Here is a 72,089-nt window from a genome sequence, read left to right as displayed (position 1 = left end):
TCACGATACAAAAATAAAAGTGCATAATTTCATCATAAGAAAGTAAGTACAGGCGTCAGGACCTTTTCTATGCTATTGGGACATTTATATTCATACAAAAGAAAGATTAAGGAAATACACTCTCTCAACACCTTATTGCACTGGATATAAATTACATTCAATTAAAAAACTTACTTTTTTTTTTTTTTAACAGAAAATAAAGAGAAAATGCATTTCTTTTCAGACTCCATAAAGAAGGCATGGGATACTTAAGGAAACAATCTGCTGAACACTCATTAGGTCAAAGCAGCTCTTGGAATTTTGCCTCTGGCTCTCTAATGATCCATGAAAGTTGAATTCAATAGAAAATGATTTAACTGTAAAGTAGTTGAACTGAGCCGACTTTTGCTTGCCTGGATATTTTCTTAAGCCCTTTGATGTGTAAATAATATTTGTTTCTCTTGGAGTTAAAGGTTTTCTATAGAAATATTACCGAGATGCTTTGAGATATTTTGCAGCCGTATTGACCTTTGTGCCTTTTTTTCCACTGACAGTATCACGTACACCCAAAACCCAATAGCAGGAACTTACGGGATATGCACAATGAGGCTGCTGCTCTTGAGAGACTTTTGAAAGCTCGTACATTAGACTCTCACTTTCCAATCCATTAATTCTGCTGTTCTCTGCCTGTTGGGAGTTTTGTTGTGTCTTGTAAGAATAACAGATCACTGTTGAAGCTTTTAAGATCTGTTACCAGGAGAAGCTGCTGTGCAGACAATGTGTCTCCACTAGCCTGGCACTTTTGGCTGCCAAAATTTTCTTTTCTTTCTATTGGTTTTTGTTTTGTTTGGTTTTTGCTAATAAAACATTATTTTCAAGAATGAGCACTGGAGAGGTCTCTTTTTCTCTTGGACTTGAACTGCACAGAGTGATATTTTATACACGGACCTGCCAGAGGATGGCATCATATGTTGGAGCACTGCATCTGCTGCTGGAGAACTCGGGCTGATTAAACTTGCATGACAGGGGTTGCCCTGCAGACCCCTCTAGGCAGATGTCTGGCAGCAGCTGACTTAGCATAACCTTGCACAAACTCCTCTATCCTCAGGAAAGTTCCTCCTGGAAAAGAACCTGTGTGCAGTTCCCTGGGGCAGAATTACCTTAGGGCAAAGCACTAAGTCTTGTGGCTGCTTTGCCTTTCCTCCTGGCTGCAGTTGTGCCTACATTCAATGTGTAAAAAAGCTGCTGCTGTGGGTTCCTGAATTTGCACACTATTTAGATATTTTGCCTACAAAAAATGCAGGATGCTGAGAGACTGTGCAGTGCTGGGGTGACCATAGGATGGAAACAAGGCCAAATTTGCTGCAGATCTGAATCTCTGGGCCTGCCTTGGCTTCTGGGGAAGCATTCTGGCTTACAGAGGGGAATTGGTTTCACAGGCTTGCACTGCCAGCCTGACTACATAATTGGTGAATATAAAGAGTCTTAAGTGTAGCTTATTCAGACATTGTTACAGGATTTATCATTCCAGAAAAGGTAATGTGTAGAAATTGGTGTGTCAGCTGGTGTAAAAAACCTATCTAATCGGGAACAAGTGCAAAATAGTTTGTTAGACTATTGCACACAAAGGCATTCTCAGTGCAGGCTAAGAAAACCCTCATGGCAGGTTATTGCAGAATACCTTGTGGACTGTAAATCCACATCTCTCTGCACACTAACTTCCCCATCCATCCGCATGAGCTCATTGCACATGACACAGATTTTAGAGTAGAACTCCCCACTGGCTTTTATAAACATAAAAATCAGTCCCTTGATTTCCCTGCTTTGAAGACCATTCTCCAGATACGGCATATATCTGTCCTTTATTCTTATTTATGTTTTAGCTTAGTGTGGTATAAACTACCTTCCATCCGGGGATTGCTAAGCACTTTGCAATATTCAGTTAACGAAGTCTCAAAACACAGGTAAATAGTCACATACCAAAAAACGTGTTGGGTTTGTGATTATTCAAAACAGTCTTACAGTGAGCCAATGTGACTGTGTTTTTCACTTCCCTCCAGATTCTGACTTTCAGAAAATCAGTAATTATTCAGATAAACGTTCAAATATACAATATTTTTTTAAGAGAAAGGGGGCTAAGAGAAGTGAAGTGGAAGCTAAAAGCGTGCCATTGAAGAGCTACAGAGAGCCTCCTAACATGCAATAATTTGTTCTCATGTCTGACCCCAAATGAGTGCAAATCATTGTTTGTGTCTTATAAGCCAGGGAGATCACTCAAGTATGTGCACAGTAAATACATTTCCAGATATTTCATACCACTGTCATTTATCAGTTAAAAGAAAAAACCCAAGCACTGCTGCTCCTCCTGAATTGCATTTGAGTAGAAGTAATGCAGGTTGTGGATTTTCTATTAATTTAAGGAGAATTGGTGTATTGAAATATAATATATAGAAATTTGAGAACAGGGATGTGACCAGGCAGGGATTCTCCTGATTTATACCCATCTAAACTTGTACTGGCTGAAGACCTGGATGAAGTAAACTGCTGAGATGAACACTGACCTTAGTCTTGTCTTGCAGCTGCTGTCCTTACTCAGGTAGGGACAGGGTAAGATTTCAAAAACTCTCCATTTCACCTGTGTAAATTGGGAATTTTTTCCATTCCCATCTTAAGGGTCTCCCAATATCAGGTTGGTTGTGCTGTAATGGTTTAAGAGCCAGCTACTCTGTCTATTAGGGCTGTGCATACACGACTTGGTTGCTTTATCAAGATTTCTTCTGTTTCTGTCCTGTGAAATAGTGCTGGGTGCTGGATTGGGAAAGTGAAATCTTTGTACATACCTATGTCTTCACACAGGACTAGAAGTCTAGTCATGCCTTGATTTCCCATCCTGATTTGGGAACTGAGAAATGCTGCAAAGTCCTGCAATTTAGCTGTGCTCTTCCGTTTCTGCTCTCCTACCTTCATCCTGCAGTGAATTTCATATACTACCCTACATCTTTCAAACACTAATAGGTTTCATTCACTGCTAACTTAGTTTCTATCTGAGCAAAAGAGAAAAATATTACAAAGATATGATTCTTGGTTATCAGTAGATTAGTAGTGCAGTTATAATAAGGTATTAAATACTCTCCACCCTCAATAAATATCTTCTGTATTCGACACTGTTTTAGATGGTTTTCTTTGTTTTAGATGAAAAAAATGGTCAGATTATAAAATCTGTGGTGTGCATTATACTCTCAATATTTTATTTGCTGTCTGGAGCTGCTCTCTGCCCTCCATATCTTTGCTTTCATGAGGAAGCAACTTTTTTTTGGCCTTTTCCTGGTTTTTCACAATATCTTAACAGTGTTGATATCTCTCTGCGTTTTTTTTACATGGCTCTCCAGTGACCAGGATAGGGGAAGGAAAGAAATTCAGGCAGAAAAACCCTGTAGTTATTGAGCTTCCACCCTGTGATAGACTGGAGCTGCCTCAGAGATCATCAGAGCCTATTATTCATGCACATTTCTCGTGGGATTCATTTAGGCCTGTAGGAGAGAAACTCATTAGGGAGGTCTTTATTGAAGGTTTAGTCTTGACTCTAGAATTGATCCTTACTAATCTTTCACGCTGCACAGATCCCTTGTCTGAATTCACCTGCTTTAATTAAGAGTCTATAGGCTGGTGCTTAAATGCTGATTTCAACTTGGCTGGTAACCTATACTAATATAAAAAGCCTAGAGCATCTGACAGATTTTTGGGTGGCTGAAGATATCCAGCTGTTTAACCAGGAGACTTATAGGACTGTAAAAACTGAAGATCCATGAGATTTTCTCCATGATCTCTCAACACATACACAAACAAGATGAGTAAATTTCAATACCTTTATGGTTTGGCTGATCAGATCTCATTTGACCTAATCTGAATGTATGAATCTAACCTAATCTTTGAATTTATTCTGGAACCATAACCATAGTCAGTGATCCTTTCTCTTGACCTAGGAGAATTTCCCTGTGGAAACAGAGCTCATGTCTGAGGAAAACAAGAGCAATCCTTTACAGAGATGTGTCGACACTGCATCTTTATGGAGTCTCTTAATCTCAAATGCATTGTCAGAACTTACAGTTTATATGTCGAGTGTCCAGAGGCTCCAGCTTTGGTCCAAGTCATGGAATTGTCTGCCAGATATAAAACTATTAATTACATGATCATGAGCACTCAAGATTGCTGGTATTATGAGGGTAGCTGTACTTAAGCTGGTGGAAAGAACTATGTTGGCATTACAACCAACTCCAACATGTACAGTCAGTCAGTAACAACAGCTGTGAAAACATATCTTAGTAACACTACCTGATTGTTCTGCTACTGGGGTGAGCTGATTCAAAAGAAGCTTGCTTCTTGTCAGTGAAGGTGAAAAATCACTGTTTCAACTTTCCATAGAAGATAGGATTTTTTAATTGCTTCATCTTTATACTTCTTATTGATGCTAAGGGGAAATAACAGGTCAAGGATGTTTAGGAGAAGATTTTACTTTCTTATGTTTGTGTTAGCTAATGGATACCGAAGTTCTGCTGAAAGAACACAAATTTCTTTAGAACAGGAATCAGAAAGGGACTTCTGTTTTTAATTTGTAATCACTACTGGAGGACTCAAGTAAATGGAGGAGTCATATGTGAGACTTCAGCCAAGCATAAGTTGCTGAATGTCTTCTCAGAGTTTCAAGAGCAAAAAAACCACTCTTTTGTAGCACATTTCATCCAAGAATTTCAAAACTCAGAAGCTCAATATTGGTATGTGTATTTTACTAATATTAAAAGAAAGGTGCAGAAAGATCATAAGGGGTAGAGCCAGAAGTCATCTTATGACCCCAGAATAAATAATCTTGATTTAATTATGGTGGGATGCTCATTTAGCTTAGAGTCTAAATTTTGTGTTCTTGCTGCAATGCCATCAATCAAAGGTAAAAGAAGGGGAAAGGAAAATTACTACAATTCTGCTGCATCCTTTTGAGCTTTCTGGGAATGCTGTACCTGTAGGATCAATCAGAAGTCAGTTGAGCTCATGCCCTAGTGAGACACTTTGGTGCCTAAAATTGTGGGTCCTCATTGTCCACATGTGCTTTTGCACATGTTTAAATGTTTTTTAACAGACCCAGAGATCCTTTTTCAAAGAAGGGAATATGGGAAGTGGAAATAGGATTTAAGAGCTTCTCCAGATGTCCATTTGGACGTCTCTTCCTTACATATCTCATACTTACATTTGACAAAAGCAGAAAGTGTAAAAGTAGAACTGAAAGACCAAATCAGCATAAAGATATGTAGCATTTTTTGAATCTCAAATCTTGTTCTCATGGGTGATCAGTAGAAGCTGCTACAAGCTTTCCCAATATACATCATTGTCTCATTTAAAATACTCTGAGATAATGCTCTATCTCCTTAATTTACTCTTTAGATATGCTGAGCAAGTAGCTCTAGATTGCTCTTTACCCTTGAAATGATAGAAAAAAAAAAAAGGTTTGAAAGTGTGTTACTTGTTTTTGGGGGCTGAACACCTACAGCTGTCAGGATCAACACTGATTAGCATTCCCATGGTACCTAGAAACTTCCAATCTGGAGCTATCATATCTGCAGTCTTCCTTTTAGCCTCATTTTAGTCTCACATATCTCATTCAACAGATGGTTTCTTGGCAGGAAACATTACATTCCTTAAAGAAACATTAATACAGCACTTATGGGAGTGGCATAATTGTTCAATTATTTAATTCTGTGTACAGAGCCATAAAATGCTGTTATGTGGTGGGAAAGTGAAGCTTTTTCCAAAAGAGGAGTCAGCTATACTATTCAGGCAGAGCTACAAGCATTTTTGACTCCTGTGCAGTTAGTATGAAAAATCAGATTGGTAGCTCTAATGGAGAGAAATCTGTCTCTTGGTTCCACAAAAATACCTGGGAGTCAAGTTGTCTGTCAGTGGGATTGTTTGTGGTAAGGAGCTCTGATGCCCTGCACAATTATTTTCAAGTACAAATAATAAAAGTAAAATTCTTTACACCATATGTAGTTCCCCCATCCCATTTAAAGATCATTATGTGAAACACACGGGAGGACAGCTGAAGGAAGTTGTCAGCTTTTGGCGTAGTTTTGGAAGCAGTTGTGAACTTTCTGGCACATCAGGGAGATGATGCCATGCTGATTATGTGTCTGAGTCTCTTTGGACAGTCAGTCTCTCAGTTCCTCAAACTTTAGATGCTTTCACAGTCCTAAGGTGAGTGGCCTTGTTTAAAAGCAAGAACTCACAGAGATGTGTGGTAAAAGGATTGTTTGGCACCACAGAAGTAACAAAACTCAAAATTCCCAATTCCAGTTATCTCTGGTTGTACCAGGCCTTCATAAAGAAGGATCAGGGTGAGGGGATACCTGGAAGGGTCATAGTGTATAAATTTCTACCCTCAATATAACTCTCCCTGAGAACTTTGAGGCCTGAGCAAAGGAATCATTTACGAAATATTGCTTTGCCCTTCTGTGCTCTAACACTGCATACCTGCAGAACCTGGGCATGATTTCCTGAGCCTGTTTTTCATTGTGTTGGTGCTTTTGATGTATGGCCTGGCTATTTCTGTTTGCATTTACATTCATAAATTACCAATGCAATTTATACATATACAGACCTGATTTATGCAGCAGAATCGTGTTTATGGTCATGTTTGTGCTATCATTCCCTAAAAGTTAAAAGGAAGTGTTTGGCTGCTTTATGAGGTCCCACATAAATGCTGAAACAAAGGCTGGAAATGTGTAAGCACTGATATTACTTAAATATATATATATGGCCATTGTTAAATTAACAACCTTTTTATTTATTATTCTATTATAAGACTGATATGTTTATATCCATACTGTCAATGATAACCTTCCTGCTTTTATTTCAGGCTTAGCTGGTAATGTTTATATTAGGCTTTTATGTCAATGTGTTTTCAATGACATTAATGTCCCACACAAAGCAACATTAGGCCTGCAATATCATTCATAACGTTTTGATATGGATTTTTATATCTGTCCCTTTACTGTTAACACAAATATAATTTACACCTGTTTTTCACTGGAAGGATTTTTGACGTCTCAGAACCTCAACATCTGTCTCTAAAGACACAAAAGTTGCACTTGATGAAAGCCTAGCTTTCAGATTAAAAAAACATCTTGTTATCAGGCTCCTCCAGGTTGACAAGAAATAGAAATCCCCTTGCTCTCTTCAAACAGACATGAGAGAGACAGTCCCTTTATCATTTAACATACCTGTAGTCCAACAAGGCAATAGCTTAAGTATGTGATGTCCTCTGCTGAAATAGGACTGGAAATCAATTATTATTATTGTTGGTATTTCAACTGAGTTTAAAAGTGCTAGCTAGTTGTGTCTGAATGACTGACTGTTTGATTTGCTGTTCAAACTGAAGAAAGGAAATTTCAAACAAAGGAAAAAAAGATGATTTGAGTGTTTCTATGAAAACATTATGAAACAGTAAAAAAAACCCCAAACAAAAATAAAATGCCAAGACAAACTAAAACAAGCAAATAAAAAGAACCCAAGAAATTATTTTTTCTTAATTGAATGAAAATGCTTCTCTGATTTCAAAATTATTTGCAGATTAGGATCTGATTGTGCAAGATGCTATTTAAACCTATGCTACAACATCACCTTAGTACATGTAGTCCAAATAGATGTAAACAGATGTAGCATATTTTGAAGGTCCAAGGTTATACATTAGATATTTAGTAGGGCTGAATAAAGAATAGAAGAAGATTTAATTATCTAGTTGCCTTCACCACCAGTCTACACCCCATGATTATAAATCTTGGAGTATATAGGAATATATAGAAATCAAGCCTCCAACTCTATGAGCTGGATGTAGATTTGAGGTCTTGGAGTGAAGTAGAAAAAGAGAAAGGATTTAGGGAGACAGAAAGGACTTGTACAGAGAGGACATTAGCAAGAATTCGCACTGAAGCACGAATAGGTGATGATGATTATTAGTCACTATGTCGTGATCTAGATTTATGGGTATGGAAACCTCATTCAGGAGTCATAGAAGGAGACAGAGAGAGATGAGAAATATAACACAGTGGGTGCTGTAGACATATGGATGTGGGGTAAAAAACAGGGCCTGGAAGAACAGTGTGTCTCAGAGTACATGGAGGAAGGACAGGTGACTTATCAAGTGCCCTCGAACATGAGAGGGTACCACATGTGTGGGCTGTGAGGAGTGGGTGCAGAGATAGGTCTGGGTCCCAGTGCTTGATCCACTAATTTTATGATGTGCATATATCTGCAGGCTTGACCCAGAGAAAATGATCATTTCTAATTAGAGAAAGAGAGGTATTTAAGTATGCCAGTGATTTTATAAGAAAGACAAAGAAAAGTAAGGAGATGCTCTGAGTCACTGTCATACTTACATTGTAATATCTTTGAATGATTTTTACAAAAGTTAATTCATGTTTCTCCAATCTTTCTTCTATTCCTTCTGTTGTCTAGTCATAAAAATCATGTTTTAGTGTTGACCTCTAGCAGACTTCACAGGACAAATGTGATGTCTCTAACTGAGACATCATTGTGCCTCACTGCATGACTTTGCACTCAGGAGGGTCTCTATATGCCAAGCATATACATTGAAGTAATTTCTTTGCTGAAGACAGTGGGAATTTTGCCAGTGATGTCAAAGGTGATAGGATTTCAGCCAAACCATTTCAGTAATGTAATTTGGCATAAGTCCACTAAAATCTGTGGAGCCACTTGAATGCACATCAGCTAAGATTCAAGCCAAGGAAATACAAATTACTCAGCATAGTCACGTAGATGTTTAAGAAAGGTTATGAAGGAAAGAAGCAGCACATGATATCTGTAATTTTGATTCAAACACATGCATATAAGTCCTAAAGGAATTTGGATGGCTACAGATTTGAACACAATTTAAACTAAAGTGACACCAAGGCTGTGCTGAGATTTCATAGAGCTGTGCTCAACCTGAAGGCTTAGACTGAGGCAGAAGGAAAAACCAAGGTAACAAAATATTTTAAAAATGTTTACTGCTAAAACTCTCTATTTTCAGTTATTAGAGAGTGATATTTAAAGGGTAAATAGTAATAAAGAGGGTAAATATGCCTGGTGCTTACAATCAGTGACTGAATGGAGGCGATTTTAGTAGGTTATGGAAAACTAGACTTCTCAGTTTTCAATATTTAGCACAAGATCCAAGGATATGGACAAGGTAATATCAGATTCCATTAGTGGATGCTTGCAAAATGCAGAGTGGTTGTTTCACACAGGAAAAGGCTGATGAGAACAAAAGGATTTCAGATGAAGTGGAACATACGGCTGCAAAACAGATTTCTATAATGAATTCTGAGGGGCGCATCTGTTATTATCTACGTGATATAAAATTGCTCTTTTTGTCTCATTTCGCTCAGTTGCACAAGATGCAATCACATCAAACAGGCACGTTCAATAAAACTGTGATCTGACTGATTAAAATGAACAGCAATCTGTTTTCTTCTGACAGTCACACAGCAGCTTGAATAACAAGGACTGTGAGCGTGGAATTGAATAGCCACTTGGAATTGATATTAATGTTTGCCAGTGCTGTTAAGGCATTTGACCAAATCTGTCCATCCAATGAAATAACAACCCTGCATCCTTAAATCATTTAAACCACAAGTAATTTGTGAGGCATATTCCATAACATCCTGCTGCTCCTCTTCACTTCTAAAGCCTTCTCCTGAGCCACTGCACTGCTTTCCTAGCAGCATAAATACCAGCAAAGGAAGTGTTCCTGGAAGGAAGGCATGGGCATCTGTTAGCAAGACTGTGCTAAGTTTCCATTTGCAGTAGCAGGAAGAAGGTTTGCATAGAAAAAGACATCTTGATGGAGTAATTTTCCCTAATTCCAACATCTAGTCTAGGCTTTCTATTCACTCCCTGTGTAGCTGAGAGTGGAGAGATAACCCTTCCTTTCCAGAGAAAAGTTAATTCACTTTTTCAGACATGTATCGGTGATGGAGACTGAAATGTGTTTTGAGATGTGTCCTAATGAAAATGTTAAACCACTGGATTTTTGTAATTTTCCTACAAAATCCATCGTAAGAGATTAGTACCACTGAGAGGGTGCATTCTTCTGTCTTGGAGAAGGCAGCCTTAAGCTCTTTTATCTTGCACATGATGAAGTCTAGCATAACAATCAAGGGGTCATATAAATCTACCTGCTCTGTTGTTAATGTGACATAGCTGAGAATCGATTGATTCTACTATTCAGTCTCATAAAGTGGTATATTTGATGCCTGTTTTGTTGATTACTACACTTGTTGTTTCTTTATCTTAAGTGTCTCAAACCGACAAAGAGCTTTCAAAAGGGCTTCAGAAAAGTTCTAGCATGAACACACTAAGTATTTCTATTTGCACTTCCTTTCCTTGTGGTTTGAAAATCTATATTAGCTTGCATAATATGTTAAAATATGCAAGTAAATTGAAGGCAGATGAGCAAAAGCAGAGTGAATTCATTCATCCCCATTTTTTTTCCAGTATCTTTTTGGTTCTCTATTAAGACCTAAATATTAAACAATGAGGAAAAAATTTCAGGTCAGATGTTTAAGGCATAAACAATACATAGCCTCGATATCATAGAGTCATTTTATATGTAACTTTTTCTCTTTTTTTTAGTAGACATCAATGTTCCATTGAGGTAAAGAAGAAAAACACTTAGAAGGGAAACTTAAATGTAACATGTCTGTAGGTGATAGCAATTTATTTGACTTACAAAGAGGTAACAGCAATGGGTCTGAGGAAAATAAACTTCTTCATGTATCACTGTTTAGGGTAAAGTCCAAGACCTCCACCCTCCCCATTAACTAACATTTTATGGAGCAAGGAGATCAGTTGACTTGCCTTTCCTACCAAGACAAATACTTGTGTTACTGCCTATCTTCTCATCCTCTCCAGGACTGTTGGAAGAGAAATCTGTGTCTGTAGAAATAAGACCTCTTCTTGCTCTGTATGTATCCTCCTCCTCCTCTTTACACATCCATTAGTAGGTGCTCTTGGGAAAACAACACTGGCAGATCTTTCCTCTGATGAAGGATAAATCTCTTTTTTCCCCCTGTGATGGGAATAATAATTAAAAAAAGCTTCACTTCACTGTATACCTGTAATCCAGGATGACCTTAGTTAAGCTCTTAAAAGACAAAATTCTTAGAAGAGCAAATGTGTCTCCCTGCGTGTTTTTCACACAACAATTTTATGCCATCATTTCATCATGGAGGAAGAAAAATTGTTGAGTTGTATTTCACGTGGTTGAAGTCTCCATTTTTCTCATTCCTCTCTCTATTCTCTTGACAGAAACTTCAAGGCTGTGAAAGTTGCTTGGCAAGTATTTTCAAGATCCATGTAAAACTGTCATGGCACATTGAGTAACTTTTGGAGTTTCTTGCCTGCCAGCACAGTTAGATTATGAATAAACCAATTGTCAGAAATGTTTCTGTGATGACTTCTCGTCTTGACAGGCCTTTAATGAAAAATAAGTTATACAAGTTTCTTAGGGACGAGGGAGTAAAGAGGAGAGAGACAGGTGAAATATTTATATCCATGAAGGATTTTGTTTATAAAATTAATTTTAAAATTATACTTTCCTGAAAAAGAAAAAAGAGGCATCTGCTTACTGTTTGCAGACAGCATAAGATAGCACAGTGAAGCATCTAAAAAGTCTGTGTTCTCTGTAAATTAGTAATAGACGATAGAAGAATTGTCTGGCATGCTGTGCTGCTTTTGGCTGTGCCAGAGCTAATTTTCTTCGTAGTAGATGCTGTAGAACTGCGTTTTGGATTTGTGTTGAGACTGATGTTGATAGTTTAGGGATGTTTCCATTATTGCTGAGCAGCACTTGCAGAGTCAAGGCCTTTTCTGCTCCTCACTTCCCCTCCACCAGTGAGGAGGCTGAGGGTGCACAAGAAGTTGGGAGTTGTCCTCCTATGGTATGTGATGCCACATCCATTTGTCCAAGCAAGAAGGCACTGGAAATAACTATTGCAAGTGTAAGAAACTTGAATAATTTTAGCCACTTTCCTTAAAGGCCACTTTCCTTTAAATTTATTAAATCAGGTAGAATAGACAAGTAGAATTAGTGTAGAGGGTATTCTGTAGAGGGTCTGTTCTGTCCACAGTGTCAGTGAAACTATCATATTCTCCTAAAATTCTGCAGTGGGAAGTAAACACACATTAGATTAAAGTCAATCATGGCAGCTTAAAAAAACAGAGAAGAGCTTTTCCAGAAAATGTACAACTCCTTCTAGGTTGTCAAAAACTACCTGACAAAAACAATCAAATACTGGAAAAACTTTATTCATGAACCCAAGCCAGGTCATGTGAAGGGACTTTGTCTGTAGCAATCGTGGCAGGCTTGCTTGTTACTCACGGTGGTGTCAGTCAGGGACAGCTCTCTCCAGGTGATGATCTCCCTCGAGCCCCTCAGTCAGAATATTGTTACTTGCTTGGAAATCCTCTGTAAATGTTATCTTGTGATATCTGAAGCTCTTACAGGCAGTCCGTGTGACAGACATGACAGTGTCATGCTCATCATTGTGCCCAGCTGAGCTGAGAGTATCCCACCATTTCCTTGAACTTTGTCTCCATCCCTCTGCTAATTTAATGATTTTTGCTGCTTTGTCTATAGTGTCTAGCATCAAAAAGTTGATGTCTAAGGATCTACCTGTCACCCCTAATAAACAATAATAAAGATGAGAGAAGGACTGTTTTGACATCTCTCTGATGGCTTCTCTGTGAGTAAAAAAGAAAATCTTGACAGAATATCAGTTTCCCAAGGAGAGAGAAGGCACATCAAAGTGGGAGACAAACATATTTATTAACTTAATAACCATTAAAACTTCATGTAAATGTCCTCAAATCAAATTTTGATTTTGCAATTCCTCTGAAATCAGTGGGCAGGTGTGGCTTAGTTATGTGGTCTCCTCTTCTTGCCTTAATAGCTTCAACAGTTAATATATATGAAAAAAAACATATGGAGTTTTTCAGACACCAGTCTCCACTTTAGTTTGTGTCTGCCCCCTACTCCATGTGCTGTGTAAGCTGAGTGTTTTCCATAGCAACCTTCAGACTAGTCAGTTCCCAGGCACAAATTCTGGAAGAAACCCTTCAAGTATTCAGAAAGGATTATCAAACATTGTGCATTCCCTCAAACACAGTAATTATTTAGATACTTGAACTGAAATGTGTTGTTTATTGGATAGTACAGAATATTACTTTTGGCTACAATGTCATTTTTTAAGTCTCAGATCATTAATCACTTCATTTTACCTTGACCATGATCATATTTATCATCCTCCCACCCACACCCTGGAGAGGAATTTTCTGATTTGCTGCTAACAATTACATTATTGGAATAATACATTAAATTGAGTGTGGAGATCAGGTAACATCCTTTGAAAATGGTACATTCCAATTAGATACATCTCTTCTGCAGCCATTTATTCATAAATTAGTTTGAAATAATGAGTGCAATGCTAAATGGAATTGAGGATTTGTGGTTTACATTTGTGTAGATATTCTTTCATTTCATAAATGTAGAGAGAGGCATTTATGGGGTAAAAGAATTGCAACAAATGAGGCCTGTCTTGTTCAGTCTGTTGACACCTTCTGAGCAATCATAATTTAGGAGTAACAGCTCTCCAGGGTTTCAGTGGCCAGCAATGAAAGTACTGTTTGTTGGCCAAAGCTAACCATGTGTATTGCAGTGGATGGAAGCAAGCAACCACTGCACAAAATTTCCACAACAGACCTTTCCACACATCTCTGCCAACCCTTTTCACTGCCTTAACGTGGGTTAAAATTTGAGTTCTTAGATAATTTTTACTTAATCTCAGTAGCACACTTCAGCAAACCTTTTAACCTTCGGATATGCTCAACTGCAAGTTGTCTGAAAGCTGAAAAGGAAATTTGGCTTTTGCTTTAACTGTTGAAATGAAACAGCCAAGCAAACTTTTGTGAGTTTGTCGCTTCCAAATTCAGAGTTTGAGTCCAGACGGTGTGCCTGACTCATCTGGTGTCACTTCTGTCTACATTTGGGTTAGCTAAATCAAGAATAGTGTGAAGACAATTTGGCATGTTGAATTTCTCAGGAGGTAAGGACTCATGTTCCAGCTTGGTATCAATGTCATTGCTTTGTTGCAGTTCTGTTGCTGTATTTTCTTTCCATAACTGTGATTGCTACTAGCTCATTTACTGGTTTTCCTTGATCAGCAGTGGTGGGATTGACAGATCTTTTCTGATGTGTAAATAGCTCTTTGATGGGAGACCAACCCTCTCTGCAGCACCATGAAATCTCAGTGCAGAGAACATTATCTCACCTTATGCTTCTCCATAAATAGAAGGCTGCATATTTAGTGCTTTTCATCAGAAGATTTCAAAACATTTTACAAGAGACGATAAGTGTATTTATAGTGCAAGTGTATTTATAGTCAGGAAAGACATCAGATTCTGAGACTTCAAAACCAGATGTAAATGTAAACCTTTTTAGAGGGCTATTGGGAAAACTTGTCTTGCTATCTAAATCAGTGATGTCCCTGTTCCTGTGATTTCCTAAGCCAAGAGTACATTGCCTCTTTCCTGCAGCTGACAGTTTACTAGAGCTGTCAGCCTTTTTGTGCTTTGTTTATGCTGAATTTTCAACTGGTTGATCTAAGATAAGCAATGAGTAATTTTGGCCTCTCCAAAAATGTAATAGTCCTAGTGGCTTGTGTAGATTAACAGGTTCTGCACAGGGTGTCAAATGCTATAATGATATGCCCTTCAGCTCAACAGGCCACTGGGAAATCTGGAAAGCTTGATTTCAGACTTAAAGATATAAAGAAAATATTAGAAATGGACTAAAATTTTTGTGCTGTTTACTTTTAGAGCTGCTTATGAAGTTTCATGCATGATAATAATACATCAAAATATTTAAATGCATGGTCATCAAGGTTTTAAAATTAAAGCTTTCCTCTCAAAACATCTCAGTCAGGGGAGTGATCTCAGGTAAAGTTTCCACTGTCTTTGCTGCTGATTTACTAATTTGGATGCTAATCAGAACAGAATGTGTCAATTTACTTCTACAGAGTTTTTATTTTGAACCTTTTCTTAGCAATCAGGCACCTGGAATATTGGTTAAAAAGTTTTAATTTCTATTCATTTCTTTCTGTTCTGTCAGCTTCTCTACTGCTGTGATGATTGTAGCTGTGAGGCATAAGTATTACCTGAACTTTCTATGACCTAATCAAGCTCAGGTAAAGATAAAAACCAGGCCTAATTTCTCTTCCTTTGTGCTCTTAGAATTCAAATTATATTTTCAAGGTAAAGGGGTCATAATCTCTTTTCTGCCAGGTATGCTTTTCTCTTTCCTCCAGGTTGTGGATGTATTGTGAAAACTGAACAAAATCAGATTCATGTTAAGGACATGAGCTTAGTCTTTACTTTCTAATCAGATAACAGCTCTTCGTGTATAATGCTTAGAAATCTGACTTTTGGTTCATACTCTGTTGTGTGAATGTATCCAAAGGCAGAGAACAAAGAAAAGTCCATGCAACAAAGAGTGGTTTAACTTTCTATTGGATTCAAGGTGACAGAAAATATAGCTGATACTTCAAACCCACTACTTTCACTAGATTATTATTGGCAGTAGTTATGAAATAATTAAGCTTTCTTCAACTTTCCACGATTCTCCTCGTGAGTAACATTGGTTTTCTGGCTATGATTACAGTAATACATCTGCTTAAGGTAGTGATTATCAATGATTAGATAATTAGATATTGGAATCAAAGATTTTTCTCTTTTTTTTTTTTTTTCTTCCCCACAGAAGATATGAGACAAAGATGAGAACCATCAGTATTAGCTCAAGATTTCCTTCATCCCAATCACATGATAAATTTCAGGAAAGACCTTTTAGGGCAGACTGTGTGATGCCATATGATCAATTTATATGATAAGCAACATGACCACTTTGAAAAAGATTAAGAAATTAGTCTCACCTGTACTCACAAGGGTGAAAGAACTATTCCTTTCCTTCAACTCCACTCTCATTCTTCTGAACCAGGGATCTATTTCTATTAGATGGTACCCACCCAAAATCATATTTTCTTTTAAAGGTTAGATCTACTTTGGATAAATTTCAGTAATGACAGTCTGATTTTAATTATATTAATTGTGTGTTAATTCTTCGTAGTACTTTTAAATTATTTTAATATTTCAGTTTCAGAGGAGGACTTCAAAAGAGCATGCTGACATCACCTAGTCAGAGTTTGGTTGGAGGACAACCTGCCTGTGAAATTGTGCATCAGTGGCAAATGTAATGTCCCCTACCTATGATTCTGTAAAATTAAATCTTCAAAGTAATTTTCCTGCATTACTAAATCTTTACTCCTTTTTGTAGGCTGTATATTATGATTACTTAGTTTTAGAAACAGATGACCTAGCAACCCGGGTTCTCTTATGGATTTTTACCCCTAAGGGGAATCTTTACAGCATCTTCAGTTACCATAGCAATCCACCTCAGATGCCATTCAAAAGCTGAAAGCCAGAATTTTGTTATAAATCAGTGGAGAGAGGCAGACACCTTTGGTGCTGACAGTGAAATTTTAGAATACTGGAATTTGCTGTCTGAAGTGCAGAATGTTGATATTATCAAGTTTTTAAATAATTCGTAAAGCATTATTCATAGAAAGGTTTTCCTAAGGTCACCCAAGAAGCCTGTGGTATTCTGCAAAAACAAATGCCTGTTTCCCAAGTCTTATGAGTGCACTTTACCATCTGGAAAATTCACTTTCTGTGATATTTTTCAGGAAGAGTAATAATAATAGTGTATTGCACTCAGCGGCTTTTCTTTTTCTCTTAAAAAATTCATCGTTATCAGTTTTCTGGCATTTCCATGCTGTTGAGAATAAGGCTCACTAGTTCACACAGGCAGAGGCCTGCTTTCTGAGCCACCTTCCCACTGCATTGGGTTAGCTCAAAGCAAACAGAGAACTATTTTCCCTAATGAGAACCAAGGATTGCAATTTTGTAATACAAATAGTTTTGTCCTGTGCTTATGCTGTATTTCAGTAACTTAGAAGAGCCTTTATTACTTAGAGATATTAATTATGCTGGAAGATAGACTATTTAGAGAAAATCAGTTTATGTTAGCTACCAAAAAGGGTTACAGTTATTAAAGACATGTTTGTCTTGAAGGCTTTTGGAAATCTGTGGTTCCCTTCACATTGAGTGCCTTTTGGCAGTGTAGAATTGATTTGAAGCAAAGGACTGCATCTGATCCAAGGGCTAAACCAACCATTCTTTCATCAGACACAGGAGCTTATTGCACAAGATCTTGGGCACATATAAATCATCAAGTCAAAAATATCTGTATAAAGAAGTAGCAGGTACAGGTACTGTACTCTATTTTCCAGGACTGTTACCTGTGTTTTCAGCATGCTTCCTTCTGCCACATTGTCTTACTTTTGGCTGGGGTAGAGTTAATTTTCTTCTTAGTAGCTGGTACAGTGCTGTGTTTTGGATTTTGCACGAGACTATCATTGTCAGTACACTCACTGATGCTTTAGTTGTTGCAGCAGTGTTTACACCAAGTCAATGACATTTTAGTTTCCCCTGCTCTGCCAGTAGCAGGTGCACAAGAAGCTGGGAGGGAGCATTGCCAGGACTTCTGACCTGAACTGGCAAAAGGAATATTCCATGCCTTAGGATGCCTTAGGATGTCCTGCTGTGTGGAAAAACAGGGGGGAATGGCTGGGAGGGGCCAATAGCTGCTCAGGACTGAGCTGGGCATCAATCAGCAACCTGTGAGCTACTGTACTGTGCATCACTTGTCTTTCTTGGGGTTTATTCCTATCCCTCTCTCTCTGCTTGTCATTATTATTATTATTGTGTTTTATTTTTTTCGGTTATTGAACTGTTCTTATCTCAAACCATGAGTTTTAACTTTTTTTCCCAATTTTCTTCCCCATCCAGCTGAGTGGGTGCAGTGAGCAGCTGTGCAGTACTTGGTTTCTGGTTGGGATTAAAAAATTATACAACACACCTATAAAACTGTTTTTGGGGTGACGTTTGAATGGATTTGGCTGATGGGAACTGAGGGATAGCAAGTGCTTTCTCATAACCTCATCCTGCAGTACTTGGAAAGATGTCACTTTGTTTAGTGCCTGTCCAGACAGTGCTGCAGCCTCCTGGAAAGGGCAGGGAGCCAATTCTCTCCGGGATCCCTCGGTGCTGCTGGCATGGTGGGGTCTGAGCCCTCTAAATGCCAGCGTGACCAACGTGCTGCTCCTTGAGAGCCCTCTGAGGCTGTGTCTGCATCTTCCTTTTCTCACACCCTCCCAAACCTGCCCAGAGCCCAGTGCCCAGCACGCATCTCTCACCTAACTTTGAACTTTCAGGACTGAGAAATTGCCATTTTTCAGTCTCTGCAGAGCTGCACTCAAAGCTTTGCTGAGCAAGAGCAGAGGATATTCAAATGCACAGATGAAAGGGACAGAGAGGCTGTGATTCACACACTGAGGCTGGTCCCTTATTTTATACACAGGTTAGGATCTGAGAGGTTTCCAAGGAAGGAGCTGGACTTTGACGATTTTCTGAGGAGAATCCTAATGCAATTCAAATTATTTTTTGCTAAGTCCATGGCAAATACTTACTTGGATAAAATGCTGGAATTCTGCCTACTCACTCCTCTGCTGAATAAATCCCTGGGTCGTCTGCTCCAAACAAGTGACTGATCTTTGGATAATTCAGCTGTATGAGTGTGCTGAACTAATTCCCTATTATTCTCATTAGGTTCCTGTGCTCTCCTGCCCACTTCATCTGGGCTGGAATCCAGCTGACAAGGGCTCAGAGAGGCTGAAGGTGGAATGCAGGTCTGATGACAGTCACTAAAAACTCATTTATTTTCCAGGCAGTAGCATTTATTTAATTTCCATTTTAATAGACTTATTTCAAATACTAATCTACCTCCCAGATACCTTCAGGTTTCTCTCATCCTAGGCACAAAGTATGAAGAAAAACATTTGCTGTCATTTGATCTTGGATTCAAATCAGTGTTTAGCAAAGAAGTTAAGCTTGTACTTAACTTTCTACATCTTTATAATTTCATTCCATATTAACAACTGAATAGTCGCTGTGTTTATTTTGCTAATAATTTTTCAGATTTAAATAATAACACCCTTCTCAGTCTTCCTGTAACTTACTAATTAGCAAACTCACTAACAGCATTAATAATTTCTATAGGCATGACTGAACTTTTCCCTTCTTTGTAGTCTTGTCTTGCTGAAAACATATTTTTCAAACGAAAGTATTTTTTTAAGATAAAGAGGGGTTTTGTCTCTATTTAATAAAAAAAACCTATACAATTTTTATAGTATATTAAATTTTAATTTTGAAAACTTATTTTTTGAAATTGAGATTTTTTTGGAAATTCCTTGCTTCTATAATGTTATAAGAAAATTTCCTTGTAAAAAAAGATTGATATTTTCTTATAACCTGGTTAAGACTAGTGATAAATTCCTCTTTTACAACACTACAACCCTTCTAATTCTTATCATATATTTTCTCTAGGAGACAGACATTGGGAAAAAGAGGATATAGCTGTCCCTCTAACACAAGTGAGAACTGAGGGAGAAAATTATTAAATAAACTGGTCAAGTTGTCTAGAAAAAACAGGAAGAAGAACAAGAACTGAATTAATTTTTGAGCCTCTTTTTCCGCCAGGGAACCTGTTAATCTCTCCAATAATAACCTTAAATTTCTCTGTCCTATTTGAATCTATGTTTATTTTGTCAGCTTCTAAATCCAAGTGAGCAGGATTAATTGCATCTAGAAAGGTTTTCTTGAGTGATTTTTTGAATATAAGGAGCAAAAAAAAAAAAAAAAAAACAACTGCAAGACTCTAACCAAGTTCAAAAGAGAGAAATGGGAAAGTTTGGGTTTTGTTGTTCTGTTTTTACTCATCTGGGAAAAGACTTGTGTGTTCTGCAGCCTCGCTGAGGCTGGCAGAGCAGCCGAGGTTCAGCGGGCATCCAGAGCGCAGCACGCCCGGCAGCTCCCTGGGATTTATCACCGCAAAATCAATCGTAAACAGGATAAACTACACCCAGCACCAGGGCTGCAGGAGGTGGAAACAGGAGGTTCTTATACCAGCAGTGTGGAGAAATACAAACCTCTGAGGAGGTGAAAGAAATGGAAACAATCTGACCAACAGGTTTGTGCAGGTGGTACTGCGGGAGAAAAATGATAAACCATGAAATTGGCTTTGGCCCTTGAGAGAAAATGCTTAACACTAAAGCACATGATCAGGGACATTCTTCGTTCATATAAGTAAAATACTACCAAATCTTACACAGATTCCTAGGTTCCTATATTTATACTCCTAGGTTCCTATATTAGACAGCAGAAAAAGCATAATCAGCCATTACTGGATTTTTTACAGGAAAGGATGATTTTGCCATATTAAAGTTGCTATCATAAAACTCATTGTATTTAGCCTTCCAGTTTGAACCTTGCAGGACAGATCAGATGTTTTTTCATTGAAAAATAGAAAGGTCGTTTTAATCTTTGTTTTTGTTCCAGTGTAAATCATAAATTAAAAATATTTTAATTATATTGAGCATTCTATTAAGAAATGGTTTTAAAAACTAACTTATTCCTCCCCATTTTTTTGGGTTTGTTTTCACTGCCAACATTTCAGCAAAGAAAATAGCAGGCTCCCTCAACCAAATATTATTTCTCTGGGAATGAAATCAAATCAAATCAAATTAATACACCCTCATAAAATTAGAGCTACCTGCAAGCCAGGGTCCAGGTGGAAGAATGAGCAGATGAATAATTTCTGAATTCAATGGAACTACTCATCTGCAAAAACTGCTTGGAGAGACAGGAGAGAGAGAAGTCGAGCCCCAAATGCATAAGGGATCCATAAGTTGTACTGTGTATTTGCAGTGTGTATGTTCCTGACCATGCCATAAGTACAGCCCCGGGTGCTGGGGAGCTCTGGTGTCACACAAAAAGACACTTAAGGCCTTTAGCTGTTGCTGAGATTGTGTGGCAGACGAGCAAATATATTGAACATTTGAGTCTGAGACTTAAAACAATGCACACCTAAAATGCCTATCATGACTCCCTAGCTAAACCTAGAAAGAGAAACCAGATTTCTTGGTTTCCTGTGCAGCCCCTTCACAGACCAGTTCCCTCTTCAGACCTGAGAGGGAAAATGGTCAAAGGGGTGATGTGCTTGCTGCAGAAACCTTGCAGTAAAATATCACACTCTTCTGAAACACTGTCTGAAGATATCTAAGCCATTTGCCTTTCACTGACCTTAATCTCAGAAATTTTCTGTATACATCTTAATTTTTTTGAATATAAGTTGCAAATTATTCACGTCTTTTTCACAGAAAATGTCTAAAGCAGGTCAACTGTCTGTCTATTTATCACTTCCTTTTATTATGTTTTCATCGTAAAGATATTCTTAGCATAACTGAGAATTACCACAAAAACCATCATGATTTAAGTGAGTGTGTAGAACACGTTTCATAGAAAGCTATGGCTATCATAAAAATGATTCTCAGTTGTTAAAGTTCATTCTGCCTTTAATGCTTCCTCATAACCTTATGCTTTAAAATAGTCTGTCTTTAGAACTTGCAGCAGCATTGCTTATCTAAATAAGTCTTCTCCTCTGAATTTTGGTCAGCAGTCCTATATTATTTCTACAGATCAACAACAGAATCTTTGTAAGACCATCATATGTAATGCTAAGAATCCTTCAGAATTCTCAGTTAAATCCAAACAAATGTGAGGAAAAAAGCTCATGAAAAGACTCAGAATAAGCCAACATCCAGCAAACATTTGAAGTCTATAAAGAGTAATCATGAAGATGGTCGTGTCTACATAAGTGAGAAGAAATAAGGCATGCTCACATTTCATGGAAATGTAGATGCATGAGCCTACAGAGAGTCTTTGCAAAAGATACAATATTGGGATTATAAGGAGGAGTGTGTAGTCTGTGTGCTGGTTTAAGTCCTTTTCCCCCAATGTTCTTTTGTTTTGACATGAACAGCTCTCAGGTCACTGTTAAAACGTTGCTGAGATGAAGAAACTCACAGCCCTTGTCACTCACATGGTGAGAACACCTAGACCACAAGGATCATAGCAAAGCAAGAGGCTTGCAGGACTTGGTCATCATAACTAATGGAAAACTAGAATGTGCATTTAGATTTGTAAATTATTATTATTATCATGTCAGTAAGTGATATCTATACCATCTCTGAAGTGGTACAGTCAGCATGGAAGGTGAACTTTCCAGTTGTGTCCATCAGGAGTAGTCAGGAATGAGTAAACTTCATTTTCTTGGGTTTCCTTGCAAATCTTCCCCAATGCCTAAACATGATGGGAACAAAACTGAGTCTTAGAGAAGATTTTTCACAAAACCTGTCTCCTTCCTAGGGTATTGCTCAGGTAGAGAGGACTATGGTTCAGTAGAAGTTTAGAGTCTGTGAAGGAGAACACGGGCATGGGGAGTGAAACAGCAAACTGTATCTTCCATTAGGCAGAAGAGTTATGTTTAATTTTTTACTTTCTATTAAAAATGTAAGAGTTTTCACAGGAAGAAACATTTCCTACCAATGGAATTTATTAAAACAAAAGAGATAGACTTGTGCTAGTATTTAGTTCCAGATTTCACTACTAACCACAGAAACTCCCTTTGAATTGATGATGCTCTGCTTCAGGAGTCCTGCAAAACAGAGTCTACCACATCAATAACCAGTGACACTCCTGAAGACTTTCCTTCCTGTCACTGGCATGTGTGGTATCTTAGTCAGTTGCAGGAGAGAAAGGCTATATGAGCATTTCTGTGCCAGCTGGGTTTATTAGTAGAAGTTAGCATGGCTTGTACAATTTTCTGTATTAATATTATGTGTCCAATGATTTATCTAGCTGTTACTGAAAAGTGCCTAAATAATATAAAACCAAGGTAGTACAAACCACATATAAAATTAATTAAAACTATGTTAGGTCAGTGATGCTGGGTAATGAAAGAAATAAAATTCATAGCCATATTCCAGTCCTTGAAGATGCTTAGCAGATGTGAGGACCTGAGCACTCTTGCTGCTGCTTCAGAAGGATGCAGGAAGATCTCAGATGCCTGGTGTGACCTGCTATGTTTTGTTAGCAAAGCGTATAGCCTGTGAATCTCCCTGTGGTTAGGAATTTGCCTTAGCAAGTTTTGGACAGCACTTAAGAGAAGGAGAGGTTTTGTCCATTTTCAAAGGCTGTGAATGCACAGTGGAATGAGTATGAGTAGCTCTAGGCTATATTCTCTCTCCTTAATTAGATGACATGTACTAAGGATTGTCTGTTGACAAGCACATTTGGCAGCAGTGATGACATAAATCATCACCCTTTAATTCCTACTTCTCATTGTTGTCTCTGCAAATGTCCACTTGTGCCATTGTTGGGCAAATAAGTGAAATAAGTGATGTGACCAGGAGAAAACCTCTTTTCTGTAAAAAGTACAGTGTTTTTTTTTTTGTTTTTTTTGAGGTGGATGAGTTCCAGTACAGGTTGCCATAGAAATCCTTGTAGAATAACACAGAAGGGAATGGGCACATGTGAGGTTAAATGCAGGCAGGAGCAGTGTGCAAGGGACATGGTGAATATGTGAGTATAACCTACTTACAAATGAGTGAACACCATATCCTGTAAATCCAATATTGTTGTTTACAGAGGAATTCACTTCCCAACACAGCTGAATAGTTTCAGGACGGTGTGTCCTTTGAAAAGGTTACCTTGTTACCCTCTCCAGAGCCCCCAGATGTGCATTGATTCGGTTATAATGTGTGTATGGATGGAAGAAGATGAAAGCCCTTGAAGAGGGACACAGTAAGAACATAATGTCTGTATCAAACTGAAGTTCCATATTTTCTTTTGTATTCAGTGACAGACGTGTCACTGAATCACTTAATCTCTGAATATTTTTCACATTTAAGGACATTCTGACCAAAACCTTTCATCTATATACTGTATTTAATAGATATTCTTTAACTTTTGTATTGCATCTGCTCTTTGTATCCGTGTCCAAATTTTATCTGTGGTTAAATTGTTTTAATTGTGATTTTTTCACTAGAAGTAGTCTCACTCTTGTTTATGAGAAAGAAAGAGTAGCTATTACCCTGCTCAAGACTCTATTCCATTAATGCTTTTATAGCTCCTATTGCATTTCTCTAACAATCACTTCTACCTAGGACAGTAGATCCTAATTTTGTTTTGTAACTTCCATATGGATACTGCTCTGTCCCTAATCACCATCTTTCTGCTCTGAATTGCTTTTAATTGTTATATCCTTATTGAGATGGGATGACCAGAATTGCTCTTAATGTTCTTGCAAGTTCGGGTACCTTACAGCTTTAATAGAGATATAATCATGATGATGTGTCTATTAATTTCTCTATTAATTTCCTTATGATCACTAATACTCATTTGATTTGATGCAAAGACCTAAGAAATTATAAGATACTTCCATAGCACTGTCCCCTGTGAATTCAAGGCCCATTTTGGAGCTAATTTAGCACTTATCCATTCCTATGTATGCTTAGGGTTTTTTTTTTTGACTGCACTGATTTGCATATATTAATATTTACGTTTCTTCTCCTATTTTAGTAGCCAGTCACACAATCTTGTGAGATCCTTCTGCAACATCTCACAAAGAAATCATTTTGCATTGGAAAACTATTTCCTTGCTATTTACTTCCTTTCCAGATTATCCAGGTGTATTTTGAACAGCCCAAACTCCTTGGCAGTCTACTGAGGACTATCTGCTTAACCCCACACTTTGCTTCTAACCTCTTGAACAGTTGCCAATGCACAGTGGGATCTGTCCTTGTATTCCATGGCAGCTTCTTCTCCTGATGAGCTTTTGCTGTCCATGCTAAAAGTTTTGGGAAATTCACGTATCCCACTGTACCTGCTGGACCACAGTGATCCATGTCCTTGTTCAGGACTGGCATTCTGATAAGAGCTATTGAAGCACTACATCCATCTGTCATTTGGATTCATTCTCATTTTATCACATTTATTCACATGTCTATAAACTCTGTTCTTTGTGTAATGTCAAGTAATTTGCTCTGTATCCCAGACTAGTTTACTGACATGTGGCTCTTTGCATCCCCATTGCCTTCTTTCTAAAACTGAGATCCCATTTTCTGCCTTTTACTCCTTTGGTAGTATGACTGATTTAAACATTGGCAACATACTACATATTTTACATTTTATTTCCCTTAGAGCTGTTGCATGAGTAGCATCTGGTCCCACACATTTGTTACTATTTATTTTACCACCTCTTTCAAAACCTTTTCAACTAACATTTGAATTTGAAACAGTTGCTCTGACTCATTCACTCTATAGAAAGGTGCAGGTGTGGGATCAGGCCTTAAATATGTTACTTCTTTTTATAACTCTTTTCCACATTAAAATATATTATAAATCAATCACTTATCTGAGCATTTTCAAGAGATTCTATATTTGAGCTTGAGCATTTTTGTCATTTTTTGCCAGGGAAAAGGCATTCAATAGAGTCATTTTTTCTGAATCTACTTTAATTAATTTAGTTCCCTGCTGGAAAATAAATTAATTTTTTTTGTTTGTTTGTTTCCTGCTGTGCCCTCAGCCTTTTTCTTGCAAGAAGTTTATTTTAGGTAAAATATCTTCTAAAGTTTGAGAAATAGTACTAGGCAATATCTGAGCATCTGACTTTTTGGAGTGCCTTTCATATGTTTCCTTGAGTACTATCACTATTTTCAAAGCTGCAGCCTAAAGGTGGCCAAAGTCCCTTCTCACCCATGTTTTTTCCCAAACAGCATTTCAAAAACTCTCTGTGCTTTTTAGCTGCTAGTAACCCTAAAAGAAGCTGGAAACCAGTGATCTCAACAGGGCAAGGTCCTGGGGCATGCTTCACAGAGATGAGAGACATGCATGATGCAAAAACAGCACTTAAAATTTTAAAGAAGAAGATAAAAGGTTGAGGGAGCTTTTAAATACATGCTGGAGAGGGAAAGATGTGAGGATGCTGTAGGACACCTAAGTAGCTCAACTATACTGTACAAGACTGTTGTTAATCTCAGGTCAGCTACACAGAACAAATCTTTGGTTTAATAATCTGATTTATCAGGATTAGAGTTATGCCTGGCTACATTCTGAGAATCCTTTTATTAGGTATTTAACTGCCGTCATTTCTTCTGAAGAAACCACTGCCAGTTTGATAAATCCATCCAGAAGACCTTTTAGTGAAGAAAAGTGCTGTTGGGGCTGAACAATAGCTGCAGCCCTTTCAGAGTAAAGCTTTGCCAGCCCTTGCAGTCCTGGGGACCCTCGTGTTCTCAGCACCACACGGTGCTGGGCTCAAGGAGGCCCCTTCAAGGACACCCAGTCCTTTGCAGAAGGATCTTGCCTCTGAGTTTGTTTTGTTACCCTTAACTTTCCAACACCAAATGTTCTCCTGTCTCTGTTACAGTTCCCTGGTGTTTCTCATTGTATCCTCTGATCCTGAGGAGGCACCAGGCTGGCAGAGCCAGTGCAATGAATTTCTGTTGTTTAGCTTTCATTTGTGACCACAGTTGGAGTAAATGATTCATTTCAGCAGCATTTCCTTGCACAATGGTGTTGTGAGCATGACTGAGGAGAGCAAAATGCAGTCCTCAGCTAGAAATGGAAAATAGTCAGATGCCCCTCATGAATTTTAAACTGCTTTTATTTCTAGCATCAGTAGCAGCCAGAGGAAACCTGGTTATAAAATTGAATAATTCCTACTAGATCTAGGATGAAAAATGAAAAGCCTTCACTCCTCAGGAGCCCATTTGACAGAGGCAACAGTTTGATATTTCAGGGATCTTGAAAACCTTTCAGGCTTGAAGCTCCTTCTGCAGACACCTTTCACCTGAAAATATTTTAAACATGGGAAGTCAGAAGTGGAGAGCAAGATTAAGGAACAGTGAACACATGCTGAAGGTCTAAGATAGACTGCATTTGAATGCCTATTCCAGATTAAAATCCTCTTCCCCCCAAATCAGTCACATTAATTCCAAATAAGGTGGTCACTGCACAGGATAATGTGGTAGAAGCTGATTATGTGCTATGAAGAATTTGGAAACGTGATATTTTCTGTTTGGTTTCTGTTTTGTTTGTGTTTTATTTTTATGCTACTTGTGTTAATACTAATGTTTTCTTTGGCTTGTTTATTTTGGATGCTGCAGAGTCCTTTCCAAAACTCTTGACAGATGTATCTTTTCTGCAGTGTGAACAAAGTTTATTGCTAGTACAATATTAGCTTTTCTAATCAGAAACTGACGTTATTACCTAATAGTTATTGCTCTGCATTACTAGTCAGATGTTGGAAATAATGGGCCGATAAAGATTCTATTATTTTGAACAGGTTGACAATTTCAGGCTTTTGCTGCACAAGATCAGGAGACCCATAAAGGAACAGAAAAATAATTTGGGTAGCGAAGGTAATCAAAAGCTCATAAACTCGAGAATTATTATCCAAGTGCGACACTCTTCCTAAGGCTGTTCACTGCAGAGCCACACAATGTGGGCTCCAGTCCAGAGACCAGACAAAACCAGACCTCAGGCAGGCAGAAAGTATGAGACTGTCACAAAGTCATCCTGAATCTGAGCTGACAGGTTGCACTTCTCTGCATAAGATACTTTGTCTTCTAGAATTGAGGTGGTTGTGAGGTTTTTGGTCAGCTGGAATTGTGGACAGAATGGGATCATGTTTCCAGCAGTTTATCATGGATGGGATTTAAGGACATGTGGTTATTTAGAAACCATTTGGAGAAATTTTTCCCTCTGCTGGCAGAAGAGGAAAACAGAAGCTCATTTTAGTCTAAACCTTACCCTTTTCTCCTACCAAAGGAAAGCCTCACTCATCTTGAGAATGCATTTTTGGTCTTTCTGATCTAGAATGGGAATAATATCCTACCAGGTACCAGTTTTGATCTTCCATTTTATGTTTAAAATACAGAGAACCTTAATGCACCATGATCATATAAACCTACATAATCAGCAGATAACATTTCAGTGCATGCCTGTGTATCCTTGGAGAAGGATTAGAAAGCAAAGAGGTGTCAGATAATAGAATATTTAATAAACATTCATGGTACTTAGAAGCAGTAGCAATGAGGAAGAGAGGACATCTATTGGTATTCAAAACCAGAGTACACAATAGAGCAGTGTCCTTTTGGAGCAGAAAAGGTTTGCCACCTTTTCTCTGCTAATGCTTCAATGTCCAAAAAAGTAAAAAGTTTTCCATCTGTACATAGGCACTAGTGCTACCTGTGCTTGATTTTAACCTCAGTTAATCAATATCCAGAGCAACTTTCAGTGCTCTGTAGCTACTCTGAAATTAGGTACAGACTGACTCTGATTCAGTTTCCTGAGTTTAGTCCTAATTTTCTTAAGGGACAGAAGTTAGCCCTCACTGCTAGATTTGTTTGTTATTATGACTGAATTTGCTTGTATGGTCTGTACTTTTTTATAGTCTAATTGGGATACCTGCTTACATATATCTGACACATAGCTAGCTAATATAGAGAATTTATAGAGCATGCTCTTGTCCATGATTTGGCTATTACTAATTATACCATCTAGGAGAGGAGGAGCAAGAAAATGAGAGACAGAAGAGTAATTTAAAATAATGGTATTTAACTTCTGAAATCTCACATTAAGAGGCTTGCATTTTACTGTTATTTCATAAATGTAGAATAACATAATGAGAAAGAAACAATGCTCCTTCCAAACCTTTTGTTTGAAAGTATGGCATTTTTATATTTATGCCTGTAATTAACTATTTCTGTTGACATTTACAATTTGCCTTGGAGAATGAATATATATTTAATAGAAACATTTATTAAATCTTTATGTGCACATTTACTTTAGCCTTCAAGCATTTTCAGAATCTTGACTAAAAAAGTTCTAATTTTAATGTCAAATTGGATCTGACAATGTAATTTTCTCTCTTTTTTTTTAACAAGATGGTAGAATAAATGGAAACGCCACATTGATCACTGAAACTTACACTGAGAAATCTTTACTGTGACAAAATGCTTCTCATTCTGTTTGATTGGCATTCACAGTGGCTTACAGGTGGTGACTTTTATTCATCAGTGACTATCAAGGTACCAATGTTGTAGGGCATTTTCTGTGAAAATGGCATTGACTCACTTCCTCATCAGGAATATATTCACCCAAATATAATGAACTAGATACAAGGACAAGACTGATGTAACTATTGTAGTACTGGTGCAGATGAGTTGTCTAAACCAAAAATAACCTAAGGCACATCCCAATGAGCTGTCAAGTAATACTGAAAATATCTGGATTCACTACTTAAAAAAAAATATTTACTTCCAGAATTGAGGAGCTATCTGGTCCAATGATTAGTATTTTAAAAAAGATAAAACAACCCCACCAAGTATGATGATGAGATGAGCCCTGGTGTGCCTTTTAGCCTGCTGATTACTCTCAACCAGAGAAGGACAATGAGGGTGGTGAAGCGTTTGGAGCACAAGTCTTATGAGAAGCAATCGAGGGAGCTGTGGGTGTTTAACCTGGGGGAAAAGACTGCAATATTTTGCCTTTCACTTTTTTCACAATCTGAGAAATGTTATTGCAAAAAAAAAGTTTGGTTAGAGACATAATGGATTTTTAAAATTATTAATTTTAGAAGCTGAGAAGTGGCCTTGAGCAGGTATATAGTGTTTACTTGTTGGGGGACTGGATACCTGGAGGAAATCACAGAAGAATTTAATTATTAAGAAGCATTTTCAAAAGGGGATAATTTGCAACTATGATTTTTGGGAAAGTCTGTATATATTTTTCTCAAATAGCAAAACCAATTGTGCCAGTTATTTGTGTTAAATGAAGAGAAACGATAATTAGGATTAACATTGTGAAATTGCAGTTAGAGCCTTTGTAAAAGCCTCAAGCTTTCATTCATAAGGAGTGGTTAACAATGCCTTTGTAATGCAGATTTACTTACTCTAAGTTTTACATTTGATTAATTGAATTACTTAGAAGATACTGAAAGCAGCACTAAAAAGCAACAGTGTCCTCACTGACATGGTGTCAGCAATTACAGTCCAGTTATTTTCATGTTGCTCCCTCCTTGTGTAAAATGGTCAGAGCAGAATTTTGTAGGCTAACATGGATCAGATTTGCATGGATGAATTAAAGAAGGTTGGTTGTGTTGCTCTGAATACACATGTGTATCCAAAGTCAAATTCTATTTGAAATATGCCTTTTATACCTGTTTCTTCCTTCTTAAGTCATTACATTGTGATATGTTCTGCAGAAAGTGCTATGATGTAACATGTCTACACAGATGATGAAAGAACTCTGAAAAACTTCAGGGTTTTCATTATAACAAGCAGTGGGAGAAGCTATAATTTACCTTCTGCTATAAAGCACAGTCTACCTCATCTTCGGAAGGAGGAATGCTCAAGATTGCAGCTAAAGGTTTGTGGGTTTTTTGAAACTCTATTCAGTACATTTTTGTGTGGAGGAGATAACTTTCCTTCAGTGGGTGAAATACCTGGTACTTGACAGGTCCTGGTGCTGAGTTTTTAAATCTGCTCTTAAAATAAAGTTGCAGAGGACACGCAGTCAGACAGCTCCTCACTTCCAGGTTCTTTGCTTAGCAAACAAACAGCTGCACACACTTTTGCTATTTAAACAAGACAACTTCATTTCCAATGCATGTACAACTCCTATTGAAGTCGAGGAGAGCAGGTCATGTCTGAAAACATGGTTTATCTTTTACTTTCCTTTGGCCTTCTGATCAAGATGCCAGGAGAAGGAACAGCATCTTGTTTGGGAAATTCAGAGTTTCAAAGCATGCCAAAAGGAATAGTGAATAATAAACAGAGAGATGGGGTTGAAAACAGGAGATATGAGAGAAAGAAAAGAAAGATAACAGAAGAAAACAACCCTGTTACAGAGTTATTGAGGAGTGGAGAATAAAGGATGCTGCTAACATTTTCCCCTGAGGTGCTCTTGTCACAGAAATACCATGCAGAGAGGAATTCTGCTCTATCTAGTCCTGTCTTGAAGCATGGGAACTTTGGGAATAAATATATGCTTGTTTCTATTTCAGCATTAGATTCCTTAAAATTCAACTCTTTGTACATCTCATTTCCATCAGAAGGAAGAAACTATTATTGTGCAAATGTCTGCTGAAATTATCAAAGATTATCACCGTTCTCAGAAGATGAGGCCTTCTAAGAGAACATATAAAAAACCGTATAACTTTCAATAAAATTGTGAGATTTAATAGAACGAGGCTTCTGGAGACGACCAATGAGAACAGATTGCTAAAATCACCTCAGAGTGGTTTTACAAAGCACTAAATTACTGAAAATTGATCATGATTTTATCTTCGGATCCCAGGAGCAAGTTTTCAATTCCATTTTTTTTTTGTTTTTTGACTGCGACCTTGCCTTTGCAGTTGACTTTCTGCAACTGATTCCCTTATTTGGATCTGAAAGAGTTCATAGCTAAATAGACACTCTCTTACTGTGAATTTACAGTGGCCCATGTCATTGACCCCAATCTTAAATTGCGATGTTTAATACTGAAGGGACATACCTGGATATTGAAAAATATTGGTCATAACCTCTGTTCATTATCAGAGGAATGATACAAATGGGCTGAAGATTGAGATGGAAAATATACAATTTCTGCAACCCTGATGGGAAAATTTTGGGAATTAATTTGAAATGCTTTGATAGAAGGAGGTACAAAGGAGACAGTGGAAAAGAATACATCTCCTTCAGTAATCAGCATTAACTTCACCAAAAATGCACCCCCAAATCACAGGCACGGTAGTTCATAGGGATCTGGGCCATGAGGATGTGTTTAGATCTTAGCAAACACGTTTTGTTTGGATAAGGAGCTGTACAGTCTGTCTTTACTGCAGGACTGAATCTCTTACTAAACCAGCCCTTCTAATTGCAGAGAAATCTCATCACAAACAAGTTCTACTGAACACGGGAGAAGCAGAGGAGCTATAACACAAATGAAAGACAGGGAAAGGGAAGCTTTTAAAATAACACAAATTGCGTCATCATATTTCTGCTGCAAATAACTCACAAGTACAGAGGTAGATCTCATGTATTAACAACAGAAAAGAGACAGGAGCACTGGTGTTGTCCTGCATGACAGGCAAACCTCAGTCTGATCTTCCTCATGGATGAAGAGCACCAGACACCAGTCCCAGGCTGAGCTGGGAGCCTTCATCTTGTGCCTCCATCCCATGACTGGCTCTTGCACAACTTGGCTCTCAGCTCGGTTTTCTCTGGTTGCTTGCAGTGCCTTGGACTTTGTGACCTGATTTCTGCTGTCTTTGAGGGAGGGGATTTGAGTTAAAGAACTTGCTTGAGTAAAAGCTGGTAAGACTCAACTGGTCTCACTGTCAAATCAGCCTGAATCAGCAGTACCAGGCAACTTGGTACTGTTATAAGGGATTTTTCCTGTAATCAAGAGAGATTTGTAATATTCTGAGCTCTACAATATATGCTGATTATTAAATTACAGTATTTTTCCACTGTAAACAACTTTTTTCTTTGTAAAAATATCAGTCTTGCTTATTAAATTACAATCAGAATAGGTGGTCTTTTCTATGTGTGTGAGGATAAAATTATTGCTCTTTCCTTACCAGTTCCTGTTCAGCAGCTAAAAAGCTTATGTGAGAGGTAAATATGAAATTTACATTCCTTTCCTAGTGGGTACTAAGATATTTTTGCTGGTGTGGCACCATTTTCACATAATGACAGGAATACTGACAGATGGATCTTTTTTTCTGTTTTTAAACAGATCATTTATGTGATATGGAAGAATTAATTTAGGAAAAAAAAGGAAGAATAAATCACTGCGCACTTGCCACTTGGCTGGATACATTGGAAAAAAAGTTAAAAACTTAGAAAACAGATGAATATAAAAATATTTGGGTCCTAATGTCTAAATAACATTTTCCTTGCTTTGTAGGAGTGGTTTGATTCTAGTCTGAAGGTTTGAAGAAATCAGCCTATGAATTGTAAATGAAATGCTAATGATTTGGGGGGTGTGTGTGGGAGTCTTGGCTCAAAATATGCTTAATATTTTCTGTAATGGGTGTGTGTGCCCACACCACAAATATCTCTGTTAAAATTATGTGTCATATGGGAAAATTAAATTTATGGATTAGTGCATTTTGATTTTCAGACCCAGGCCAGAGTCACCCCTGTGCCTTAGGACCCTGATGCTCTGTTGCATTGGGTCTCAGCATAGAATGAATTCACTATTGCTTCCACAACTTAATTTACACTTGCTAATCTGCTACCAATCGACCTTTTAAGACATCAGAAGATAAATAATGGGCTCAGTGAATCCCCAGAGCATCTTCATAAAGGTTCAGCAGAGCAGCCCTAATGATCCATACTTTTATAAGCCTTGGTGCTCATAGCATTAGTGCTGATGTGCAGTAAGTGATGAACGCTAAGATATCCAATAATCACACAGCCCAGGGAAGCCCCTTTTCTCCTGCACCCATATCTTATGCTTTGTGCTGGTAACTGTTTGCACAGAGGGGTGAGTACTTCTGAAATTCTTAGAAAGAGCCATTAAATGGAAAGGAACTGCCTGAGTTAGGAGCCTGCACAGCTATAAATAGCAGCACAAAACTGATCTATAATTCTAGTCAATGGCACGGCTCATTTCTAAAGTTGTACTTTCCTGGATACTTTCAATGAGAATGATGCTTCTAATAGCGATTTAACATGATAGTAAATTTCTACTTAAATCATAATCTAAGGATTTATTACCCGGGTTTGGGAAAGTAAATCTCTCTCTGCACGAAAAAAGTCCAAGCTGCAAAGGCATCTGGATCAAGCCCAAAACATTACCTATGGGAAGAAAAGTCATAGAGTGATAAAAAGCTCTTTAAACAGTATGGATAATAACACATATATTCTTGTAATGAGGAAGGAGAATAAAATGTTAATTCACCCACGATTTAATATATTTTTTAACTTATGAGTATTATTAAGGAAATACTGAGACCCTCTGGTTGGATTTAGAAGGGTCTCTTCTGATCCATATTCTGACTGTGAGTGTGAGTGGTACCAAGAGAATTCACTGCTCTCTCCATGTCCCCAATGCCCCACGCTCTGTTCACAAGTATGGATGGTATGGGAGCCACCCAAACAATGGGAAAACCTGGAGACTTTCCCCTGATTGTAAGGGAATGTCTACAAACATTTTCTGTACACCTGAGAAAACCTCTGGGGAGAAACAATCTTTAGCTATTGTTTGCATTTTGCTTCCTTTGTCATTAAACTGTTCTGTAATTTCTCACAATTTCAGCACAATTTGAGGTGCTATGGGACAGCAAAATTAGTCAATATACATGCTGCCTTTGGAAATATATATATGTAGCAGTGTACCACTAATATTTATACCACTGATTATAGTGATAGTACAGAACTCACAGAGCCATAAAACCCCTCCATACTGAGCGATGGGTTTTAAAAACAGGACCAAGGCAGCTCTGCCTCTACACAAACAACCCTACACTCAAACAGACCGAATGGCCCACAAAACCACCATACTCTGCCTTGTGTAGAAGATTGCCTCTGCCTGGGTCAAAAATGTTGGAAAAACCAGGTTGTGGAAACAACTGCTATACTTGGGAGACACTTCTGAAAAGATTATTTATTTAAAATAAAAGGAGAAAAGTAAATAGTCAGAGGAGGGGAAAATCAATGAGAAATTCATGTGGATATTAAATTACATAACTGAGGGATTTCAACTCAGAAAGAAAGCAGAGAATATACGTAAAGACAGTTTTTGATATTTCTTTTTCTTTCTTCCCCCTTTCCCTTATTACTTTTTCAATGCATTTTCCTTTTATTTGCCATTCCATTACATTTTTCCTTTTTTCTTCTTCTTCTCATTGCCACCCCCACAGTGGCTTCTGAGACCACTTTTAAGGCTAAGAAAATTAACAAAGCCCAAGAGAGACTGGCAGTGACAGAGAAAATGTTATGAAGGAAACTGGTATGATGGAAGTTATTATGAAAGGTCAAGGAAACAGATCAGAGTGCCTGAGTGCCATGAAACTTATGAAGGAAAAGACGGTTGGAGGTTATAATACGGTGGAGGAAAATGAGAGATAAAAGGAGAAGTGGAAGTGAAGATTATGATGGATGGATTTAATATAAATAAGGCACAGTGCATATGACAGGTAGGCACACATGGCACACATCTCACAGCTCCCACCTTGAAGACTAGATATATGGCTGACAATATCAGTCAGCAATAATAGGAATATTAAGATATAAAATTTGTAGGACAGAACAATGTAGTATATCAAGGGCTTAATTGTTTCTCTTGTCTCAAAATATTGCCTCTTTATTTCATGTTAACCTCAGATTTTTGTAGGAATTAAACAATATTCAGTATGAGTAAATTTTCCAGATAGGATATGATATAATGGTGTCTTAATTTTGTTTGAAATATGTCGTCTTTTAGCAAAGAAAAGCTTTGAGTAGAACAAGGCAGAAATTATTTTCTTTTCTGAGAGAACATGCAGAGTAAAAAAATTTCACCACAAAAGTGACTGAGACATCAGAATATTAAAAATATCAATAAACTGGTGAGTCAAAGGACCAAACTCAAAATAGTGGAAATAGCTTGATAATGTCAATATGTAGCATTTTGACATTTAACTTTTTATTAATTTGTAAGCAAATTTCAGAACAAAATTATATTGATAATGATAACAGAAAACGTCTGTGATTTGAAAACACTGAGCGCACTCAATCAAGTAGCTCCAGATCTTACTCAGCCATTTAAACTGAGCAGTGAACTCCACTTCTTATTGAACAACTTGGACTGATTCACAGCCTCCAACTGGTGTTTCTTTGGCTGCAGTTTTTGTAGTCACATAATCATTTCCATTCAGCTGCTCCTGTCTCCAAAAGGGAGAGCAGGCTGAAATCTCTCTTTCTGCTTTGCTTTCCATCCTAAAGAAAATATATTGGATTCTTCATTCGAGAAAAAATCCCTCTGAAGGATTTCAGTGAGTCTTTGCATTTCTGTTGGTCTCAGGGCTGGGAAGCCTCTGCTCTGTGGTCTGTAGCTGATCTGATTTCCTCTGCTTCTCACTGTCCTGCCTAATCTGGCTGCCTAATGTATTTACAGGGAAATTTGGGCATGTCTCTGCACTTGGATATCTGACCTTTTAGCTTCAGCCCTTGGTATTACACATGCACTGGGAAAAGCCTTGTAGTGGGGGACATATTTATACCAGTGAAAAAATAAGAATGTTTGGTGTTTGGGTATAATTCAATCTACTTACAAAAGAAGAATACTTTCTTGGAATATTTTCTATGCTCCAGACCTTTGGGGTACAGAATGGTGGCAAACCTAGGGCAAGGATACCTTTTGCTGGAAATCTAGCACAACAAAATCTGAGTCTTTACTGCAGCATTTAGGGGCTTTTTTAATACTGCTCATAACACGAGAGAAAAAGAAACAGGCAAAATAGCACAGAGCAATTTGCTGAAGTAGATTTCTAAATTCCTTTTATGTTACCTGCACTAACACCCTCCATATTTATGACTAACCTTTTCCACTACGCTCTGCAATCATTAGTCTGCCTAGCCAGTATTTATAATGGTGGGACAGACTCTGGTGCCCCAAACACATTATAACTTTCAGAGACACTTCTAACCACAGCTAAACGTATGCAGTAAAAGCTGACCAAGCACATGAAAGGTTTCTATAATTGCTATAATTATGTAGAAGCTCTAGAATAAAATACCATTTCTCCCTGCCCCCTTTTTACCTTTGAAAATTCATTGTCAAAGAAAATGAAAAGGAATTGTTCAATAGCAGGGTCACTGTCTTCAGACTTTGATGCTTTTGATTGGAAATTAAAGCCATAGTGATTACAAAGTGGATACAGTACCTAATTATAATGTTGGTTCTTGTGGTAATATATAATGATAATTTACTTCGTTTATATCCCTTCTCTTGTAGTAGAGGATTACAGGAGCTGGGGAAACATGGCCTAGTTATAATTCTTTAAAAGTTACTGCTGGAATAAAGCTAGGGCTGATAAAACTGCAATCCTATCACAGCAATGAAATAAAAGCTTTGTGAAGATGTGGGCAAGAGGAAGGACTGTTTAAGAACCTTTTATAACCATGCAGCATTTTAAGGCTTTGAAGGTCACATAGAGAGATGTCTGCAGAAGCAAGATGTGAGGAGGTCCTGCTCTGTGGTGATGTACCCCCATGGGCAGCAGCCCCACCTCTCAGCCCCAGCAGTCTCTCTCTGGTATGCAAGAGGCTCTCAGTCCTTGCCATGACCATCAAGCCATTACACTTGATGGAACATAAATCCATTTTTCACTTCCTGATAACGAAATTATGCCACAAAGGCTGCTGGAGAATTTCAGCTTTGAGAATTTTGGCTGATGCCATTGGCCTGCCCATGGTTATGGAGAATGAAACCCCATCTGTAGCAGTGTGGGACAATAGGTGACATTGCTGTAAAGATTCCTCAGGGGGTGCATTGCTTCCCCAGCAAGGAAGAGCTGGGGTCTAATGTCTGTTCCAGCCAGAAACACATCTGTGCCGAGTTCTTTTTGTTGAATGGGAAAAAAATCCAGCACACAGCCTGAGCCCTGCAACATCCTTCTCTTCTGCTAACACAGCAAGAATCTAGGGTGAGAGTGGCAGAGTTTCAGTATTTCAATGTCTTTGCTGGTCAAAAACCTGGCAAAGAACCTCCAATACTTTTGAAATGCCTAAGGAATAGGTTGTTCACTACCTAGTAAAATTAGTTGCTAAAATTCTGTCCACATCTTGAGAAGAAATCTGTAAATTACACCCATATGCTTAAATAGGAAAACAGCATTGAAAATTCATTCCTAGTGTGTTCATGCTACAGCTGTGGATCAATTAAACATAGTAAAATTATGTAGAAATGGCCAAATTTTCCTCTCTGATGGGTCGGTATCAATCTAATTTTCAGAGCTCTTCCCATGTATATGAGCAGGAGAGAAAGCAGAATTTCAATATTGGAACATACACAAATAAAAAAAAAAAGGCAAATCAGATATGAAGAGGAGAAATCTAATAAGAAGCAGACATTAAAAAATATGGAAACCAACTCTATTTCTATTTAACATGTCATCAGTAGAATGGGAATCTACTGGATCAACAGAACTTATTGATGCTTATTAGGACCCAACAGTATCTGAGTTGTTATGCTGTGCAAAGAGTGTTCAGCAAGTAGATTTTAAACTTACAGCATCAAAATGTTGAAGGGATTTGTATTTATCCCTTCTAGCATCACTGTCAGCAGTAGTGTCACAAAACAGCACAAAACTGGGAGGTGCTTTGGATCTGTGGACCCAGGAATAGGGGAGCTTCTGCTTGTAGTCTTTGCACGTGTCTCTGCTCTTCTCTCCTAAGTGATCTGTGGTTAAGCCGATTAGCCTGCCTCTTCAAGCCAGGCAGAGAAATCCCAGAGAAATCTCCGTGAGCCACAGGGAAGTGCAGTAGCAGCACAGCAATAGGATAGTTGCAAATGGGATATAATCAAGCGACACAACTAACAATACAGAACACGTCTGTGGCCAACAAGGCCATCTCTAAAAAAATTATTATCTACTCTGCTCTATTCTATTTGCTTCTTACATTGCAGCTGTCAGCTTTGCACCAGAGCCCTAGTGATTTCCATGACAGATAGTCTGTGCAACACCAAAAAACTTGCTTTTTATGCTGCTTCTAATGCATACTTGCACATTTTATTCTGTCTCCAGGGTAGTGTGTTTGTCAGCTTTATCCTGCAACCATTCAGTAGGTAATTATTACCCTAGAACAATGAATAACTCATCCAGCAACACTCAGAAGTTTGCTGGTGGTAACAGAGATTTCTGTTAGCTGTGCTTACCTGAAGGTGCCTACTGAGCCCTGGAGCTGTGCTGCTCTTTCGGTACCTTATAATTATAAAGACATGTGAGAGAAATTTTCCTTCTCTGGATACTTTTTTTTCCCCCTAAAAGTCTTTAATAGGCATTGATTTCAGCTTTTTACCAGCTTTTAGAAGGAACTATTTATTGCTCCATGGGTTGAGTGATCTCAGCTGACCTGCCAAGTCGAAAGCTTTCATGTAGTCGATACAGTGTATCTAATGTCTCTGGTTTGGGTCCTCTGTCAATTCTATAACTGTCTTTCAGCAGGAAAAGTCCATCCTATATTGCTTAACTCGGTGTTTTCTGGCACCAGCCAGAAATTTCACCAGCCAGGATTGTTCTCTTCCCCTGATACTTTGCTTGCAGGACACATGAATGGGACTTTTAGGGTTAATTATAAGTGAGAAACTTTTGCCAGCTTTTTTCTTCATTGCCTACTTTTAGAAACAAACCAGCAAGACTTATTAAAAATATTAAAATGGTCAATCATCCTTTTGTCTGGACATTTGTCTTGTTGGCCTGCCTGAGGGACATCCCATTCTGATCATAATGTTCCTTCTTTTAAAGCAGTTTATTTTAGAGGAATTTAGTTTGGGTACTGTGATAGCTGCCTAGCTGTAATTTAGATTTTTTTCCCCATTTTGAAGGCAGACACACCAGTGACCTTATTACACAGTTCTTCAGCTCTGCACACTCTTGGTATATTCAGCCAGAACCTGCACATGTGAGGCTGATGTCCTCCTGGACTGGTGCTGTCAATGGTAAATTTAGGTGTCTCAGCCTTCCCACTTGTCCAGTAAATGACGAATGAGTGAAGGACCTGGGTTGTTCAGCCTGGAGAAAAGGAAGTTCAGGGGAGCCTCATCACTCCCTACAACTGAAGGAGATTGCAGCAAGGTTGGGGTCAGTCTCTTCTCCGAGGAAACAAGTGATAGGGTGAGAGGAAATAGCCTCGAGTAGTACCAGTGGAGGTTTAGAATGGATATTGGGAAAAATTTCTACTTGGTAAGGGTTGCCAAGCATTGGAACAGGCTGCCTAGGGAAGTGGTGGAGTCACCATCCCTAAAGATATTTTGAAGATATGTAGATGTGGCACTCAGGGACATGGCTTAGTGGTGGGCTTGATTGTGTGGGGTCAGTGGTTGGACTTGATGGCCTTAGAGGTCCTGTTGAACTGAAAAGATTCAATGATTCAATGATTCTAATTCTTGTCTAGTGCAGGGATATTGCTATATTTACGTTTTGTAATGAAACAATGGTGTCTTTTGGAAGTTAATTCCTTGAATGTCACTACTGATTCCGATTGCAGAATGGGTTTGGTGAATGTAAACTCAATTCCCTTCAAAAGAAAGTAGTCCTAGATCTCTTTAAAACTAGACCAAGTCCTTCTTGTCAGATATCACCAAATGTGCTCCAAACCCAGAAGAAACAGAAAGTCCAAACCAAGGATGTTTTGGAGCTGTTTGAATGACATACTCACAGAGGGAACGTGTGTTCCAAAACACAACAAAAAACCTGGTTTGACATTCCACCCCAAAATGCACCGTCTGGATTCAGGGGGCTTGAATACAATTCTGCTCTATTGAAATGTTGTTCTAGCATTAAATTACTTGTACTTTTTGATATATTGTAGACTTGACAACTTCTGATTCCAATTAGGTCAGTGAGAGCATTAACCTCTGGGTTTGAAAACTACTTTCTGCACCTTCTTGCAGAAAGCACAAATTCTAATTTTAACAAGGAAGTATACTTCTGATTGAGGCTGTCTTGGTGAAAGGAAGCCAAACTTAGGCAGAGTCACTTTTGAAAATCCATTCTTTAAATTCAGATAAAAGCTGATCTGAACTGAAGAGAGAGAGAGACATTTAAGGCAAGTTCTAGACCTTTATGAAAAGTTTGTAAAACGAATTTTAATTTATAATCAGTTGAAGTTCCACTAAAACGAATGCTACACTTACAACAATCTGAATTTTTCTTCAGCATTCAAATAATGAACTGCATTTTCATTGTCCTAATATATCATCTGTCAAGATAGCAGCTTTCAATTTGATTGTTAATTATTCTTCTTTATACAAAATATATTTGAGCCATTTCAGAGCTTTGTTCCTCTTTGCAATTAGATTAGAATATCTTTTATTTGCTGTTAGAATATTCTTTTAATAGTGCTTGACTACATAACCATTCTGGCTTTCAAGTATTCAAAACTTCTCTTGATTGAACATCTCTAGGTATGTCCCTGTTGTTTTTCCATTCCAGAGTCTCAAACTGATCACTGATGTAGCTTATGAGTCTTTATTCCATCTCAGCAGAGAGTGCATGTGTTGATTTTCTGCTAGTTATTCCTTCCTAGTTTTCTAATTTGGACTTATTTTGTTTTTATTTTTGAACTTTCTTGTATGCTTCAATGACTTAACTGAAATCCAGGTTTTCATTTAGACAACTGGTTTTTTTTTTTAATAATTATTGTTTTTGTTCAATAACCTTTTTACTTATTTCTATCCAGTAATCTGTAATTTCATTTTATATCATCTTCTATTTTTGGGAGACTGATGGTTTCTTATGGCAACCATACAAGTTATGTTATAAACTTGAGCTCATGACAACAGGCTCATATTTAGTGTGAAGTATGTTGGTGTTCTAGCTCCTCAGCAATATATGTAATTAATCTGATACCCACCACGATATCAGTCTCACTGCAGGTATAAGGAAACTATTTGTGCTGCTCTTGACATGGTTTAACATCTAATTATACCCTGCTTGATTCCTTTCTCTTCAGATAAATGGATTTTGTTCTAGATAGACACTGTTCTTTCTTAAGATTAGTTGTGATCTCAGCCTCCAAACCCTGCTGACAAGCACCTGTGAGTGTTGGGGCCAAACCCATCTATTACTTTCCTATGCTGCTTTTTTCCCTCTATTTTTATCCTTAAATCAGAATTATAGTTAATTAATTCAGAAAGTTTGAAATTCAAATAGGTTTTAGCTCTCCATTCTTTCTTCCTCTTAAGCCTGAACCTTACTATATCCTATATCAAATCTCATTATAAGTAGGAGTATTTCTGTTTTGGTTTTTTGTTAGGGCTTTTTGTTTGCTTGTTTGTTTGCTTTTGGGGTGGTTTTTTTGTGCATGTGTTCAATTTTTTAGAAAGAGATATGCATTAGACAAAGTATTTGCTTTAACAATAGAAAATCTGAAAGACTGTACCTTTGATTTTAGGATCCTGTGGCATACCTTGGTACAGATTTAAACTGATGAATCATCACTGAAGGGAAATATTCACTTCCTGCTGTTCCAGTTCTTTGAATAAGTTGCAGGTCTCAAATAATGCTCTTTCTTAAACATTGTCTTTGCCATAATTTTTTTTGTCTCTATGCCTTTCAAAGACAATGGAACAAAATATAAAAGTTTTTACAACTACTTACAGTTTATGTTTAATTTTTTACTTCTTTATCACAAGTAGTTGAGTATGCACTGTGCAGCAGGCACAAGCTGGAAAGGCTTTGGTTTTCTTGGTTTTATTCTACATCCTTTGAATTTAATCTGCTGAGAAACATCCTGAGTCACCACGGTCGTTGACCCTGATGTCTGCTGCAAATTCTGACATCTAGGTGGAATTTAACGCCTTGGCTATAATTTAAATAGTGGTAAATTGTTGAAGCACAGCTAACAGGAGTATATATATTTCATTGTGAAGTGACATGGGCAACAGAATATTCTTCTTTAAAGATTCCAGATCTATTACATTTCCTGTCACAATCTTCATACTAGTTGAAATTTTGTCTCCTAAGCATCTTGCAGATTACCATTAATTAACTGCAGAGGGTATATTTTCTCTTTGCAACAAACTGTAAATATATTTTTGTCTTGTTCTCCTGAGTAAATATTTCCAATATTATATTGAAATCTCTGGCAGTGTATTAAATAACTAAATTCTCAAGTCATCATGGCTATACAACCTTTCACAATTCAAAATATTTTCAAAAAAGTGGGGGTGAGAGAATTTCATGAGGATCATAACGATTTTGCGTCCTTCTTTATACAGGAGTCTAGAGGATATTTTTTGAAGTCCCTGCTTTTGTGAAATGTTGATGAGACATTATCTCATGGAAAGCATTTTTCCTGTAAATGTTTCAATGTTTGGCATTCAAAACTTCAGAGAACTTTAAGGTCAGCTTTGAAAATTTATTATGACATTTTCTCAAATTAGTACTTGTTTGCCTCTGCTCTGGCAAAGGCAGCTTTCTTGGGTCGTTTGAGTCTTCAGTCCTCTGCCAGCTCCTAGGATAAGCAGGGATTCACTAAAATGTTTCTGTCACTTTTCTGATCAAAAAGAAGTGATCAGTTCTTAAAGGGAGACAACAATGGTTTTCTTCTCTTTCAGACAAATAAAAAATGAAATCTGCCTTTCCATCGAAGGCAGTTTAGCAAATGGCAATTATTGCATCATATAAACAATCAAAAAGGATTAGAGAAAGGAAATCTACTAATTGGATCAATATGATCCAATTTCTCTCTTCTTAATTAGAAAGTGAACTAGATGCAAATTCTTTACACTTACTTCCAAGTAATCTTATTTATATATTCCATTTTATACAATTTTAATCAGCAATACTTGATAATTCTATGGAGTCTTTCAGAAAGGTTGCTAAACACCAAATATAGCCACGTAAAATGGAAAAAAATAGGTATAATAAAATGTTGGGTTTTTCACACTATTAAAAACAGTAATTTTTATGTCTTGAAGTACATCTAAAGTATTTGATGAAATTACATGTTATATGCTGTAAATTATTTCTGTTCTTCAATTTATTCTTCAATTAAAACATGCTTCTGTTGATGAGTACTAGCAATGATGTATGGTTACTCTGCCATACTGCTGCAAATATTGTACAGCCAGAACTTTCTTTCTTCTCTCTGCCTTTCATTTTAGTGCTTGATAACAAAGCAGTTTGCTTCATTTCTAGCTTTTTGAGACACCTACTATTTGTTTTGTGCCTTAAGGAACAGCCAGGTGTCTTGCTAATAAGAGGAGATGACTGCAAGGCAAGCCAACACATGATCAACTCTGGTTTGCTACTGCTTCTGTGAATTTCCAAAGTGTTTTGAAACCTAGTAGAAGTCTATTAACTTTACTTTTGCCTTAAGATAATTTATATTCATAGAACAAATACTCTAAACAAAGCCATTTATCATTTTTGTTTTTACTAAAGAAGTAATTTTGTTAGATGAACAACCATGGATCTACCATTGTCTTTAAATCAACAGGGATTACTTTATAGGCTTACATAGCAAAAGAAGAATACAGTAAAAACACCATTAGGATGAAATGAGAAGGAAAGGCATCCAACTGTTTTTTGCTACATAAATCATACAGCCAAAATAAGTAAATAATGAAATCTAGGATACAGGATTTTAGGTAGGATTTAATTAATGCACTCTGTTAAACAATAATTTTCAAAACTATTTCCTCAGCAAGGGGGTATTTTAATAAATAAAGCAAACATCCAGTCTTTTGAGAGTTATTACAGGTATTTCAAATGCTAAAACTGTAATGGTTGGCTATTCTTTATTGCCAACTTTTTTTTCTGTGTAAATAACCTGCTGCCAAGAAGCTAGAATTACTCTATGCCAAGAGATTTGATTTAATGGGCAGATAATCATCTGTTGATTCTTCCTAATCTAAACAGGGTGTTTTGAATAAAAGGTAGAATATGAAAAGTAGGTGGCAAAGCCCATGAAGTTTTTACAAAATGACAAAAATTGAAATCAATGACTGAAGGATAGGTTTTCAAAAGGCCATTTAAGTACAGATTTCTGAAAAATTAACTTTCACTTTGGTGCCAAATATCCTCTATAAACAAATCATTTCAGTTTCATTTTGTATCTGCAGTGAATTTAAAATTTATTTTAGCAAGTTGTTGCTCTTTTAGACATTTATGTAGGTAACAATAAACAAATACGCCTTTCTTGTTGTTTTGGTGGCTGGCCAATTTAACAGCTCTTTTGGAGCTATTGCCTTCAGTTAATTGACTGTTCAATCAAGACATAATCACAACAAGGCATTTATATTATAAGAAATATTTTAGCATCAGTCTTCTCCAGAAATGGACACATTAAAAAATTTGGCCAACATTTCTGCTGAAATATTGATGCTACCCCCTATGGTTATGATAGGGTTCAGGAGAAAGTTCACTGAAACTTTTAGATGAGTGAACTTTTTCCAAATAAGTGTATCTCAGTCTATTAGACACCAAAGTCAGAAAGTGTTGATGAGAAATTTTGTTTCACATTGTGTTTATTCAAATTTAGGGACATAAACTCTGTCGAATAGTCTCGAGGAATTAGATGGTATTTCTTCACCAGGCTTCAGCTTATTTCACTTAACATTTAACTTCAAATTTTAAGATGAAAGTGGGTGGTGTTGGGAAGCATTCAGGATCCAGATGGAAGTCTAGTGGAACCACTCTAGTCAATAATAAACTTAGCAAAAAGATTTTCTATCAAGTTGCAGACTCTTCTGTTTCCAGTCAGGCACAGAGAGGGGGCAAGCAGCCTGGTGGCATATACATATTCTGATTCAAGCTGTCAGCTGAAGATACCAAACTACATCTGATTCCTCTGAAGCCTAAATAGTGTTTAAAATGTCTAGAAAGGTTATTTTGGAAATTATATAAGCCAGGGGAAGCTGAAAGAGATTTACTGCTATATCAATATATTTGGGTAATTTGTTGAGGAAGTAAATGCCTGTTTTTGAAGGGCTTCATTACATGGAAAAAGCAAGCCATGAGGGAAAACCTCCCTTAACATGGATGATGTATTCTATTTGCCTTGCACATTCACTGTGGCATTATACAAGGATAACTTAATAATATTGTACAAAAACCCCAGTGCAGACATAACCCATTTGTGAATTCTAATTCGAAGTGTTAAGCAGAGTTCACATAATGCTGGTGACAAGTTTCATTATCCAGGGTTACTAAGAAGTTCTTATCAGTGAGCTGTATGCATCAGCATTATGGGGTCCATTTGAGACACCAACAATTATGGTTCTCTGCCAAATATCATCTAATTTGTCCTCACTCCTTACTTACTGTATTGTATTGATATAATTGGAATTTTTCATCAGCTGTAATTTCAATGGAATTTTTGACAAATGGCTGTCAAGCACTGGGCCTTTTTCTACATGTAAATAAAGAAGCTGAGTTTTTGAATCTTCAAGGGGTTGTAATTACACAGTGCATCAAAAAATTTTATTAACAATTTGATCATTTCCTAAGGGTTTTCTCATTCTTTTTCATAATTAAATGAGCTCCCAAGAAATAAACTCAGCTTAGTCTTACCACTGTGAAAGAGAGATGGGTTATTCATTTTCCCACAGTAGATGGTTATGTCATGTTCTTGATGAATTTTATCCACAGTATTTTGATAAATAAACAAGTATTTTATTCTTTATTTCCATGAGCACATTGTTTCTGGAAGGGCAGATGTGTGGTTTGATGTTTTGCATGTTAATTAACATTTTAGTAGGGCACAGTCTTTGTTCTTTTGTTTGAAAGTGCCTTCCCCTTTCCTTAATTCCACAGAATACCCTTGGCCATTGCTATAATATGCCGGCAGATTTGCTGTCATCTCTAGGAGATACATAGACAGAAATATAAATACTTCTTTTAGTTTCTCCATTTAGGATTCATCAGGCCTCTATTGATCTTTGTTATTTCCCTCAAAGGATTTTCTGAAGAGGCATATTAACAGTATAATAAATATTAAAGGCACTTTAACTTCTGGCAATAAAAGCTTTCCTGTTTTAGGGTCTCTTTGGTATGCAGAAAGTGTTCCTAGCCATTGAAGTAACTACACTTGTGCACCCACATTGCCTTCTTGAATGGATCCTGCCTTGCAGGATCCCAACCACTGTGAGAAAACAGATGGGAATTGCAATTACAAAAGGGTCAGGAGTCAGGACCTTTGGTTGAAAGATCTTGAAATGTTTTTTACCTTCATTATAGCATAAAACCTATCTGAATATGAAGAACTCTTCTTCCTCACACTCTGGGCAGAATAAGGAAATTGTGTGCTCTTGTTGTGACCCTGCACAGGGTCCTGTTGGGTGCTCATGCAATGAGGAGATACATTCTTCCCCAAGGTGAGCAGAAGCGAAGTTCTGCATTTCATGTTATCAGGATGGGATCCCAAAACTCAGGATCTCTCAGGACTATAAGGAAGACCTGCTTATTTCTTGACTAAGGCTTTTACAATTTTTTTATCATGAGCCAAAAGCAGTGCAGATCAGCTCCACAGGTGTGTCAAGAATACTTCCAGTTCAGAGTCAGACAGGGTACTGCAGTCCTGAATGGCCAGCCTGGTCATGCCTGGGGACAAGCATGCAGACAGTGACATTTGTCCTTCCCTACCATCACAGACATAATGAGTGCTTAGGCAGTAGGCATGAGTGTCCTCAAAGTCTTCCTGGCTGACATTTCCATGGAAAGGCAAACCATATGGCTGCATTGCTTATTGGCATACAGCCTTTTGTACCACTCAGACAGCAGAAGAGATAAGAAGCTAGTCTCAAATAGTTAGAAAATAATTCTTCCTGCAGAAAGCTGCTCCCAGCAGTTTGTGCCAGCCTCATATCCCTGGCTATCTTGTCCATTCACACAAAGCAAAGACAGTAAAGTGGGTACTGAACATGGTAGACCTGACCAAACATCTTGACTCTGCAAGTCCCATTTGTGTATTCACTGGACATATATCACATACCTCAGAGAAACCAGGAAAAAGAAAGGTTCTGAGGCATTAGAGCTCACCAGGTCCTTGCATTGGGGATTTCACCTCTGTTACAAGCAGACCCTGCAGTGCTGGACACAGCTGCTCTGCTGGTTGACACCCTGTCCACAGCTGGACATTAGATCACCTGGCCAGCCCTGGTATTGGCACAGTGACCACACCTGTCTGTAGCTGGACAGAAAATCCTTCTTTAAGTCAAGGACAGACTTCAGAGCTGGCCAACCAACACTTACATGTTATTCATACCTAAAGAACTGGGACACTGTTTATATCTCCCTCATATTTTCACCCTTTGCTGTACCAGAGCAAAAACTGGGGATATGACAACAGGGAGGAGATCGATTTTATTAACTATGATTAATATAATGTGCTTGTTATAATGCTCATAAAACCTAGCTAATAGTAGAACAGATTACATAAGTAAATAGGTACTGTAAAATATGACAAAGTTTACTACATGAAGTGGATTTCCTTTCAAATCAAAACAAATACAGCATAAAAGTTATGTTAATTACCTTTTGTAACATGGGATAAATCTCCACTTGTTGGGAGAATCTCTCAGCAGTGGTTCCGTTTGAACTACATCCAAATGGCTTTTTAAAGGAGTCTCTTTGGATTCCTAAGAGGAGAAATATTTTGATAAATAGTCCTGCTAATCAAGGATGAGGTAATCAAGTAATATCTAGTGTATGAACCTGAAGAGCAGGGATTATTCTCTCTTTGACCTGGATTTACTAATTTTGTTGCTCCTGTTCTGAGCCATTTAGAGACTGTCTTTACAATAACATTAAAGATTATGGAATAACACTTGGTAAAAAAAAAAAAAACCCAAACTCAAAAAACCCCCTTCTATAATGCAAGCCAGCTGGAAATAAGTTTCTAAATTACCTATGTATAGAAATGGAACAGCAAATTTCATTGATTTTATACAATGCAGGCACTTAAAACTTTTTGCTTTCCTCTCTGAAAATGTTAGGATGGGTCTGAACTACAGGCTTTGTGGTCATTTCAATTATTCATAGTAGCTGAGTAGATTTGTAGGTGATTGTTTCATTTTGCTTGAGGGATAAATTATATTTCAGGCAGTTATATGGCAAAAAGCAGTGCAAGATTTTTTTATTACTTATTTACTGCACACCCCAGGTTGTGTAATGACTTTAAGTAGCATGTATTATGCAGGTGGACTATTGTCTGCTGCAGGAGAAAATCAGAACTTTCCGTTTGCATCTCAAAAGCCCCTGCAGTGACACAGGTGAAAGGCTTATGCATTTTAAACAGTGGAAAGCTTGCTATTTTATTCTACTGTTCTCACTTATATTTGTCCTAGTCCTCCTCTTAAAATGCCAGTTTTTCAGATTCCTAAATTTCAATAATTTCTGGACAAACCCCCTCCATTTTCCTGTTATGTCCTATGCAGGATTTCCAGTCAATCCAGAAGAGAGAGTGCAAGAGAGCCAGGACACTGTTGAGTGCAGCAGTGGCTGTGACATGCTGTCACAGCAGGCTCATCACCAACACTCTGCCAACTTTTTTGAAGTGTGGTGGCAGTGACAAGGGACACACTCTTTTCATTATCCCACGTTAGCACATGGCATTCAGTCACCGCACACTCGGGAAGGAGGAAAAGGCAAGTTTGTCTTCTCAATGAACATCACATTCACAGTCCTTCATTCACCAGCAGAGCCAAGAGAGAAAAACAGTGTAGAGTTTTAGCTCATTTACAGAACAGAACAAAACATGGAGAAATGTGAAAAAGGAGAAATATGACAAAATATCTAGTACAGATAAGGTTTGATCTTAATGAGCAAATGTTGCCTTGCTGTTCCCTATGCTTTGTGTCCCATGTATCAATCATACATGGTCATAATCCATGTCATACTATCTGAACAAATGCTAAATAGTAAAGCTTTCCTTATGTGTCAGATTTCAAATACTTTAAAAATAGAAATATGGGAAGGTTAGTGAAATATTCAACTGCCATACACTGCATTTGGGAAGCACAGTGCTTTCTAAGCAAGTGGTTTCACCACAGAAGCTCTCTCTTGTGAGTTGGTATGTCTGTTACACTTTCACAACTCTCTGGGATAAAATATCTTAGAACCACTGCCAAACAGGATGGGGCCATATTACCTTTCCCCTCTTCTCTTCACTGATGATGACACAGAGGGGATCAACATGGGAAAGTTATTAATTTAAACCCCATTTTAATATGATTGCTGCCATAGTATTTTTTAAACCAAAGTTACCCATGTGGCAGAAGACAAAGTGGGGTTGTGAGGGAAACAGTTGTCAGTGAGAGGAGAAAATGCATTATAACCCTTCTGAGCAATACTGAGCAACACTGCTGATTTCTAGGAGAACAAAGTAATTGTGAAATCACAGCATAGTGCTAAGTTAGCACAAAAGTTGTTCCCTAATTATGAGAAATAGAATTTAATATCATTCTACCGAATTTCTATGTTTTAATTCTAATTATTTCTTGTTTTGTTAAACTAAATAGACTACACAACATACCTGAATATTGAAAATAGGATGCTTTTGCCAGTATCACAGTCATTAAATATAACTCACTGCTTTTTTTGCTTTCACTCATCTGACAGTTATTGAATGTATAAGAGATGTGCTTGTATCCTCATGGCATTGCAGCAGTACTGTATTTTAAAGAATGAGCTTTTAAATGGGGCTAGCGTGGAAGACTCCCAGAAAGAGCAATTATTCAAAACTGATACTGCAGGATTCTTACAAGGACTGAAATAAATATCTGAATATCAGATAATAATTGGAGTTTGGTAAGTTTGCAATTAATTACCTTATTTTATCAGAAGTTTTTTATTCAGCATTCATACAAAAAAATAGATGAAGGAATATATTTTAAATGCAAAACATTTTTCCAGTCAAAACTTTAGCTTTTCATCTGGGCTTTCCAGGCCATATATGTGCAACAGGGGAAGTGGTGATTTGACCTAATTATAATTTGAAATTAAGAAATTAATTCACAAGTAAATATGCTGAAATTAACTCCCCCAAATCAATTATATACCATCCTAGAAATGCTACGTTTTAGGTTAAACTTTAGTTTCTTTTATTTCTTTCTCTAATATGAAGAACTGGGGTGAAAAGTAACAGGGCCACATTTTGGGACAATCATACATTAAAAAAGTCCTTTCCTTAGGAAAAGTTCGATGTGCCTGATCATACAGCCCTGAAATGTAAAGATATGCTTTACTCCTTTCATTAGTCAGGGCCTGGATCTTAAAGCAATAATTTGTTTCTTCTTTAAGATCACAGAGTAGTTGAACTTAAACCTGAAAAATACTGTTTAGATGCCTGTCTTCCATTAAAATGATATTCAGTCAAAATTCACAAAAACAGGACTCCAAAAGTTCCTTCTCTGTTGAAATGACTGGACTTTGTAATATGATTAAGAGGTGTTTCAGAGATTTTGATTAGTTAATGGATAGTTTATCCATATTTTTTCCATTCTTTTCTGCTTGCTAGGCATAATTCTTTACAGTTTTTAACAAGCACATGTCTGAGCTTTATGAGACATTTTTCTTTCATGTATCATTTATTATGCAGAGCCTCATTGTCCAAAAACCACATTACATATGATCCAGCTATGGGAAATTAAAATCCAGTTTAAGTCAATTGCCCAGTTCTTCTCTATCATCAACACAGAGATATTACTCAATCTCTAGAAAGCAATTCCACCCTAAACAGAGAAAAATCTCTCACACAGGCAGGGAGCAATCTTTCCTTCCCTCCAATGATTATAGAGAAATATTAAGAGGCTAGTGAAGGTGGGACACCTATGTGTCACTTAAGCTTACCTAAGTAACTTTAAGCTAAGGTGATTTGCACTTTTTTTTTCCAGAAATGTATGTTGCCTGTAATGTGTACAAAGTGTTATGTTCATGTTACACTAAATTTACCCTTTTTGCTCCCCAAAACCACATTAAAAATATGCTTTATTTTTTATTTCTATCATTTGACATACCCTGCCATAAATCCTTGGTTTCTGGGTGTGCAGTAAACCCAATGTTTTTATCAAAAGTAATATATGGAGCCCTCCAGGGGTGTGTTGCTAAGCAAACCAGCCATAAATGCCGAGTTCAGTAAATCATATCCCATCACATACAATGTCTCTTACCATCCCTTACCATCCCTGCTTTGGCTTAGTCCAAAATCTGGGATGATGCTGGATGCACAAGCTGGGTTCAGGTATCAGTGATATGACCTCTCTTAGAATATGTTCCTTCAATCAGAGGGCTCATGGGGGTGCTTTTAATCACTGCAGTTGAAGCTGTCTGAGTTTACACGGAGGAATTCTCTATCCACTGACCTGGAGGGGAGAGACTGGTTGGGCCTGATGATGGCCAGGCTCTTGGTTGGAGACAGCACTGCAGCTTTCCTGCTGCTACTCCAGCCTGGGAAAAAGTGGGTGAAAAGCACAAAGAGCTGCCTCGATTTCACTCTCAGTATGAAATGCACAAAGAGATGCCTCACAGCTGAGCTCTGGCAAGCTGAGCAGCTCCTCAGTGATCAGATGTGCTACCAGATAAGGTTCAGCAATACAAGAAGAGCAATTCATTGTGTCTCACGAGCATAAATTTATGACTGGCTCTGTGGGCCTGAGACCTCAGCAGACCTTAAAGAAAGTGCCATCTTCTAATCTGTGTATACAAAATAGCACTGATAAAATTTAGCCAAGAAGCACAGGCTGCATCCCTCGTTTGTTTGCAGAGTGCCACAAACACATTTATAATTTGTTATAAATAAAAGATAACATTGAGTAATGACTGCAGGCAAGGCTACAGCAGTAGTGCTGGCTCAGCCATGAAAATCTGATAGTGCCAATAAAATAATAAGAAAACCATAATAAGGTTAAAGGCTTTCCCATGCTACTCATTTTCAATGTCTTGCATAATAGACTTTTGGCTACGCCTTCTGACATTCCTTCTGGAAAGCAAATTTATACTGATTATAATTTTTCCTGTGTTCTGTTTTTGTTGTGCCTAAACTTATTTTCCCTCCCTTTGCTTTAGAGTGTATGAAAAGCACTTGTTCAGAAATCTAGATATGTATGATAGAATTTCAGTTAAAAGACCAGAATCAGAAAGTTATTATTCTAAAGAGTAAATATGTTCTTTACAAGACATGTGTACCAGTGGGTTTATTTTCAGCACACATCACAGTGTATAGAAGTGGAAATCTTAAATGGATTTAATCTTAGGTCCCAGATTCAATCCTGATTTTTCCTGTTATTTTCAAAATTTGAAAGGTTATAAGTTAACTAGGCATAAAACATGTATAGATAGGCAGGCTTCAGACCCAGAGCAATGTTGGTTTGTTTGTTTTTGGTTTTGCTTTTGTTTTTTTTGATAAGTGATCTGGGATGCAATTCTAGCTATAATTTACCACTGGGGTTATTTTATCTTGACTTTTGTTTGGTCATAAATATTAGTTGAAATTGGAAACACCTTTCAGCTGTTCCTTAATTTGTACTGATGCTTCCACCTCAGCATTTTATATAGCCCTATTCAGAATATTCTGTACTATTCAATTCTCTTTGGTGGAGATAAGCAGACTCTAATCAATTCTCACTGAATTTTGTGATCATGGCAGGCACAAGTGGTGTTTATTTCTCTGTTAAGTAATTAGAAGTAAGCTTTTAAAGCTGATGAATATAAACTCTGCTAAAACTGGGAGTAGAGCTTGTAAACCAAGTGGTGTTGTGTCCATAGATTCACCCAGAGCTGTGAAAAGAGCCTTTTCTGCAGAACTCTCCTGATGACAGCAGGTTTCATCCACCCTCTCCTTTGTGCACACCCAAAACAAACAAAACCCATTTCAAAGGAACAGAATGAAAGCCTCGGCCAGGGATTCAAACAATGAATTTTCTGACTCTGGACAATGTATGCTGAAATTATTCTCTGTTCACTCAAGCCTTATCTACAACCATCCTCAAACTGTGTGGCTGTGTGATTTCCCCCTGCAACATCTCAGCTCTTTCCTCTCCTCCTTAAAAGCTTCTCTGCAGATATGGTAGGCAAGGAACAGTGGGTGATGGTCTCTGTCTCATGTCACCAATTCTGTCAATACTGTGCTGAAATACAATGGAAGAAATTGAAGCAATCTTTGTCTTACTCTGTAGAACCAGATGAAAGAGATTGGTACTCCTGTACACACAATGTGTATAAAATAAGGGAGCTCTCAAAGTTGGAGCACTTTGCTTCTCTCTTGATGCTGTGTACTGGATGAAGAAGAGAACTGAATGAGAAGGCTGAAAGGAGACTGTTCTAGCACAGGTTAACAAGACTGCCAGCTTTTACTCCTTCTCTAAATATAACAGAACAAAAATAAATAAACAAAATTAATCAACAAAGTATATTTGGGTCATTTGCCCATTAGCTTTTAGGATAAGAAATGCTCTTTAAAGTAATTATGAGATAGGTTAAAGAAAGCAATAAAGAAATGAAGGAGAACAGTATATTATTTTACCAAAGCCCTGGGGTAATTTAGGGGATGAGTAAGGAAAGCATGGAGTGGTCTAGACTGTGATCAGTGAAAGATGAGTCCTGTAAAAAATGCAGCTCTCTGTCATGTTTTGGGGCAGCATGCCCGAGTGGACTTACACAAGGACTGAGGGCTGTCCTGCATGGAAACCTCTCTCCTGCCATGAACAGGTTTGAGCAGGCTGAATTTAAAGCTGTAGGGCAAATACTGGCCATGGTGTTACTTTGGTTCTCTCCAGTTCCTTATTCCTCTTGGCTATGGAAATTGGCTGGGGTTAAACACCTACCACTTATAATGATAATGATCACCTTCACTGGCCTCTAAGAAAAATCAAAACTTGTGTATTGTGCATGTAGGAATTCTTCTGTCAAACAACCTTACCTCAGATGACAAACTCTCCTTTTCTGCAGTGGCAGACTAGATATTATTAAGGCTCTGTAGAATAGTTCGTGTAGCACATTGATTTTAATAAAATACATATTGATTACAATAAAATGTCAGTCTTTCTGCTGTGAACATAATATCTAGATGTCATTAGGTAATGTTAAATTTTTTATTAAATCAATATTATGTGCTCCCTTTAATTAAGAAGAGATTGTCTTTGACCTCATTTGTGCTGCTTGAATGAAAATCCACTCCGAGTCAGCAGAAGACTGGTCTCTTTTCAAGCAAAACCCATAAAATTAATATGTACATACATTCATATCTCATTAGTGGACATAGAATCACATACATCAAGTAAGTTTAGAATTTTATTCATGAGAAAGAAGGATATTATTAAAAGCAATGTTCTCAGCTTCTCTGGAGCTCCTCAGCATCTCACAATATCAGGTCTATGAGAATGCAGCAATCCTAAAAAACTCTACAGCTTGAGTTCAGAACAGAAAAAATTGGAGAGAGGCAGAAGGATTTAAAATTATTACACTTAGGCTACCCTAAAATCCTTATAACTTTTAAGGCTAAAAACTGAATGAAACATGAGGATAAAAATGCATTCTCTAGGACAGCAAAATGAATGGCTAAAGATCTCTAGGCAATAGAATGCCATTAAGGAAAAAATGAACCTCAAAGGAAGAGCTGTTTATTCACTGATCAACTGAGTTACACAAAAATAAAAAAAAAAAAAACCAAACCAAAAACAGAAACAAAAATAGCCACTTGTGACATAAAAGGAACATCAATATGCATCACTCCAAAATACCCTCTGAGTTGTCATTTCATATGTTTATGGGACATTTCTGACTCTCCATTAGCTTCTAAAAACACTGGTAGACTGGCTTAATCAGATGGGTGTCTGTAGGAAGGGAAGCACCAGCACAGGCAGTGTGTCTGATCCAGAGGCAGCTTTTATTCAGGAATGTTTGTTAGCACCATTTGACCATGCACAGTCCTGCAGCATCTCCTCTGGTAACTCGGGAAAGCATGAGAGGTACAGCAAAAGGCAAAATTATCCCCTGGATATTTGGATCTCCTGCCTTATAGGTAAGATGTCTGCTCTCCTTATTAGTGACCTCATGGCACGTTTAGGAATTTTATTATTCATATATAAAAGTAGTGTCTGGGTAGTTGTGATTATTATTGTATATAATTAGTGGGTTTAGTAGTTGTCCAGCCTTGAAAAATTATATATATCAGAAAAACAAAAATGTTTTTAAAGCCTACAATTTTCATCAAAAAGACAGATGACACCGCCTTCATCTAACAAAATCCCCACTTTGTATTCTCCTGTTTAATCTAATAATTAAACCACACAATTAGACCCATTATAACTGCCTAATTTATAATAATTTCAGCTCAGTCAGAATTCTTTCTGGAATGTATTTCCTTCCAAGTCTACATGAGGAGAAAAGGAGTATTTTAACTGAATAACCACATGAAGAAACACAATTATATCTAGATTAGTTAATTTTTCTCTCATAAGAGGTATTTACTTAATAATGAAGAGAGAAATTAATACAAGGCTGGGAGTTCAAACATAACAAAGTGGCTGAAAACCAGCTTCACATGTCTCACTAACCTGTTCTAAATGTCATGTACTATGACACAAGAAATTGGAGAAGGAAATAACAATGAGTTAGCAAAATGTCAATCACCTGCAGGCAAAAAACTTCATAGGATTTCTGGAAAATTATGACTAATATAATTACCTTTGATGATTACCAGAATCAAGGTTTTCACTTCTTGTTCACCATGAAACCTTCAGTTTTGCTCAGGGTTTGAGGGGACTTTGTGAAATGGGATGTGAGTATGGAGATGTTCTGTTTGTGCAGATCAAGTTGCAGCAATTCAGCATAAAGGGTTGATATGGCAGTGTAGAAGGGCTGTGCTTGAATGAATTGACTGTTCCTGCACTGTTTTGTGGGATATTTGATGGAGTTACCTTTTGTGTTAAATCTCCAGAGGAATGACTTTTTGAGACCTGAGTGCAGCTGTTGCATAAGTGGCACTGAGCTGGCAAGTCCCATGTTATTCAGTGTCTTTGTGGTCTATATCATCTTCCACCAAAACTCCAAGGTCCTTCTCCACAGAGCTGCTCCCTAGGAGGTCAGATCCAAACCTGTGCTGTAACTTGGGGTTATTCCTCCCCATGCCCAAGACCCTGCACTTGCCCTTGTGGAACCTTGCTGGGTTTCTCTCTGCCCAGCTCTCCAGCCTCTGGGAATCTGGCTGAATGGCAGCACAGCACTCAGATGTATCAGACACCTCCCCCAGTTTTCATATCATCAGCAAACAACCTGAGAGTAGGTACATTTTATACCTGTGTCCAAGAAGGAATGAATGGAACATTTTCCTTCATGCCCTTCAGCAACTGAGGTCATCCCTGTTTGCTTCAGTTCCCTCCTCTTTAACAGACTTTCTCCTTGGTAATAAATTAGCTAAAGCTGTCAAGTATGTTGAATATGCAGCATCAGGTGGAAGGGAAGGAGATTATTTCCAAACATATTTCACAGTTTATGCGGAACGACTCTTACCATATAATCTTGCTGATTGCCAGGCATTGAAACAGTGCAATTTTCCTTTAAACTGAGATTTGAATGCAGGCACTGAGGACTCGGCAATTTTAGATTTCTTTTCATAATCTACTTGTGCTTACTTCTGCTAGCCACTGCTATCTGTGGAAATCTAGCTGGCTTTCTCCCTGGGTTAGTGCAGTCCCCAGTAAAATGTTTAATCACCACTAAAAAGTGATATTTCCATGCAACCAACTTAATGATACAGATGAAAGATGGCAGGTGTTACAGATCCTTTAATTTCTGCATATTGGAAAACCTGAGGGGTTCCTGGTTTGTTTGCAAAGGAGACCTGCCTTAGAAACAATAACAAAAGGATTTTAATAGCATTCTGTTCTTGGAAGCTTCTGAAACTCACTTCTTCACAGCCACACAGCTCCTGCTTTCACTTAATTGAAACTATTTGTTATTATGTGATGATATTTATTTGAACACCTCTTGTACCAAAAGAGTCCCAGCAAGACTGTACTAGTTTCTGGCCAGTAAAACAAGCTCAACCCTGAAATAACTAGGATACAGAAAGTCTGGAGAGCAATAGAAAAGACAAACTGCAAAGCTAGCAAAGTCCCGGCAGCTTACTGGCAGTGCTCAGCTTGCAAGGATCTCCTTGTTTCAGTGTTGCCCTTATGACGTTTTTGATCAGGTTGCAAGTGATTTTTTAGATTGGCACTTAGGAAGAGTCCCTAGCACAGGGACAAGATAATTTCTCTGTGATATGTGTGAGAAAAGTGATAGAGCATCCCAGCAGATGTCCAGCCCTCAACTTCTCACTGCGGCACTCTTGTTATTGCAGATGCAACGTCGGAGAATTTACAGCTGCCTGACCATGCTGAGCCTTTTACCTCATCAGGGACTGAGATGGGCCATACAGTAATGCATATTGATCCATGTCCCTAAATGTAGTTTATGTCCTACATTTCTGGGCTAAACTATATCAAGGGGAGAGCAGACCATTACAGCCCAGACTCCCTTGTGGAGATACAGCATGAGTGATGACAAGCCTTTCAGGCCAAATGGATGTAGCACACCCAGGATGATGGCTCAGATGGACTAACTGGCCATAACTGAACAGATGAGCATGCTTAAGCCTGCCACAAATCTAAGGTAAAATGAGTTAGCTTGAAAATCAATAGAAGATCTTAAGAGTACTCATTGGATCGTTCATGATATCTCGACTGAGCCGGGGTATGTTGTTAAGTGACAAGATCTTGTGAATATGCCTAAACCTTTCATGCTTGGGGCAATGGTGAACTTCAAAGAGACATTTCCCCGTCCTGAGAAGTGCAAAAGCAGCTGGTAGTGCAAAGGAGGCATTGCTTCTTGGCAATGTTAATGTGGTAACAAATTATTACAAGTTATTGCAGTTGTGTAGTTATTGCACAAGCAAGTCCTGGAGAGTAGAGGGAAAAAGAGAGTTCTTAAACAGGCCAAGATGGCATTCTCTGGGAATTTACCCAAGATTTTTTCTTTCCAGAAAAAATATCTATTGTAATCCTGTAACTGAACATAAAATGCTTTTTGCACTCAGTTGGTGGGCAAAATTAAAATCTAAGGATTTGAAATGTTCTCATTTTGGTTTTGCTCATTTAAAAGTCATGTAATTCTAATATGTTCTTCCAGCTACTAAATGTTGGGATTCATCATTGCTGTTGCTCTTTTCCCTGACAAGACAGAATATAAGTGTCCAAACCTGTATCTGAGTATTCCACCTTCTCACCACAGTGAAATAATGGAGGAAAGGAGAGCCTGTCTTTTGCTGTAGTAAAAAAAGATTTGAGAAGGATTAGGATCCCAGACCTCTGCTGCATGATGATGACTGGGGTTTTAAAATTTTGTTCATCACTTGGGCTATGTGAAATACCCAAACACATCCAAATTGGACTGTCAGGGTTTCTTTTTGCTTCCTCTCCCTCGGGAGAGACTCAACTTCAGCTGTATTGGAAGTTAGTAATTTCCTTAATGCTGGCAAGTGTAAGATATATTTTATGAGGTATCTTATGGAACTGATGGGGGGAAATAAATAATAACAATATTAATAAAAAAAGAATGTTATCCAAACTGAAAGTGTTGCAAGGATAAACAAATCAGAAAAAGGTGCAGTTTTCTTATGATACAGTAATTTTATGAGCAATAATTTTTCAGATGAACTGAAGTTATCATCATTATCAACTAATAACTCTAAGAATGACTTATCAACTTGCTACTGCCTATGGTATTTCTGGAGTGTGAAAGAATTTTAAATTGTCTGCAAGGAACTGGTGCTGCTGATGGGACATTAGAATAAACGAACCAGAGCATTTAAAATCTTATCTTTTCAGAAGAAAAGAAACAAACATCCTTCACAAAAATACATAAGGGTGTATGCATTCTATGGCTTCTAAAGCATCTGTGCTGTTCTTCAGCAGAAAGGTGGAGTAAAAGCTGGATCAGTCCTCCTTTCTTGCACCAAAGAACCATCAGTAAAATCAAAGGGCTTGTGTCCCTGGTGTGGGCTGAATTCCACTGCAGAGTCTGGGGCAAAGTACAGCAATATCCAAAGAGATGTGAAAATTACAGAATTGTCTGAGTTGTTTACTGAAAGTGAGACAAAAGATGTCATTTAAACTTGTAGCAAGAGCTTGTATTTAATTTGGAGAAAGTAAAATAATTAGTTCTGCTTTACTTTTTCTTCCTTTTTGTTTTTGTAATTTTAGAACAGCTGCTAAATAAACAAAGAGGAACAACAAAGAATGTTAAGCATCCATTCAAGAAGAATTAACCTTTGAAAAGCAGAATTAGATATCAAAACAAAGCTGGATGGTTTAGAATGAAAAGTTCATATATTTAATTTTGGAAATGTCACCACTAATCTCCTGTACCTTCCACATAGCCACTCTTGTTTTCCTACACCCGAAGAAATGGACTCAAGTGGTCACAGGTTTTTATTCAATGTAAATCTGCTTGGTGAATTTGCTATTTGCTGAGGAAATCAAACAAACAGAAAAGAGAAAATCTCTTCCTTTTGATCACCTCTATTTCTGCTTAGATAGGGCAGGGATAGTAGCCCTCAAAATTATTTTGAGAGCAAAATAAATCAGCCACTGCAGGATTGTTGACGCTCATGGTCATCTCTCAGGATTTTTAAAGGACTGTTACTTCAGCTGGAGATTCCTCAATCCCTTCCCTGCTCTGCCTCTGCTTCAGACAGACCTGAGAGAGGAGCAGGTGAAGTCAGCTGTACCAAGTGATGTGGGGCTCCTTCCCTGTGCCAGGAACTGGCTGTAAACCACTTTTGTGGAGGCAGTGACACTATTTCTATAAGAATGGTGCATCTGCATGAGGTTTAACTGAAAAAGAACTAATTTGAGTTACAGCTAATTAATATGTACGGGGCTCTGCTCCTGTTGGAAGCAATGAAAATCTGTCCAGCGCAGCTGCATTATTTTTGGTGTTAGTTTTGTAAAATGAAACAAAAAAGAAAAGATAATCCAGAAGAGTGCATTTGGGAAGCTGTAACTTGTTCAAGAAAACGTTTCTTGGTTCATTGAAACATATAAACCTGACAAAATAATAGTATTTTTCTTTTTAATAATTAAATCAGGCCAAAAATTTAATTTTTACACTGTTTGGAAAATGTTGTTTCATTTATCTAATTTCAATTTCGTTAACTTTAAATAGTTATAAATTAACAGAGGCTTCTCCTTTATGTTTTCTCTAAACTTTAAAAAGTTTTAAAATACCAATATTCTAAAATAAAGTTGTAATCAATGATCATGTGTATTTAGAAAATATACATAATTCAAAGTGATGCACTTACATCACAGATGAAATATTTCAAGTGATGCAGAACAATTTTTTAGCTTTATTTAACATTTGATTAAGAATAAATAGTATTTAAAATGCCAGAGCAGTGTCTGCGTGGTGAAGGTTTTGCATTTCCAGTAATCCTCTGTTTTTGTAATTAAAGTCAGGTGGTCCTGAAGATTTTCTCCTGTATCTTATTCTGAGAAATGTATTTGATTTCAAATACAGTATCACTGCTGCAAAGAGTATACACAGGTAATTCCCACAGGGAGGGGAATGCTAATTAGTTACCTCAATGACTGCTGTAGCCTTTTGAAACCCTGATCATGTTTCAAACAATCTCAGTGGAGAATAAAGAAAAGAAAATAGCTTTTCAGCACCAGAGGTGAAAAGCTGACTGCATCCTCAAGAGTACAGGTGGGCTGAGCATGGAGATGTCCCTGTGCTTTGCAGCAGGCATGGGATGGGAAAAATGTCTGCAAGAAACTTTTGGGAAAATGTGACAATGTTCCAGCATTTCTTCAGCAAAGAAAGGATGATTGTCCAGGGCTCAGTCAGAAACAGGGACAACAGCTGAACTCACAGGATCGCCTGCTGCCTTTGTCAGGCAGGGCAGCTTGACTTCACTTTAAATGGAAAGAATCCTTGGCACAGAACAGGGGTATCATGGCAGAGGCTGTACGTGTCATTTACAGAAAAGCAGCAATAAAACAGCTTGCCCCTAGATGATTCCCTTCCCCTCTCCCTGTTATTGCAAACTGAAAAAAGCGGGAACTGTGTAATGGAGTGAGTGCATTCATCACAATTCATTCTACCACAATGAAAGGCTTCAACACATGCCTGTTGCTGCAAGACAAGCTCCAGGATTCCAGGTTTCAAATCCAGGACGATTGGTTGCTCTCTCAGTGCATCTTTTAATACTCGGAAAACCAAGTAATTTGCTCTCACTTGTGAATAAGAAGATGAACCTCTTCATCCATTGGAATTACTCCTGTATTTATCTCTAAGTGCTTTGGAATGGAGGTCAGCCTTAGCTCTATTCAACAGTTGTGGAAGGAAGGATGGTTTTCCCAGAGGCTGGTGGTCAGGCAAGGACCTGAGATTCTTGTCTGCTTCTATTTCCTAAAGACAGAGGCCACATATTTCTGGCCATCATCTCCATCTCCTGGTGCATGCACACGACTCCAGATTTGTTGGCTGGCATGGGGCCACGTGGATACCAGTGCCCATGTGACTTCTGGATCACTGCTTCTGACTCCAGAAGTTTCAAGACGGACTTCACAAATGTTTGCCCAATCTGTGATGTTCTGAAACAAAAATGTCAGGCTTAAGGAAGTGGCATTTCACCCTTGCATTACTCTCCCTGTCCATTTCTCATCTCTGTTTAGTTAGGGCAGCATACTGCAGGGTGTTTGTTCCAAATAAGACTAATTACTGTGCCCAAATGTGGTAAATTATTTAAAAAGACATTGCATATGGACACGAGGCAGGATAGGATAAATTAACTAGTTTACAACTGTGTAATAATCCAGCACAAATTTGCTCAGAGTGCAATGCTGGCAGGCAAGGCAGCACATGGAAAAGGGTTCTTCAGTGGGACTGAAAATTTATCCTCTATGATACAGATATATTTCAGAGCTCCTTTAAAGGATCATTCTGTAAAGAGGAAAGAAAATTGCAACTTCTAAATGCAATTTGTTTATGAAATATAGCTGCTGGGAGCATCTTAGAGAAAAAATATCTACACAAATGGATTAAGATATTGGAGATGATTCACATAAATGTCTTTTTTCCTATTCAGCTTAATTAACTTCAGAGTAGATGAATTCTTATTGGTGTAGTGGAAAGAAAATGAAACCAGTGTCAAGAGAAAATCTTCTGCATACAACTGCTTGGTATAGCCCAATTTTGGATGTTGTAAAAGCATAAAATTTTTGTTCATTAAATTTTAAAAGCTTTCTGACTTCCTGGAATTATAGCATGGAGTTGTAAATGTTGTGTGAAATGAAATGTACTTGCCTACACAAACAACATACAGTGGGAGAGCTCTGGAATTACTATTATGGTCTGCTATTTGCAATAATACTTAGATAAATCAGCCATTAAGATAAATAAATAAAAATACCCACCCGAAAAAAATCACTGAAAATAAGAGAGGATGGAGATATTTTAGAGTACTCTGCTTGTGTGTGGATAAAATCTGTAGCAAATTTGTATACTTAAGTAAAACATTTTCAATATTTTTGAATCTTCCATTCTCTGTTCTTATAGGCAGAAATTTTTTTCTGGACAGAAAGACCCTTATTGCCAGATCAAAATCCTCTTTTTATATGTTCCTGCATTCAGTAGAAGAAAAGGGTTTTATAAAGACATGCCATACTGAATTCAAACTTCACCTAAACACACAATTCTCAAATCTGTGTGACCAGATGTCCTCTGACTGTACTCATTATAGGAGGATATAAAGTCTGAAGTCTGATGAATGATTCCCAACTGACCCTCACTGGTAAGGCCTTCTTCCAACTTGTTATTAAAAACTTATAATAACCACATTTTAATAGTCGTTAAAGAGCTTCCCACAAGTATACTATCTTGGCTATTTCCTTAGAGGAAAAGTACTCATTACACAAATTTGCAATAATATGGTGAAGAAATACAACAGCATTATTAAAATCCAGATTACTTGCTCAGAGACTTCTCCAGGGCCTCAGGCCACTATTTAAACTAAATTTCATGTAAACTACACCATGAAGATACAATGCTACATGTAGGAAAAAAATATGTTTCTGCAGTGTGGAAGCTACTACCCAAGTTTCACTCCCAATTAATTTTTTACCACTTGAAAATTTATTTTGCTTAAAAAGGGAAGGGCTTCTCTTCTCTTCTCTTCTCTTCTCTTCTCTTCTCTTCTCTTCTCTTCTCTTCTCTTCTCTTCTCTTCTTCTCTTCCTCCCCTTTTCCCTTCCCTTCCCTTCCCTTCCCTTCCCTTCCCTTCCCTTCCCTTCCCTTCCCTTCCCTTCCCTTCCCTTCCCTTCCCTTCCCTTCCCTTCCCTTCCCTTCCCTTCCCTTCCCTTCCCTTCCCTTCCCTTCCCTTCCCTTCCCTTCCCCTGGGAAAAATCTTTTCAGTAATGTTTTATTCTGTTCTTTTTCAAAAGCAATTCATACTGACACAGTTGCATGATAGTGAAGGGCAAAGCCAAGAAATTCTCTTAAGCAAGGAAGCTTTTCTCCCTTCATCTTGGACTTGTCACCATCACCAGTGCAGCATGTGTGGAGTAGACATAAACACACAAAGGTCATTGTAGTTGGTGAAAAAGAGGAATTTTTAAAGGTTTCTTTTTCTTCTTTTAGGAGTAGAGCCCTAACATGATTTTTCTAGGAAAAGGGACAGAGATGGTGCTCTGGGACAGTCTACATGGTGGGCTTTGGTGTCTGGAACTCATGGGATTTTTAACCCTGAAGCAATTTAGGAGCTGCACTTCAGGGTGGGGGGCAGAGATCTGATTTAGCAGCAAATTAGGAAAACTTCCCAAAGAGCAGAACAGGATATCACTCTCAAGGAGCCTGGTCTGGAGCTCCAGTTTTGAAAGTGAGACGAATCCATGTTCAGACTTACCAAAATAGCTCCACAAAAACATGGTGCCATCTTTAGAACTACTGCTTGGCTCAGTGAATGGAGTCAGAACTAATGCAGGAATAGTTAACACAGTTTGAAAGGAAAAATACCCTGTGGTTTCCTCCAAGATCTGTGCTGCTCCAGAGGTTCATCCTTTGAGTTCTATGCTAGAGAAATCCCTGTTGGGCCATCCAGGAGCTGCTCTGGCTGTTACCAGTGACATTCACACACCTGAGGCCCCTTTGCACACACCCCCCACACTCACACTGTCAGACCAGGTTTCCTCACCTGCTCGACACAAGTTTTCCCAGAGCAGAGCTTCAGATGTCCAAATCCTTAAAATAATTTAACCTTGGTGCAATAATTAATAACAAAATAACAGCTGGTGCCTCCAAGGAGAGACCCCAAGCAAAGCAACCTCTGGGCTTTTATCCCCTCACAGTCCAAGACAGGAAAGTCTGGGGGTCGTGGGCTCCTGCCATGTCTCTGAGTGTCTGGTCCTGGCTCTGCCCAAGGTTTCTGTGCCCTTGATTATGCAAAGGGTCAGCAACTCATGGCCTCTCATCTGAGGCTCAGGTTCCTGCCCCTCAAAGCTCCACCTGCCTTGGATATGTTCCCCCAGGTGAATCAGACTGAAATGTTGGCAAAATTAACCTCAGTGGCCAGGCATGCCAGAGGTGTGCCCTTCAGCCACTGACCTCACCCCTGCTTGAGCAAGAGCTCAGGGCAACTTTTGATGGACATGTGTGAAACCTTCTGAAAAGCTTCCAGGGAATTTGAGTGTGTGTGAAGGACAAAATGTTCACATTATTAAAATTTCTACCGTGCCTGTAAACCACAGAGGATGGCTTATGGTGAGAAGAGATCAGGCATTTGAGTAACTTAGTTAAGTTTTATAAAAATATTAAAACACTTCACAGATGAGCACAAACATTTTAGGAACTGATAGTGTGTGCAAAGACAGACCTCACAGTCCTTGGCTTGTGTGACTTACAAATATTGTGTAATGGTTCAGATGCCATTGGTTTCCTATGCACAAGACAGTTGATCTATAAAACATATGGCATTTTAAAATATTGATCTCTTCTGTGCCAGTGAGTAAGAGATATTAGTGTAGCATGGGATTCCGTTTGTAACGCTGGGATTAAAGGCAGGGAAGTGGAAAATTGGAATAGACCTGAATTCATGTGAAGTGGAAAGTACAGCTGGCAGTATTACTAAAGCAGGAGAATAACAAATAAAAGCATGTATTTTTTAAAAATTATATTAAAAAGTCACGTAACAGTTACTGAGGTAGCAGAGTGAATATCCAAAGGAATGTCTTATATTAGTTTACTTTTAATTCAACAGGTAATGTTAAGTCACAATATAGTGACAGACACCAGAATGGCACAAAATAAAGAATAATGCCAAACAAAAAACAAACAAATGAACATCTTCTCTACAAAGCAAACAATCATCTGTATTTTAAAGTGCCACTTGATCTGGGTATGTAATCTGTGCCATGAAATAAATGCTTCTGAAATAAAGAAAACAAAGCAGCCAACCCCCAACCTTTGCTCAGTTCCTGCAGATTGTTGCCTTGATTCTCAGCTCATTAACTGATTCAAATTGGGAGTTTATTCTTCTCTCTTTTCTTTTTTGAACCACACTCTCTATCTTCCTCTGTTTTCTTTTTTGGAAATCTGGGCTAATTGGGAATAAATTCCAGAAATTAGAAGTTTCAAGTGTTTCTAGTGTTCTGCATAGTAACTCTAATTTTTTTCTTCTTCTTTTCTTTCCTTTCCTATTTAGCCCATTAATGAGACTGATAACTTGTGTTTGATCATCATGCCAATTTTAGGACAACAGCTTTAGTCCTTGTCTGAAGATATTAATACCTGATCAGAACATTTCATTAAAATAAACGAAACCAAACCAAAAAAGAATCCAAAAAAACCCAACAGAAAACCTCAAAACCCAATAAGCCAGAATCTTTATTTCTATGAAGATTTTACCAGGTGCAATGTGAAGCTAGTGGTCTTGTGCTTTTCTGTGATAGATTGAGTCCTTCACTACATGGCATTTTCTCTCAGTGAAGGCACTGCTACATCGCAATTAAGTAACTATTGATCTTTTTTGATGAACAGATTGAGCTCTTTAAGTCTTTTATTATGAGCATTTTTCAGCCCTAAAATCACTTTAATTTTTAAAAGTGATCAAAGGTTAGTTGAACCCTGGTAAAAAGTCATATATCTCTTCAGCTCACAGTACTTTCTTCCTTTAGTTCCATATTAGTGCAAAATGAACTGCTTTTAATTTTTTTTATGCCATTATCATTAACATGATATAAAATGACACATTGACACAATAGATGATGTAGTTTTAGACTGAGTTTAATGTTGTTCTATTGAAATTAATGGAAATCTTACCAACTGTTTCAGTGGCACTAGAATGTTGAGTAGTTCTGAAACCCTCAATTCAGATATATTTCTGTCCTAAGGTTCTAGGGGAAATGTGGCAGAGCAAATGCAGTTTCACAGCGACTGGTGCTAAGTATTGACATTTTAATATTAATCATTTTATTGAAAACCTCAGACAACATTATTTTCTATGCCTTCTTTATCTCTGTCTCCTGACTCAAATATCATTATGATTATGAAAAATACTGAGATTTTATTTGGGTTTGTATCTGACCCCGGTCTTGAGAATTAAGTGTTTGGAGAATCAAACGGATCACAAAGGGCTTGGTATCTCAGGTGGCCTCTAATGCATGCTGTGGCTAAGCCAGGCAGGTATAGCCAGGGGTACCCGAGTTCAGTCTCTCTGCTGTTAACAGCGCTGGGGAAATCAACAGAGGTGATCCTATTTATCTGAATAGGCTCGTGACTGAGCCCTGCAGGCTTTCACTTTTAACACCCATCTTGTTTAAAGGTTTTAGTGGAGGAATTGTTTTAAGGAAAAAGTAAACTAATCTAGATACCGCATCCCATTTCCCAAAAATAACAGCGACAGGTTTTCTGGAGCCCTTGGGCAGTGTGGGTGGGACAGGTCCCTGTGTCTGGCTCTCTGCTGAGCCTGGAGAAAGGCTCATCCCCCGGTGTGTGATCAGTGGTGTCAGCTCTCCAGGGGCTGCCAGCTGCATGCACACCATCCTCCAGCACCCTCAGGGCCGCCCACCCAGGCAGGTTTTAAGCCGGGGAAGGAAGGGTGTGCCCTTCCCAGAGGGAGCGCCTGCCAAATTGTCAGCCTCGAGCTGGGAAAAGGTGAAAGTTAGCCAAATATCACAAACTAGACAGTGTGGGAAACAGTCACCAAACCTAAAAATTATCAGCCACTATTATCAGAAAAAATCAGGTGACAGGCCACATCTCTCTTTACAGTTCTTAATAAATTCACTCCTCTCACAATCCTGAAACAGTTTTGAATAAGAGCCGGGAAGGAAACCTCTTACACTTCCAGTTTGGCTTTGTTTACTTGCTTGGTTCTATTCAGGTAATAAACCCTAATGACCTTGGCACAGGATATCCCTGGAGGGATTAAGGACTAATTTAGATGATGACTTGCTCTTGTCTTTTTCTATTGACATAGAAATGATGAGCAAAAAATCACTGTATTCATTTCAGACATGAATTTAAAGTGTGTCTTTCCCAACAGCTGAGCAATAGATACAGACTTAAACAGGGGTCTGGAGCTGGACTGTGCATGTCTAATAATTTAACTAAAAATTTGCTGAAATTCCTGTCGTCCTTTGCATGTCACCACAGGATTTAAAAGTACACTTAGCCAGTTCACATTTTAATCAGACTTTTTTATTACTACCTTAATAATTTACTGCACTAGCAGAAGGACAGGAGAATAATAAACTGAAAGGTTTTTTTAAAATTAAAATTACTTTTATTTTTTCAGTAACAATACGCAGACATTGGTAATTGTTACTTTTAAGCCACGCTTTGCAAAGTTTCAACTTTGTCAAGAAAACACAAGATTTTTAAAAAGAAGTCTTGAATAATCAATCTTTTGGTTTGGAGACTTCTGAATACCTTTGGGAAATACTTTAATGTGTTTTTAGTAGAAGTTATAGATAAGGTAAAAATTTTCAGGTAGGAATAATATATTATTATTATTATTATTATTATTATTATTATTATTATTATTTATTTTTCTATTAAGAAGGTTTTAAGCATTGGCTGGTTTATGAGTGAATTTCCTCCCTATATAAGACTTTCAATATATTTTGTGCTAACAAGGTTTTAAAGTTTATAAGTGTTTGTGTTTCTATCCTTGTTTTAATGGCTTTTGGAAATTTAGTGACAGCTTTAGCAGATACAGGCACACATAGAATGTGGGAGCCTACAGTGCTTTTTAAATGTTATAAATACTCTTAAAACTAAAAGTGCAGCAAGCACTTTACAGTTTTAATTTATAAGTAATTTAAATTGTTTATAATAAGTAAAGTATTTGAGTTAAGAAAACATTTGACTTCGACTGTGGGAAGTGCTCTATCAAGTGTTGACTGCTTGGAGCTCTTGCTTTAGGGATTCTTTTTCTGGATTTCAAATTCAATTTTTCCTGATCTTAGATACAATTATTTTCCTGCTTTTTCATTAAACCATCTCCTCCCTAAAAATAATTGCCATAAGCTTTTCATTCCTCTCCTAACCTTTCTAGAACCTGAAAGCTGAATGTATTTCATGCTTCAGCTATAAATGGTTTTGGTCAATCTGTATGTCCTGCCATTATTTGCTCACATTTTCCTTTAAATTAGACTCAGAATAGTGTAAGTAGTAAACATATACAGGAGGAAGCAGTTGCACTCATGTTATTATGGCAAAATGAACACTGACATTTCCTTTGACTGCCTGCGATAACACAGAGGAAGAGATTTAGCTTACATAATTTATGTATTCAATTATTTAAATGTGACTGAAAGCAAGGTATGAGGGCCAAACACCCAAGAATCTCTGGAAATGTCCTCCAGGTAGAAGAATTAGTAGTCATAGTAAAAACCCCCGTATAATAAACTGAATTACAAACATCAGTGGTCTCATTTAAATAATTTCCAGTAAGGTATTGATCACAAAATTTCCCTTTTCTTGGGGAAATGGTAAAATAATGAAAAAAGCCCTTTATCTGGAAGCACTGCACATCAAGTTTTACTAGTTAGAGAAGTAGTGAGCATTAGAGAAAGCACACCTTAACCTCCTGTCTTCAATACAGTTTTTTCATCTGGTACCAGGTGGAGCTGCCAGGGCTGGTACTTTCAGCACCTGTACTTCACAGTGAAGAATCTTCAGTCTCTTCAACTTGCAGAATCAAGAATGGTGAAGTGGAGAAGAAAACCCCTTGTTTGTTCCTGCTCTGTGTTCTCACAGCTATGGGGGATCAGTCCTGGTGATGTCTGTGGGGTGTAATGGGAGCAGTTTGTTCCTTTGTGACTAATGGGCTTGCACTGAAGTTAAATCACTCATCCCATGGAGTTTTCATTTCTTCTGCACTGTGGTGATAATTATCTAAATAACTAATAAATGAGGTGCTTCTGCTGGTGTGACTGGGCTCAGATTGCTCACTTTAGTGCAGTGCTGTAAGATTTGTGTTTCCATGACACCCAAGGTGAGCAGTAATAAATGTTATTTGTGTGGGATTCCTGAACAACACTTTCTACAGCCCTCACCTCACCACTGAGCAGCAATAGCAGACACTGGAGGGACAGGAGCATTGTGAACTGCAAATAGAACTGCTTAGGAGGAAAGAAGTTTTCTCTCAGCCAAAGGTGAAGAGAAACATGTAAGTTTTGGTACCTCAGTCTTTAATCACCAGTTACAAAAACCATCTCAGTCTCCTTTGAAAAGGCACACAGCAGGAAATGAAAGAAAGACTTCAAGGGAACAGAGAAAAGAAGGTTTATTTTCATGTCGAAAGGGAACTTACTATATTCAAATGTGGCAAAGGAAAAGAAGGCTGGAGGAGCAGGGATAGAGGTACTAGTTTCAAGAAACGAGGTGGACAGGACTTTTATCCCCCTCTAAGCAGATTTAAACACCTTATCTTGTGTATCTGCACTGTGGAGCCACCGTCTGAGTTTTGTTCTGGAGCTGTAAGACATGCACTGATCAGACTGACAAATCTAAAGGAGTTTCAGTAAGTTGACAGCAAGTTACTGTCAGGAACATGATTGGAGCAGCTGAGACCTGAAAGGTGGAAGAACATGATATTTGTGCTAACATCAGTTCAAGCTCTTCCTTCTATTTAAAATATATTTTTTATAGTTTTAGTAAGAAAGGAGACTGGATGAAGGACAAGTGAGTGACTCAAGCAGAAATTATTCCAAGACATCACTCTGGTCTATTCCCATCTTAAAATTGCTCCTAAAATTTTTGAAACTAAACTTCATTAGAGGCCATTCCAAAATATGTTGAAGGCCATGGAATGGATGCCTTTCACACTGTTGTCATGGTTGAATGAATATTCTGCTAAACAAAACTGCCACAAAGGTATTGGAGCTTTTGGGGAAGTTACTGCCTGAGATTTTGTAAAAGCCACATGGCATATGGAAACAGCATATGGAAACTTGTTAACACTGAAAGGTAAGGAGAAAAGTGGCAGTGAGTGATGAACTACTTGGAAATGTTTAAAAAGCTGAATCACTGTCATCTGCAGAATTCCTGATGGAGCACACTGAGATTGAGATGAAGTCGAGAGTTTTCCAAAGCTCTCCATCACCTGAATGATAGCAAAGGGCTAGACACTAACCATATGTCAACTGCTCATTGCAGAAAGATCTTCTGCCTCCTGAGAAAAAGAGGGTGTGAAGTCATTAGCACAGCCCAGAGATGTGGGAAGTGGGGGATTGTCAAGTAACGACACAAAGAAAACTACCTATAAAGATTATATCAGCTAATGAGGTTTTCACACTGCTGCCTAAAACAGGAGAAAGTTTCTGCATTTTTTATCTCAAATAGAATCAGAGGGGTGGTTGAAAAAAACATCTGTAACATCAGCAGGGGTGAATTTAGCACCTCTGTGTGGAGAAGATACTTTTACTTGAGCAATTTATCATGCAATGGCAGATCTGAATCGAATAGTAATTAGAGCTTAATTGACTTTACTGGCACATTCGATGCTTTGTACCTTCTCTAATTATGGAATATCCTTTGTGTATATGCGTTTTCATCAAAGTTGATTTTTGCAAGAATATTGTCTGTATTAGAATGGCTTGAGGTCCTATGTTAAAAATGATGGACTAGTTTAAGACTCAGCCCTGGCATTGTCATTCACAAGATAATAAACAAACAATAACCTCTTTCATCTTAGTAAATCCCAAAGCTTTGTACAAAGTAAATAATAATTAAACAGATGAACA

General features: G+C 37.8%; 1 long non-coding RNA gene across 1 annotated transcript; it reads left to right on the top strand.

Moving 5' to 3' along the window:
- Positions 1-36,007: 36,007 nt before the first annotated feature.
- On the top strand, positions 36,008-70,274 carry LOC148223226 (uncharacterized). The gene is made up of 2 exons (XR_015804713.1): positions 36,008-36,127; positions 69,966-70,274. It is a non-coding gene; the product is annotated as an uncharacterized LOC148223226 (long non-coding RNA).
- Positions 70,275-72,089: the final 1,815 nt, after the last annotated feature.

This window comes from Sturnus vulgaris, chromosome 7, assembly GCF_052056855.1.
Source record: "Sturnus vulgaris isolate bStuVul1 chromosome 7, bStuVul1.hap1, whole genome shotgun sequence".
NCBI classification, from domain to species: domain Eukaryota; kingdom Metazoa; phylum Chordata; class Aves; order Passeriformes; family Sturnidae; genus Sturnus; species Sturnus vulgaris.
The sequence above is the reverse complement of the archived record's forward strand: the minus strand, read 5'-3'. Positions and strand labels throughout refer to the sequence as shown.